General features: G+C 38.2%; 4 protein-coding genes and 1 long non-coding RNA gene across 5 annotated transcripts; 3 read left to right on the top strand and 2 right to left on the bottom strand.

Moving 5' to 3' along the window:
* The first annotated feature begins 28,251 nt into the window (after nt 1-28,251).
* Nucleotides 28,252-33,554, top strand: LOC107813975 (uncharacterized). The gene is made up of 5 exons (XM_016639297.2): nt 28,252-28,382; nt 28,526-28,698; nt 30,623-30,998; nt 31,161-32,929; nt 33,024-33,554. Exons 3-5 carry the CDS (start codon nt 30,653-30,655, stop codon nt 33,183-33,185), a joined length of 2,277 nt encoding a protein of 758 aa, XP_016494783.1. The 5' UTR covers nt 28,252-28,382; nt 28,526-28,698; nt 30,623-30,652; the 3' UTR covers nt 33,186-33,554.
* An 801-nt stretch (nt 33,555-34,355) lies between these two features.
* On the bottom strand, nt 34,356-36,460 carry LOC107813973 (uncharacterized). Its single transcript, XR_012694180.1, has 2 exons — nt 35,402-36,460; nt 34,356-34,742 (listed from the first exon to the last, which is right to left on the bottom strand). It is a non-coding gene; the product is annotated as an uncharacterized LOC107813973 (long non-coding RNA).
* Nucleotides 36,461-38,879: 2,419 nt separating this feature from the next.
* Nucleotides 38,880-43,401, top strand: LOC107813974 (serine/threonine-protein kinase BSK5-like). Its single transcript, XM_016639296.2, has 10 exons — nt 38,880-39,442; nt 39,526-39,749; nt 40,165-40,300; nt 40,494-40,627; nt 40,734-40,839; nt 41,698-41,783; nt 42,084-42,272; nt 42,356-42,517; nt 42,650-42,763; nt 43,071-43,401. Exons 1-10 carry the CDS (start codon nt 39,361-39,363, stop codon nt 43,311-43,313), a joined length of 1,476 nt encoding a protein of 491 aa, XP_016494782.1. The 5' UTR covers nt 38,880-39,360; the 3' UTR covers nt 43,314-43,401.
* An 809-nt stretch (nt 43,402-44,210) lies between these two features.
* LOC107813976 (uncharacterized) lies at nt 44,211-47,427 on the bottom strand. Its single transcript, XM_016639298.2, has 2 exons — nt 46,564-47,427; nt 44,211-45,139 (listed from the first exon to the last, which is right to left on the bottom strand). The coding sequence occupies exons 1-2, from the start codon at nt 47,115-47,117 to the stop codon at nt 44,917-44,919; spliced, it is 777 nt and encodes a 258-aa protein (XP_016494784.1). The 5' UTR covers nt 47,118-47,427; the 3' UTR covers nt 44,211-44,916.
* An 8,735-nt stretch (nt 47,428-56,162) lies between these two features.
* On the top strand, nt 56,163-56,765 carry LOC142163250 (uncharacterized). Its single transcript, XM_075220518.1, has one exon. It carries the CDS (start codon nt 56,163-56,165, stop codon nt 56,763-56,765), a length of 603 nt encoding a protein of 200 aa, XP_075076619.1.
* The last annotated feature ends 15,324 nt before the right edge of the window (nt 56,766-72,089 follow it).

Below are 72,089 nucleotides of genomic sequence, written 5' to 3'. Positions count from 1 at the left end.
TGCCCGTTGTTGAATAATCGGGAAACTTCTTCTCTCAACTATCGGCAATCCTCGGTCCTATGACCATGAGTGTCGTGATACTTACATATCAAGTTAGGATCTCTTTAGGTAGGATCGAACTTCAATGGTCGAGGTCACTTGGTCTCTTTGATGCACTTGATGGCTTACATGATGCTAGCAGCATCAATGTTGAAGTTATACTCTGATAATCTCGGTGCTTCCCTACTTCCGATCGGCCAAACAAAACCATTTTTGCTCATCAGACCTTGGCTACTAGGCCCTCGATCGCCTCTTTTCTCGTTCCTTGTGTGGTGATGCCCGAACTCATTTCCCCTTCGGTCCGTGCTGTATGGTTGGTACCAATCTCGGACCGGCCTTGGCTCATGATCACCGGCTCTCTTAGACCTATCATCGGCCCTAATGGGATAAACATACCCAGAGGGAGATCCGAGTTGGTCGTCCTCGACCCTGATCTTTGACTGGTACCTGTTGTGGACATCGGCCCAGGTCACCGCCGGTACTCTACCAAATTTTTTTTTAGCCGTTCAGAGGCCAAGGAACTGCGGGGGTTAAGCCGCTGAGTGAATGCCTAAATGGACCAATCATATGCAACCGGAGGTAGGTCCATCCGTTCCATATGGACCTTGATATGAACTCCCGGAGCATCTCGTTGTCTCTTTGTTTAAGCTTGAAAAGGTCTGACTTTCTGGTCTCGACCTTGATGGCCCCGACATGGGGTTATACAAAAGCATCTACAAGCATAAAAAATGAGTCAATTGAATTTGGGGGTAAGTTGCGATACCATATCATTGCTCCTTTGGAAAAAGTTTCCCCAAACTTCTTCAGTAACACCGACTCAATTTTATTATCTTCCAAGTCATTCCCCTTGATTGCGGATGTATACGAGGTCACATGCTCGTTTGGATACGTGATTCTGTTATATTTGGGGATATTGCACATCCGAAACCTCTTTGGGATCAGCTTCGGTGCCACGCTCGGAGGAAAAGGCTTCTCGATAAATTTCTTCGAGTCCAGCCCCTTCAATATCGGGGGTGCTCCCGGGATTTGATCGACCATGGAAATGTATGTTTCTACCTTCTTGTCATTAACCTCAATTTTCTTCTCACCTGACTCTACCCGCTTCGTTAATGCTTCAAGCATTTTCATTATCTCTGGAATAATACCAGGCTCGGCTTCACACGGTCTCTCGGTGATTTGTTCGTTTCTTCTGGTGCTTTTTCGGGATTGTTCGGGCTCGATCCTGTTGGAGGCGTAGCTTTGATACAGCAGCTGAGCTATTGCCACATGTTGAGCCTGCAACATTTCGAAGATTAGCTATAGGATTACCCCATCACCTTCGCCTTCGGGCGCTTCTCGAGTGTTTGGTTGGGGTCCCCCGCGAATACTGTTTTCGGGATCAGTTGGCAAATTGACGTCGATAGCCACCTGTGAGTTAGCATTGACCCGATCGGCAACTGGGACACCATAGGGATCAGCAGAAGGCACCTCGTTGCTCGGCACCAAATTATTAATTTCACCTTGATGGTCAGACTCAGCATCAACGTTCAAGTGGGCAGACTGAGAGTTCGACATTTTTGGGCTGACCTGAAATTAAGACTTTAAAGAACAAGCGTAAAATAGGGTGTGTTATGGAGATTCATATCAAATCACTAGTATTATCTGTAGCCCCACAGTGAGCGCCAAACGATTTACCCTTAAATCGGACAACAATTAAATTTGTATGCGGTTTTAAGGATATGTGGTTTGATTCAACACAAATAATCAAGAATATTAGATAAATGAGTTGAAGACAAATAAACGATCAAACCAGTTGTAATGTTATGGCTTAGCCCGAATCTAGGTTGAACAGTAACCTCGTCCTAGATTGGACCTTTGGTTCGAGCCCAGTTGTGAATGAAAAACAAAACAATTAAACAAGAACTTAATCAGTAGCTAGAAAGCAGAAAAATAAACTTGAATTGCTTTGATTTGCGTGTTACAATGTGTGTTACAACAGAAAAACTTCTCATTTATATAGTGGGAGAGTTTCATCCCTAGTATAAGTCTAAAAAGGGTAAAAATCTTCCATTCTTGTTGCTTACTAATCCATAACCGACATCGAGTTAGATCTGTACCGTGATATCCGGTTAGGAACGAATATCACGACCCTATATCAGTCGTGTGTAACCGTTTACCGTGTTTCCTAGGGTCTTAGAACTCATGATGGGTCCGAGGTGCATCACTTTATCATACCCGATGATGACCACATCGTTCACCTTTCATGGATCTCGATACGAAAGACTCCCAGCCTCGATTTTCATCTCGTGCTTCCATGCCCTTCTTCCATTTTCATCAGCCGAAAATCGATATATGCATTATCCCCGATTTACGCGTATACAATTATTTATGTTTTTATTTACTTTATATTCTTGGATCAAATTAATTCAAGTATTTATAAATCATGTTATAAATTCAACTGTATCGTTTACGGGTTAACAAACGTAATCAAATAATTTGGGAGGAATGATTAATACATAGTACAAGCTTTGTAACTAAGTATCAAACAGTAGAAAGTGACAGACTATAAGTTGGAGTTGACCAGCCGTTACCGTTTTACTGTGCAACACGTGACCAAGAATTGACAGAGGATAAGAGATGGATCTGAAACTGAGCATCATCAGATGAATAAAATGATCATCCTTGTACTCTTTGTTTCGGTCAGTCCACGAGATTTCTGTTAAACGCAAAGCGAAAAAATCCAAATGTAATGTGATGAGAGCCCCAGTTATTACATGGCTAAAATAGCTCCTATTGAACACGAGCAGAGGCAGGAACGGACCAGCTTGCTCCCAAAATATATCTTGAGTTATTGCAACGTCGTCTATATATATTTGACTGCCAAAGTTCACATGCTGACTTTCGTATGATTTCATTTAGGGCTAGTTTGGTACGAGGGATAACAGATAATTAATTTCGGGATTAAATTTGAGATGAGTTTATCTCATGTTTAATTGAGATAAAATTATAGTATAACTAATCTCGGGATTAGTTATTTCGAGATTGTAGTATTTTTTTTATCCTTATGGAGGATGAAATAACTAATCCCGTAATAACTTGTTTCCAACCAAACAACCCTTAGATATCACTGTTGTAGCTTCTATACAGGTATAGAACACGGAAAAGATTTACTTCCAACTCAATCCATGCAGCATCAAATCGAATCGCTGCGAATATAAATTAAACGTAAATGAAAACGAAAAACATCGATCAATGATTAGATTAAAATTGAAAAACTATTTGGTACAAAGCGTTTTACCTTCTTAGTGGACCTAATTGAAATGAATCCACATTAGCTGGACCAATCAATTTCGGATACTGAAATTATTAAACCCAAAAGAAAAAGAAAACAAAAACAAAAAACCCCAAAATTGAGATGTAACTGCATCTCTTCAACTCTCACAAAGGGGCGGATTTATAGTGTTAGCTAAGAGTTTACATGAACCTAGTAACTTTTATCCAAATCGAACTAAGTATCAAAATGTTCATTAAATATTATTTTCTCTATCCAATTTATGTGACAGTTTTCACTTTTCAAAATAAAATCTACATTTTTTAAATTAAGTAAAACATATTTAAGTCACAAAAATTAATTTTAAAATATTTAAAAAGCATATGAAAAAGTACGATCAATAGAATAATTTGTTTGACTCTCGAAATCCAAACACTTTCACATAAATTAGGATGCAAGGAGTAATAAATATTGATTGTAACCCAATTACTAATATATTTTAACTTGAGGTCACTATAACTTCAAATCTTGAATTAGCCTCAACCATCTCCCCAACAATTTGAAATAAAAAGAATAACACAAGAAAACAAACATACATACACCAAAGGAAAAAAAGGAGTGTACGACAATATAATGTAAAAATTGCACGGGGTGCCCTATTTGGTCGCCCTCATTTAACCTATACCCATTTTTTTTAAAACTTTTAACATGTACCCACTATTTAAACAACTTCAACTCTCTTTCTCCTCCTCCTTCTCCTCCTCAAAGTTATATCCGCCCTCAACCTCTTTCTGAAGTCCGTGACTAAAGGTCCTTGCTTGATTGAATGGTGGCAATAGATGATCTGTTAAATGACGAAGCTACAGATCCTATTTGATAATGGCATTAGCAGCAGCAAATTGGTTTATGTAAATTGTTAAAAGGTTTCTTGCTTTATCAAATATCGATTAAAAGTGTATTGGGAAAAATTATATTTAAATATAAAGGTGACGTGACGAATACGTGTCGAAATACGTAGACTGGTCAAATGGTCAAAGAATTACAACTAGTCAAGAGGCACGAGTTGCAACAGATACGAGCAAATAGCAGAGGAAGAGGCGCGGGCAGGAATACAAATAACCCAGCACCCGTACTTATTTAAGTCATTTATGTCTGAGAATCAAAAGGAATAAATATGACGTGAGAAAAGAGTGCAGATACGGCATTTAATAGGCATTAAATGTGGAATACGTTAGAGAATTTGTATTGAATATAGTGATTATGCAACGTAGCATTAAATGTCTTTAATTACTCATAATAGCCTCATTATGATTTGGACAAAACGTATATCTCCAAGATAGCTATAAAAGGGAGACATCTGATCAATTGTAAGGACACGAAATGCTATTGATATAAAACTTTGGTTTACTTGTTTTTCTCTTGATTACTCTCTTGCTACTTAAATTACTTCCTTTTATACATTCTTTTGATCATCAGTAACCCGTGTTCTTCTAAATTCTAGCTTTGACAAAAAATTCATTTTTTGGTTATACAAATTGGTTCCGTTACCGGGAATCTGATAATCTATTTTCTTTTCGCTTAACTTTCCTTGTTGCATCAACTATGTCGAACAACAATGACAACATCCAAGGAAACCAAGAAAACCAGATAAACCAACAACTTCAGAGAGACTCTCAGGATAATAACGCACTGATTATTTCTCCACAAGGCTCTCCTCGGCGATCTCGTGAAGGCACTCCTGAGGGATCTCATATTGATGGGCAAGCTTAATTCGAAAATGTTGAAGCTATAGATGAGGCTTTGCAAAAACTTATACCGCACAGGTCAATAAAGTCGTTCAGGCCTTGGTTAGCCAGTTACCTATTGTACCCCCACCCCCTACACACACACACACACCTACTCCAAATAACAACACTCTAGAGAACCCTCATTCCGGGATTGTCAATTCAGGCAGCGGTAGGACCCCCAGTGAATCGCAGGATGGAGAACCAGGTAATTTAGTTAATTCAAATTAACAAAACTTGGTACTAACCTTGCAGAAACAGCTCAAGGAGCAAAGTGAGCACATAGAGCAGATACCCGGGGTGTCGCCCATAATCAAGGGGGTAGATATGGATAGATATTCACAACAACCCTAGAAACCTAGTGCTGCTCCACTCCCAATTCCAAAAAAGTTCAAAATGCCTGATATTCCAAAATATGATGGAACGACAGACCCACGAGATCACGTGACTACATTCACGACGGGTGCAAAAGGCAACGATTTGACTAAGCAGGAGATTGAATCAGTATTAGTTAAACAATTTGGTGAAATGTTCACCAAAGGAGCGCTAACATGGTATTCTCTTTTACCCGAAAATTCTATAAATTCTTTTGCTAAGCTTGCAGATTCTTTCATCAAAGCACACTCGGGAGCTCAAAAAGTAGAGAAAAGAATGGAGGATAATTTCAAAATCGAGCAAGGGGACTCAGAACTGCTTAGAGAATTTGTGGACAGATTTCAACGAGAAAGAATGACATTTCCGCGTGTACCTGACAACTGGGCAGCTATAGCTTTCACAAGTAATTTGAACGAAAAAAGCTCGGAAGCTACGAGGAGGCTCAAGGAAAGCCTTCGAGAATTCCCTGTTACAACATGGAATGATGTTTATAATAGGTATAGCACGAAATTGAGGATTGAGGAAGATACTGTTCCACGATTTCAAAAAGAAGAAAAGGTAAGTTCGAGACATGCGGAGACCGAAAAAAGATTCGGTAAAAACAAGTATGAGCCTTACATGGGACCTGCGGGAAAGGATTCATGGTCAAAGCAAGATAATCAAAGGTACGATCACAGATCAAGAAATAGAGAATCAGGTTCTTCATCAAGATTCAGGAATGAGCGAAATAACTATGAGTCACGAGATGATGATGAAAATTTAAAAGCGAAATTTGGTGGTTACAACTTCAACGTCAGCACCTCCGAGCTCGTAGCTGTTTTGAGAAGCATGGGAGATAAGGTTCGATGGCCAAAGGAAATGAGATCAAACCTAAACAGGCGCAACCCTGACCATTGGTGCAAGTTTCATAATGACCACGGACATAAAACAGCAGATTGCAGGTTTTTACAAAGTGAAGTTGATCATTTATTAAAACAAGGGTACCTTACTGAGTTGTTCAGTGAGAAAGGCAAGCAAGATTACATGAAGAACAGGCAGGAGCCTCCAAAACTACCTTCTCCCAAAAGAACTGTCAACGTTATAAGTGGGGGTGAAGACGTCAAGGGTATATCATATACTGCAGCTAACAAAATTTCCAAAGTAACAATTACCCAAGGGAAACGGGTGCGGCATGTTTTAGAGGAAGACAACATTACATTCAATGATGCAGATGCGGATGGCGTATTAACCCCTCATAACGACGCATTGGTAATATCTTTAATTATACATGATACTTATGTGAAACGAGTTTTGATTGATCCAGGTAATTCCGTGAACATTATTTTATTGAGAGTATTGCGTGAGATGCAAGTTGAAGATAAAGTGATACCAAAGGCGCATACTCTATCTGGATTTGATAATTCTAGTGTCCTCACGAAAGGAGAGGTAACACTCACCACATTCGTTGAAGGAGTCGTTAAAGATACAAAGTTCCAGGTGGTGGATATGGAGATGGCTTACAACATGATTCTTGGGAGACTATAGATCCATGAAATGGATGTTGTTCCTTCAACCTTGCATCAAGTTATTAAATTTCTATCGCCATATGGAATCTGTCAAATTCGTGGAGATCAACATACAGTCAGGGCTATCAACTCTGTTGCAGATACAAGCACGAGAGATGAAGGTAAATAGCAATCACAGAAGACAGTTGAGGTCACCACAACACAAACCTCAACTGAACAAGGGCAAACAGATGTAGATTCAAGGCCTGATACAATTCAAGAACCAGAAGAGAATGAAAATATCAAAACAACAATAGAGAAATTAGAGCCTGTCGTGTTATTTGCTCAATGGCCTGATAAAAAGTCTATGTTGGGGCCAATCTTAGCCAAGGTATGAGAGGTAAGTTAATTGAATTTCTAAAAACTAACGTGGATTGCTTTGCTTGGTCCCATTCTGACATGACAGGAATACCCCCGGAGGTGATGACCCATAAACTAAATAAAGATCCATCGTACCCTCCTATCAAGCAAAAGAAAAGAAAGCAAGGAACTTTCAAGAATCAGGTGATTCTGGAAGAAGTCCAAAAATTGCTAAAAATCGGTTCTATTCGTGAGGTAAAATATCCTAACTGGTTAGCTAACACTGTTGTAGTTCCAAAGAAGAACGGTAAGTGGCGGGTTTGTGTAGATTACACAGATCTTAATAAAACCTGCCCTAAAGATTCTTTTCCACTACCACACATAGATCAATTGATTGATGCAGTTGCAGGTCACGAACTATTAAGTTTTTTAGACGCATATTCAGGTTATAATCAGATTAAAATAGATCCTGGAGATGAAGAAAAAACTTCATTCATAACAGATAGGGGGACTTATTGTTATAAAGTAATGCCTTTTGGTCTGAAGAATGCAGGTGCAACGTGTAAGCACGTGATTTTTGCCCTATATGAGAAATACTCCCAAAAAATGCAAAGTAAAATGATTTTCCTTGGTGTGCAATTTTGAGTATTTCTGTGATATTTTTGGATTATTATTTGTATTTGTCTGTGTTTGTTTATTTGCTAAATTAATAAAAAATACAAAAATATGTCGCATTTTCATGTAGGATTTAATTCTATAATTGTTAGTAATTAAATTAGTTTTACAAAAATTAAAAAATTACAAAAAAATATGCATCTTTTGCATTTTTAGCATTTAATGTCCAAATGAATAATTTTATGCTTAATTATTACTTAATTGTGCGTTAATTGTTATTGGTAGTTAATTTGCGCTTTTATAACTTAATTTAGTTCTTAATAATAATTTAAGTACTTTTATAATTTAGTTTTAGAAAATAAAAGAAGAAAAGAGAACAAAAATACAAAGAAAAGTCGGATTGGGCCACTTCTTCAACTGAGCAAGCCGGGATGACGCATGTTGTTTGAAGCAAAGCATGTAGAAACGGTTAACTGCCTAGGAGCATTGCATCCTCTATGTGTTATGATCAAATATGTTAAGCTCTAACGCTAACAAAGTTTGTTGTTGTCTGAAACCAGACAGTTAGTTGTTAAAGAATTCTGGCAACACACTCTTACCAAACCAGATCCAAAGGACCGGTAGCAACAAGCATGACTACTTCAGAGAACAGTAATGAGGAAGAAAGGCCAATGAGCCAGTTGCTAAAAGAAGCGATGGAAAAGATTGAAAGGATGGGACTAGAGATAAATGCAATGCAGCTAGCCCTAGCCAAAGCACAAAAGAGCCCTGAGCCACTGGGGCACATACCGGAATACCCTCACTCCGGCCCTTCCACAAGCCTCCCAAACCCCCGTTATCATCAAGAAAGAAGCCCTCATGATTCCCAAGCTCCACCACCCCATCAACCTCTCCCAACACCCAATATTCCCACTTTTGTGGGACCCACATCAGCCCCCTTGCAAAGAACGACCAGTGAGCCATTGTTTCAGGCTCACAATACGCAGTACTATCCCCCTGAGCCTACGTTTCATGCCCCCGAACCACAGGCTTACAATCCACACTTGGAGGTGCTGGCAGAGATTGAAAAGCCGGTTAAAGCCCCTGAACAGGAGGAGGTATTGAGAAAGTTCAAAAGCCTGGAGCAGTCCTTCAGGAACCTGCACGGATTGGGCAATCAAGTCAGCGTAGCTTACAAAGATCTATGCCCTTTCCCAGACGTCCAACTCCCGACTGGGTTCAAGATGCCTAAGTTTGATTTGTACGAAGGGCACGGTGATCCCATGGCACATTTGCGGGGATTTTGTAGCAAAATGAGAGGGGCAGGTGGCAAAGATGAGCTGCTGATAGCTTATTTCGGCCAAAGTCTGAGTGGATCGGCACTAGAATGGTATACCAGGCAGGATTCCAGCAGATGGTACACTTGGGATGATCTGGCGCAGGCTTTCGCAAGTCATTTTCAATACAATCTCGAGATAGTCCCTGACCGTCTCACATTGCTGAGGACCGGAAAGAAGCCTGGGGAAAGTTTTCGCGAGTTCGGGTTCCGCTGGAGAGAGCAAGCAGCCAGAGTTGATCCTCCCATGAGAGAGGGAGAAATGGTGGACTACTTCTTACAGACACTAGATCCAACTTACTTTGGTCACTTGGTGACGACGGTGGGGAAATCCTTCAATGAAGTAGTAAAGATAGGGGTCATGATAGAGGAGGGTCTGAGGTCTGACAAAATCCTGAATTACTCAGCACTCAAGGCAACAACCCAGGCTATTCAGAGCGGCACGGGAGGTGCGCTGGGAAGGAAGAAGAAAGAAGAAATTGCCACGATTGAGGCAAGCAATTGGTCCAGGTCTGGTAAACCTTGCTACAACCAACCCAGACCCCACAGACCAAACTACCCATACAGCCCACCACAAAACACCTATCCACCGCCAAGAGCCTACAAGAACCCTCCAGGGGCAGGTTTCCGGGGAAATCAGGCTTTCAGAAATGAAAGAATCCAAAGAACATTCACTGAGTTGGGGGAAACCTATACCGTCGTGTTCCAGAAATTAAGGCAGTTAGGTTTGTTGAGTCCTGTTGAGCCCAGATTGCCAAATCCCCTTCCCAAAAATACGGACCACTCGGTAAGCTGTGAGTATTGTTCGGGGGCTCCCGGACATGATACCTAGAAGTGTTGGAAGTTGAAACATGCAGTACAAAATCTTATTGACACCAACAAGATTGAGGTTCAGACACTAGAGGCGCCCAACATCAATCAGAACCCGTTGTCGGCACACCTTGAAACCCACATGATTGAGCTAGTGCACGAAGGAGGGGAGCTAAAGAAACCCTCACAAACAGTGATGATGATCCGTGTCGGTTCAAAAGAAATGTTAACCAGTGGAAAAGCGGTGGTATAGTTGGAAAAGGTGGATGACAAGCCAGTTATGGTGTTGGAAAAGGGTCCAACGAGGCAGATGTGCAGTTTGTAGGGTTGAAAGCAAAAATCAACAATTGAATGGCTACTTCTCTTCCTATACGAAGGGAGTCTTGGTAGTGGGCTCTGATTTTCTTTTGTTGTTTGGATTATTCTAGGGTTGTAATCCAGTTTTTTCTTGTCTTCGCCAAAGTGTGAAACCTTGCTATCCCGTATTTTAATAAAGTGAGTTTTTTTTTCCTCATTCCTTATTTTGTTTTAATTTTTCTTCTTATTTTTCTCTCCTGAACAGTTTTCTTTATACTGGTTCTAATGACATGGCATGCACGACGGATCTTCAACCTAGTCTAAAAATCAATCTGATTTCGAACTTATAGTACAAGATTGTGATGATAAGTCGGAATACGATAAGGATGAAGCCTCCAAAAAATTAACAGAGAGTTGAGCCAATTTGAAAAAAAGAGCCCAACTGACACGGAAGCCGTCAATCTAGGGGATGCGGATGACATCAGGGAAGCTAAGATAAGCGTCCATATGGAACCAAACATCAGGGAAGAACTAATCAAAGCACTTACTGAATTCAAAACATTTTGCATGGTCATACGACGACATGCTGGGTTGAAGCAACAATTTAGTGGTTCTAAAATTGCCCACTGACCCGGCATTTCCCCCCGTCAAGCAAAATTGAGGAAGTCCAAGACCGACATAAGTGTGAAGATTAAGGAAGAAGTAACCAAACAGCTGAATGCTAAGTTTATTCGGGTCGCTCGATATCCTGATTGGTTGGCTAATGTGGTGCCAGTGTGAAAAAAAATATCGAGAATTGCAGTCTAAACAGAGCAAGCCCAATGACGCTTTGTGATCAACAAATATCGAAGGGAAATGCGTCGACATGGCTATCAATGCTGACGCAGTTAAGAGATTCTATGAATGATTGCAATTGTTGTTTGTTTGTACTTAGCATTTATCAGAGAATGAAATGACGGAGGCAATTTTTTTTCTTCTATCCAAACACTTTAACCTTTGCTTCCCCTTTTGAGCCTTATTTATTCTTTGGTACCCCTCTTTTGGAATCAGTAATGAAAATGAAAGAAAAAAAAGTAATGATAATGAGAACAAAAGAAAAGTAACAAAAAAAAACAAAGGAATTGGGAACTACGTTTGACCTGATTCCTCAAAGAAGGACGTAGGCGTCTCACGGCTCGGTCATAGTGTAACATAGTGTGCATAAGATAACATAGTTTGACAAAATAAAAATCCCCAAGCAAGAAAAACTGGGGCAGAAGTTGGCGCTTGTAATTTTGGCAAGAAAGTTTGATTCCAAGAGTTGTACTATCTTACCCCTAAAAATTATTTTTTTGAACTCTGGATACCCTCTTCTCCTTTCGGCCATACACAAAAACCCCTATTAATGTCCAAAAAAGACCTCCCGATCAGTAACTGAGAAGTGCTAAGTCAATGCAAATGGAAGTCGGGAATAACACTCTGATCCCCAGCAAAGAAGAAGATCATAAGCTGGAAATGAATTGATAGCCGAAAGAATCCCCAACAGAGAGTCATATCGGCAGCACTCCAATCCCCAGCTGAAAAATGAAATAAATTGAGAGAGTCTTATCGGTGAAAACCTTCACAGGCACCATAAGGCGACGAGAGTTGAGAGAAATGAGAGAGTCTTATTAGTGAAAACCCCTCGAAGGGCACTATGAGGCGACAAGACAAGATTTGCGGGAAGGATCCGCATTTGGCAAAGAGTTGAGTGCCTGTTTATCCCCAGCAACATGAGGCCGTCCGAAGGGTTGATTGATACAAATAGACTGGGTTGATTAATCTGGAATGCGTGACATGATCGTTAAGATCGGTTATATCATTCAGATAAGTTCTTTTCTTTCCTTTTCCCCAGCATTTGTTCAGAAAGACTTCTTTTTTTTTTTTTCTATTTTTGAAATTCTTCACTTTTTCATTTCTTGGTTTAAAGATTTTACCTCCCCAGCAGTTTGTTTTTGAAAAGGATTTTCAGAGTTTACTACCAGTTGCCAAAATGATACAAAGAAAAAGGCGAATACAATAAGCCAAAGATAAGGCGATAAAGTGAAAAGAAGTTGGTCGCAAACACCAAATGATGAATGGGTCTAGATCCCCAGAGGACCAAATTTCCAAGGGAAGTTGGAGAAAAACAGGAAAACAACAGTTGAGAAAATTATGGACCTAATTCCAGGAGGGTCCCCAACAGATCATCAAGATATAGGAGCATCTCCGACAGATATTCGACCAAGTTCCAAGAGGGTCGGACAACAAAGAGTGGGGAAGGAAAAAAAGGAAAATTCATTCCCAGCCAAATAATCCCCAGCAAGTTTTGATAGCGTAATGAAGCACAGAGCGGGGAAGAGAGAAAGGGAAAAACCATCCCCAGCAGGAGTGGCACGACCACTCACCATGTGTTAAAACTAACAAATTTTCTTTGATTTGAAGCAGGAAAAGGAAATCTTGTTAATGGCGAAAAACATGCCACAAGGAAAAGCACCAAAACTGGGGCAGAAAATTTTCTGCCATTTGTCGAAAATTTTCTAGGAGGAACGAGGAAATCAATTCAAGTCTTAAGAGATAGCAAGACAACATGATTCTAAGAAAAATAGTCGGAGGTAAGACAATTCCAAGTTTTTGAAGATGGGTTCATCCGCCCTCGAATAGGATATTTTGGGTTCATCCGCCCTCGAATAGGATATTTTGGGTTCATCCGCCCTCGAATAGGATATTTTGGGTTCATCCGCCCTCGAATAGGATATTTTGGGTTCATCCGCCCTCGAATAGGATATTTTGGGTTCATCCGCCCTCGAATAGGATATTTTGGGTTCATCCGCCCTCGAATAGGATATTTTGGGTTCATCCGCCCTCGAATAGGATATTTTGGGTTCATCCGCCCTCGAATAGGATATTTCGGGTTCATCCGCCCTCGAATAGGATATTTCGGGTTCATCCGCCCTCGAATAGGATATTTCGGGTTCATCCGCCCTCGAATAGGATATTTCGGGTTCATCCGCCCTCGAATAGGATATTTCGGGTTCATCCGCCCTCGAATAGGATATTTCGGGTTCATCCGCCCTCGAATAGGATATTTCGGGTTCATCCGCCCTCGAATAGGATATTTCGGGTTCATCCGCCCTCGAATAGGATATTTCGGGTCCATCCGCCCTCGAATAGGATATTTCGGGTTCATCCGCCCTCGAATAGGATTTTATTTTCTAAATTGTTGTTGAAGCCAGGCGCCCACCTGTATAACGAGAGGAATACTTTTTGTCTGTCCTTTTCATATTTTAGGCGCCTACCTGTATAACAAGGGAATACATTCCACGCCTTTACCAATAGGAGACGCATTTCCTCCTAAGTTTAGTTTTACCCATAGGAGATGCATTTCCTCCTAAGTTTACTTTTACCCATAGGAGACGCATTTTCTCCTAAGTTTAGTTTTACCCATAGGAGAAGCATTTCCTCCTAAGTTAATATTGAAGTTGGGAGCCCGCCCATATAACAGAGGCATACATTTCTGTCCTTTCATTCTGTTCTAGGTCGCCCACCAGTAAAATGCGGGAATACCTTCATGTTCTAGGTCGCCCACCAGTAAAATGCGGGAATACATTCTGTTCTAGGTCGCCCACCAGTAAAATACGGGAATACATTCTGTTCTAGGTCGCCCACCAGTATAATGCGGGAATACATTCAGTCTTTTTCATTACAAGCGTTGAAGTTGGGAGCCCGCCCATATAATAGAGGCATACATTTCAAGATCAAGTCAGAAAACAATAAAATAGAGGGTTACAACAAGAATCCCCAGCAGGAAACAATAAAATCCCCACCACCGGGAAACAGAAGGTTGCAACAAGAGATCCCAGCACAAATTCAGGCGCATGAGTCAAAAGGAAGAAAAGAGGCGTCTTGAAAGAAGCAGCTGGTGAACATTAAATCATGCCCAGCATAACAAGTCTGATGAAGAAAGCCGTACCCACCAGAGTAACCGCCAAAAAGCTTAATGAAGAAAGCCATGTCCCCAGCGGACCGAGCAAGATGATGAAAACTGGTATTCAGAAAAGCAAATGGCCAGTATCATTCCAAAATTCAAGGAAGAAAAGCACCGGATGAAACACAAGCCGATAAGAAAGCAAGGCAACAGGAACAAATTTCAATCTAGCCTAGCTTCTTGTTTTATTTTTAAGCACGGTGTAATAAGGAGATCGGTAAGCAGTGATAACAGCATGCAACAGCAGTAACATTGCAGTCCCACGGTAGTCCCAGCTACCAAAACTTCCCAAACTACATTAACCTGATTCCCCTTTAGCCAGGGATATGTAGGAAACCTTTGAAGCAAAGGTTCGGTTAAATCGTTTTCAAAAAAAAAATGCTTCACACGGAGTACTCGGAAGGGCAAAAATCGCTCGCTTTATCTTTGCACGAAAACCCTTCGTGTCTCCGAGCAAAGAGGTGCAGCTGTAAGCACGTGATTTTTGCCCTATATGAGAAATACTCCCAAAAAATGCAAAATAAAATGATTTTCTTTGGTGTGCAATTTTGAGTATTTCTGTGATATTTTTGGATTATTATTTGTATTTGTCTGTGTTTGTTTATTTGCTAAATTAATACAAAATACAAAAATATGTCGCATTTGCATGTAGGATTTAATTCTATAATTGTTAGTAATTAAATTAGTTTTACAAAAATTAAAAAATTACAAAAAAATATGCATCTTTTGCATTTTTAGCATTTAATGTCCAAATGAACAATTTTATGCTTAATTATTACTTAATTGTGCGTTAATTGTTATTGGTAGTTAATTTGCGCTTTTATAACTTAATTTAGTTCTTAATAATAATTTAAGTACTTTTATAATTTAGTTTTAGAAAATAAAAGAAGAAAAGAGAACAAAAATACAAAGAAAAATCGGATTGGGCCACTTCTTCAATTGTAAGCCAAAGGCCCAAAAATTTGCTCAATCTTCTCCATGACCCAGTCCATTTCAGACTGGGTTGACCCGGTCCGCCCCATTGACCCATTGACCCAATACCCTTTCTTAATTTTGTCAAAAGACAAACCAAAAAACCCTAAAAAACCTAAAAACTATCCGCCCCCACCCTTTTTGGCTTTCTTCTTCCCAAACTCAAAACTCCTCCAAAGCTCCAACCAAGCATCCATGGCTGCCCTCACCAAGCCTCATCACCCTCCACCTCCAAGCTCCTCATCGACGCACACACACAGCTGCGTCAACACATTCACACGAGCACACCTTCCCATCGTCGTCGCACCCCCCCCCCCCCCCCCCCCCCCCCGTCGACAACAACCCACTTCCAGCTCCCTCCATCTCATCACCTTCTTCCTTCCTCTTGAAAAACTGAAAAAAAAAACCTTTAACCCTCTGCGTCTTCGTCGTCACCTTCCCCCCTCGTCCGAACTCGAGCAGCTGTTGCTGCGTCCTTCTCCTTCGACGTCCTTAAGCCGAACAAACCCATCGAGCTGCTGCTACTTCCCTCATCTTCTTTGCCGGCAAGTCGACGCCATTGTGTCACGCTGCTGCCCGCGTCCAGCTGCGACGTGCGTCCATGGCTACTCCAAGCAGTGCTGCTGCTTCTGTTTCCTTCCAGGATACAGCTTCTGCTCTTCACGTCCATAGCATCCATGGTTGTTCATGGTTGTCCATGGCTGTCCATGGCTGTCCGTCGTTGTTTCTGCTCTCTCACATCCATGGCGTCCAAACAGTTGCTGTCTCACTTCGTCTTCTTCACTTCTGCCTCGCGCACATGGATGGGTTTTTGGACGAGGTCGTCGATCATTGTTCGAGTTCGTCGTTAGTTGTTCGTTGTTCGTCATTTCAATCCGGTTGGTAGATTTTGAATTTTATTTCGTCCGTATTTTGTTTTGATATTTTCGAATCTAAAATCGGCAAATGTTTGTTTTGTTCATGTCTATGTTTAGATATTTGATTTTTTGTTTTGTTCATGTTCATGTGTTTTTGTTGAATTAATTTTCAGATTTCAAATGGAAGTTAATTAGGTATTTTTCATGTTTATTTCATGTTTGTATTGTTGTTTAAGTGAATATTTGTTAGTTTAAGGTTTGTTAGATTCAAATTGGAATTTAATTAGTTATTTCTTCAATTTGTCTCATGTTGTTATGTATTTTCCGGGAATTAGTAATGTTGTTTGAATCATTGAATCTGTCATGTTTTGTTGCTTAAAGATAGATTTAATTCATGTTCGTCTTGGTTTGAAGTTCATGTGTAAATTCAGTGATTTAATGTGAGTTTGTGTTTGTTTGTGATTTGTTAATTTAATTTGAATCATGCATATTGTTGTTTGCATTATTGTCTCTTTGTTCATCCATTAATGGTCTAAATTAATCAGGATTGGTTCCCGATATGGTTGATTTATTTCCATTAATTCGGAAGTTTGTGTTGTTCATCATGTTCATGTAAATTGTTGTTGAAGATTGTTGAGAAATTGGTCATCTTGACTATATTTTGGTTGAGTTATGATTAATTGATTGTTTAGAGCAGAGGGGTAATTTGGTAAATTGCATTGCATTCGGGGGTAGATGTGTAATTGCAATAAGGTTGGAAGGGTAGTTTGGTAATTGAACATTATTTTGATTCTTTATGTTAAGCATGGGGGACAAATATTATGGGGTGGGGTTTTTGATGTACTTGTTTAATATAATGGGGGACAAGACAAAACATAATGGGGAGGAATCTTGTACTTATGTAATATAAGCATGGGAGACAAATTATAATGGGATTGTGTGGATGTACTTATTTAATGTAGGCATGGGGAACAAAGTTTAAAATAAAGAAAACATTAAGTAGTGGGATAAAGCATGCCATTGGGGGAATAATTTTGGGATTGGGAATGGAAGACTTGTCTTGCTATATATAGAGTCATTCTTGACATTAAAAAGGGGACTAGAACTTGAACATTGAGAGAAAAAGGGTGGAGATTATTGAGAGATTTTTTTTTACACTTGAGAGTTGACATACTTTTATACTTAAGAGAGTTTGTGATAGTAAAAGAGAAAGACAATTTGAACTTTCACTCGAACAATTCTGTTTGCTTTTCTTCGAGTGTTATTCAAAAGTCAGAAACTACTGCATCTCGTATCTTTTCTCTCTTCTGCTTTGACTGCGATTGTACTTTTGCACTGCTGAGTTTTCAATTTGTTACTGGGTCATTCTACTGGTTGTTACTGGTTTTGCGGTGTTGCTGAACCTGTTGTTGCCGCGTTATTACTGTTGCTGACTCCTACTTCTTTTGTTCCTGTACTGCTGTTTCCAGGTACACATTTGTACACTCTTGGCTTGAAGCGAAAAATGAAATATTAATCAGGCTCCTGTTCCTGTTGAATTCTTTTGTTTGGATCTGTGTTTGAATATTAAATTTCCTTTCTTTGTATAAAATGTAGTCGATTAATTAATGAGTAATGAAGTTGCATATGTATGATTTCTTCATCTAATAATGCTAGTTTAAATTATTTGAAGAATAGTTAATCTGCTTTGATATTATTGTGTATCCCTCTCATGTTCTTGCATTAGTAAATAATAGAATATAAAAATGAAAGCCATTTTTCTTCGTACAAACTCGATCGCAATTTTCCAATCGCATTAGCCGTAAACTAATAACTAATAAGTTACATTTTCAGCATGTAAATAATTAAGAGATTTTCTTTTATTTTAGAGACGAACTTAATAGAAAATATAGTCACTATAGGTTTATCTTTTAAAATGAAAATGAGACGAGCCTCGTCAAATAAATCACAAACCGCCGGGGCCCTCAATAAAATACATAACCATTGACTAGACTTTGGATTTGGCCGTTTAATGAACCTTCACGGCCTCTTCCTAAAATAACAATACGTTAGACTCTTTAGGACGCGCCTCAATAAATCTTACCTTCTTAAACTCGGGTGCACATTTATGTGACCCAAATCCAATTCTCAACGGAGTCGAAATGTGTTTCTAATCACGAGTACATTGATTGTGACGTGGTTCGAGATGCGTGCCCATGACGTTGCAAATTCATTTTAAAAAATAAGAATGAGATGAGCCTCGCCAAATAAAATACAAATTGCGGGGCCCTCAGTAAATATTTGCTTTAAAAAATTGTTTAGACTTCGGGATGGACCGTTTAGTAAAATTCCACGGTCCTACCCAAAATAAATACGCTAGTCGCTTTAGGCGCGCCTTTAATAATTTAATTTCCTTAAACTCGGGTGCACATTGATGTGACCCAAATTCAAATCTCAACGGAGTCAAAGTGTGTCGACGACCACAAGTACATTGATTGTAAACTGGTTCGAAATACATTTTATAACGTTGCAATTCTTGACAAAAATAACAGTAAATGATAAAAGCTGTTAAAAGTTAAAATTTACACATAAGTTCATATTCGTATAAAATCAGATAATCAAGCCAAATATAACAGTTGAGCGACCGTGCTAGAACCACGGAACTCGGGAATGCCTAACACCTTCTCCCGGGTTAACAGAATTCCTTATCCGGATTTCTGGTACGCAGACTGTAATATGGAGTCATTCTTTTCCTCGATTCGGGATTAAAATTGGTGACTTGGGACACCCTAAATCTCCCAAGTGGCGACTCTGAAATAAATAAACAAATCCCGTTTCGATTGTCCTTTAATTGGAAAAAACTCCCTTGCACCCTCTCGGGTGCGGAAAAAGGAGGTGTGACACAACGTATCAGAGGTTAGTTACCAAAATGATTCAAGAGCATTTAGGAAAGACTATGGAGGTATATATAGATGATATGCTTGTTAAAACTCAGTATTCAAAAGATCACATATCACACTTATCTGACACATTTCCAATTTTGCGCAAAAAATTTTAAATCCCTAAAAATGTGTATTTGGCGTTGCATCAGGCAAGTTTTTGGGTTTTATCATTTCTAACCGTGGTATTAAAGTAAATCCTGCACAGATCAAGGCAATTGAGGAAATCCCTGATATATTTTCAAACAAGAAAGAAGTTCAAAGATTAACAGGGAGAAATTGCAGCCTTGGGAAGATTCATTTCTAAATCATCAGAGAAGTGTTTCAAATTTTTCTCAGCCCTTAAGAAGCAGGATCATTTCGAATGGAATGAGGAATGTCAACAGGCACTCAGGAATTTGAAAACGTACTTATCAAATCCACCTTTGCTGGCAAAACCAAAGGCTGGGGAAAGACTACTCATTTACCTTGCTATTTCGGAAGTTGCGGTAAGCACTGTTTTGGTCCGAGAAGAACAAGGTAAACAATCTTCTATCTACAATGTTAGTAAATCTTTGTTAGATGTGGAGACGCGGTATCCTCAATTAGAAAAACTTGCACTTGCATTAATCATGACATCTAGAAAGTTAAGACCTTACTTTCAGTGTCATCCTATTGCCGTAGTAACTGCCTACCCTTTACGTAATATATTACATAAGCATGAGCTATCAGGTAGGTTAACTAAGTGGGCAATAGAGTTGAGTGAATACGAAATCACGTACCAACCTAGAACTACTATAAAATCACAAGTGTTAGCCAATTTTGTGGCCGATTTTAGCCAAGAGATGCAATTAGAAGTAGAAAAAGAATTACAGGTATTCAATGGAGCTAACCCGAGAACTTGAACTTTATTCACTGATGACTCATCTAATGTAAAAGGTGCAGGTTTAGGGATTGTCTTGGTACCACCTACGGGTGAGACCATTCGACAAGCTATTAAATGTCACTCTATAACTAACAATGAAGCGGAGTATGAGGCTATGATTGCAAGTCTAGAATTGGCACGAGAGCTTGGCATAAATCAGATTATAATTAAGAGTGATTCGCAACTCGTGGTTAATCAAATGTTGGGGACTTATGCATCTAGGGAAGCAAGGATGCAATAATACTTAGAAAAGGTACGGGAATTGATAAAGTAATTTCAAACCTGGAAAGTTATACAAATACCAAGGGATGAAAATATTGAAGCAGACGCCCTAGCTAATCTCGCATTTGCAGCTGATGTGGCAAGTGATGCAAACGCATCAGTTATACATTTGTTTCATTCAGTTCACGATCCTAATAAGAATGAGGTAAATTTTAATAATTTAACTTGGGATTGGAGGAACAAGATTGTTGCTTTTTTGCAGTATGGTACCGTCCCTGGTGATAAGAAGAAAGCTCATGCGCTTCAAAAGAAGGTTGCTTGGTACTGCTTAAAGCAAGGCAATTTGTATTGTAAAATGTTCGGTGGTCCCCTAGCAAGATGCCTCAGACCTTCACAAACGGAGTATGTAATGAAAGAAATACATGAGGGACATTGCGGGAATCACGCAGGAGGAAGGTCATTGGTAAGAACCTTAATTAGGGTAGGTTATTACTGGCCTAAAATGGAAAAAGAAGAAGAAAGTTTCGTGGCCAAATGTGATAAATGTCAAAGGTACGCTAACAATATGCATAGACCTGCAGAATTATTACATCCGGTCATTGCCCCATGGCCATTTATGAAATGGGGAATGGATATCGTAGGTCCATTACCACATGCAAAAGGACAGGTAAAGTTTCTGCTCGTACTCACTGATTATTTTACTAAATGGGTGGAAGCAGGAGCATTTAAACAGGTGCGAGAAACGGAAGTCAAAGATTTTCTTTGGCGGAATATCATATGCCGATTCGGTGTACCAAAGGAGATCGTGTGTGATAATGGTCCTCAATTTATTGGAGCACAAATCACAGAATTCTTTCAAAGTTGGCAAAATAAAAGGATTACGTCAACACCTTATCATCCGGAGGGTAATGGGCAAGCAGAATCAACGAAAAAGGTTATTATCAATAATTTAAAGAAACAATTAGAGGAATCAAAAGGTAACTGGCCCGAAGTGTTACCTGGAGTTTTATGGGCATGTCGCACAACTGCAAAAACAAGTACAGGAGAACCACTATTTTCATTGGTTTATGGAGCTGAGGCTTTAATTCCAATTGAGATAGGGGAACCAAGTACGCGGTTCACATAGGCGACACAAGAATCTAATGACGAGGAAATGCGGGTCAATCTAGATTTACTCGAGGGGAGGAGAGAAGCTGCATTGATAAGAATGATAGCACAAAAGCAAGTCATAGAACGATATTACAACCGAAAAGCACGCCTCAGATTTTTCAAAGTGGGGGACTTCGTTCATAAAAAGGTTTTTCAATCCACAAAGGCAGCTAACACGGGTAAATTAAGTCCAACATGAGAAAGACCCTATAGAGTTCGTGATATTGCAGTCAAGGGAGCATATGAGCTGGCGAGAATTGATGATAAGATACTACCTTCACATTGGAATGATGTTCATTTGAAGAGATACTATTTCTAAGAAATACCCACGGTCAGGTATCACTATTTCAAATTTAATTTTTGAATTGTTAAAATTTTACTAATAATTTTAGATGATAGGCAAAAAGCTAACCCATACTAAATGATGAGCCACGACCTGTAAGGCACACAGAATAACCTAAAATTCCTGGCCTAGGATTACAATTATTCTGATAGAAATTTATACGGGTTAAGCAGTCTTCATCTAAAATCGCATCTCCAAGTCTCGTATGTTTTTCTTTTTCAAGAAAAGGACCAAACGAGAGAATCTATCAAGTGCTCGAGGCTTCATACTTCAACACTCAAACACTTGAAGGACTACATAATATACACAGATATGTGTATAAAGAAGGTAAAGAAGATTAAGAAAAATCAAGCCTAAAAGAGTCAAGTGCAGAGTAAAAGTCACAAGGTCACGAGATGAAGCCACGAGCTAAGGCCAAAGAAAAACCTCACTATAGTTAGGGTAAAGGCTATGTACTAAAATGGGTTATAAGAAAAAACCCAGTGTCTATTATTCTTCTTTTGAAAAAATCTGTTACAAGAAAAACAGTTACAAGAAAGTTATAGATATAATTCAAATACATGTAAAGTATTATTCAAAACTTGTCAAAGTTATTTCAAAGAAACATGTGTGTTCCTATTTCTTTTATCGTATGGTAACACCATTATGAAATTGAGACATCTTCTTCATTAAGTGTCGAAATATAAAAGGGTCCTATTTTATAAAACTCATGTTTAATTAGTTAGTCATGATATTAACAGAAGCATTTTCGAAGAACAAAAAGCGAATTATTCTATAAGTCCTTAAAAATAAAGCAGACAGAAGTTTAACATGAAAAACTTCTTAATATCTAAAAACTGAAGACTAAGTACGAACTTAGTCATAAAGCTATGAAATTGTTTATACAAATTGCCCCATAAAAGACTTGGGGACTTGCGTTTCCAAATCCAACCCTCAAATGAAGCTAAGGGTTTGATTACAATTTTCCAAAATAAAAACAAAAAACAAAATCATTCAAATGATTAAAACTGGTCACTAAGAAGTTTGCCAAACTAAAGTAGGAGCATCAATAGTAGTGGGCTCAATTTGGGCAGGTGCATAAACAGATGCGGTTTCAACTTGGCTTGCAACAACATGCTCGATTGTGCTTGAAAGAGTTGGGATACCCGTATCAGCTTCAACATTTAAGGGAGCTTCAACCACGGGAGAAGGGAAGTCCTGAGTTTGCTGAGCTTTTTCAATGGTTTCATTGATCTTAGCTAACTCCAACTCCAGGTTGAAGTTTTCTTGGCCAGCTTCAATTAGGGTATCTCGACGAGAATTCAAAAATGCCCAACTTACCTCAACAACAGATTTTTCTTCAAGGGTCTCATAATCCGTTTCCCAATCAGCAATCTCATTCTTTAGCTCTTCGTTTTCAGCCAAGGCGGAGTTATAAGAAACTTGAAGAGAGGCATGTGAGCTCTTTAAAGCACAAACCTTGTCAGCCGAGACTCGAAGGTCTTCTTGTGCTAGAGTTAAGCTTTGCACGAGCTCCCCAACGTAAACTTCTTTTTGACTCAAAAGAGCCTTCATCTCTCTGTTCTCTTCGCTGGCTTTAGATAGTTGCTCTAAGAAGGAAGATTCGAGAAGTTTTTTGTCTTTTTCTTCTTGGCTTGAGGAAGCCTTTGCAACCGCTAACTCTGAAGTTAAATCCCGCACCTGCTGTTCTAGGGTACTCTTGCCTTCTTGTAAATCTTCCATATCAATTTGTGCACTCTCAAATTGTTCCTTCCAATTGATCGCCTACAATTGAGAATCACGTGCTATCTTCTCTAAGAGAGGGATTCTGCTCATCATTTCTATGCCGATAAGATTGGCCTAAAAAAGGGAAAGGAAATAAGAATATAAGAATCCCAAAGATAATTTTTTTTATAAGGTAAAGAAGGGAGAGAAGGAAAGTACCTTCAAAGTGGCATGCACGATATCATTCATTAGAGTCAGGGAACTATGGCTCTCCAGCTTTGCTTTTTCAATTGGACCGATTAAAGGTTCCAGCCATACGTCTGCCTGACCTGACTTCCTCAAAAGGCTGCTATCTGCAGGAACTTCAATGGTTACCCTCCTCATAACGGCACTTCTACTTGAAGAGCCTGCTTCCGTATGGTGAACAATAGGAGGGGGAGTTGTTGAAGGAGGAGCGGTAGAGGAAGTGAAAACAGTAGAAGAATGAACAGAAACAACTGGGGCTGGTAAGGAAGGAATCATAGGCACAGAAGTTGAGAAAGAAGATAATGGTATTTCATCTAAAACAGGCCCTAAACTTCCACTGCCAAAACCACTAAAGAAAAGTTGATCAATAGATTCATGGGTATCATGGGGAGTGACCTCATTGTCAGGAATTACTACTGGGGTTTCAACAGGTTCGGTAAGAGGAACAGAAAGACGAGGGGAAACTTTAACTTCATCATTAGAGACGATGCGTCTCCTAGCTCGTGGCCTCGTCACCAAGGAACCCTCATCTTCCTCTTCTTCAGAGTATCCTTCTTCAACAGTTTTCCTTTTTGCAGAAGAAGATCCCAAGATTATTTCTCGGGCTCTTTCTAAAGAGATACGGGTTCCCGAAGAGACGAAAGGCCGCAACTGCTTCAGCAGTAACTCCTCGAATAGCAAATCCTGATAAAGAGAAGGATGGAAGTTAGAACCATAAAGAAAAATATATACATGCGTGAAATATGAAATAAAAACTCTTACCATGAGTCTTTACTTTCCAACCGTAACGTTTAGAAAGTGTTTTCCAAGACCTACCATCTATTGGTGCGGCCTTCAGCAATTTATCTACCTAACCACAAAAATTGGGAATATTTTCCACCACTCCCATGGTTGCTAAAAAAAGGAGGAGCAAAAATTAGATAAGTTGATAAACTTGAAGGAAAAAGGTACGAGATGGATAAAAGACTTACGTGCAAAATTCCACTTCTCAGGGAAGGGAACGTTATTCTCACCCACTAAACCAACAGTGGGGGAAGCAACAAATCAGCGTGCCAGCCACGGTCTTTGTCATCTTCAGGGCTCACTAAAAGCCTCTTACTCCTGGCCACTAGGGTAAAACGCCATTACGGAAAAGTCTAGGGGAGTAAAGATGAATCAGGTGAGGGAAAGTAAAGGAAACGTCAGCCAAATTGGTTAGATGCCTCAAACAGGCAACATCCCTCCATATGATTGGGCCAATTTGACCCAAACAGACATTAAAGAAACGACAAAATTCAAGAATAACTAGGTCAATAGCTGGTTTGAACCCTAAAGTGAAAGGGTATGTATAAACAAACGAGAACTCAGTCAAGTAAGAAGTAATTCTCTTATTTGGATTAGGGATAATAATGGGAAAATCATTACTCCAATGGCAGTCTTTGCGAACTACAGGAGTTAAAACTTCTGTAATTTGAGTGGGGTAAGCGTCAGCACGATCTAAGGCGGAAACCTGATTTCTAAGAGATTCCCTATCATGGTAAAAAGATAATTCTGTAGGGACTATTTCCTCTACTAAAGGTTCACGTAATGGTTCAAAAGGTTCTTTATCCCTAGAAGAAGATCTATGAGAAAGGGAACATCTGGTTCTGAAAGAAGGACCAGAACTAGGTGAAGGTATAGACGAACTACCACCGCGAGTAGGCCCTAAGCTACGAAGTCTACCTCCCCTTCTATGTCTAATGGGGCCATTAGGGAAGGTATCAACAATGGGAACTCTCCTAGGGTTAGGATTTGGTGAAGACATGGCGAAGAAGAAGAATGTGAGGAAATAAGTGTTCAATAAGCTTTATGTGGTAAAAGACAAGGAGAGAAGTTATATTTATATTAATATGCCACCGCCAAAGGTAAAAGTGCAGTGATGGAAGGACCATAATAATGATAACTGGAACTTCGTGAATAGTGGAGCCGTAAAAAGCCTTGAAAAAGGGCTACAAAACTGCAGAACTAATGAAAAAATCCACGTGTACGGAGCATTAAATGGAAGCGACAATTGAAGTGTCAATGTTGTCATAGCATTAATGGTGACAAAAATTCTCTTTTAATGAAATCCACTTCCCAAATATTCAATTGATGAATAAATGGAAAGTGGGGGGACTATCTGTATTGGAAAAAATTGTATTTAAATATAAAGGTGACGTGACGAATACGTGTCGAAACACGTAGACTGGTCAAATGGTCAAAGAATTACAACTAGCCAAGAGGCACGAGTTGCAACAGATACGAGCAAATAGCAGAGGAAGAGGCATAGGCAGGAATACAAATAACCCAGCATCGTACCTATTTAAGTCATTTATGTCCGAGAACAAAAGGAATGAATCTGACGTTAGAAAAGAGTGTAGATATGGCATTTAATAGGCATTAAATGTGGAATACGTTAGAGAATTTGTATTGAATATAATGATTATGCAACGTAGCATTAAATGTCTTTAATTACTCATAATAGCCTCATTATGTTTTGGACAAAACGTATATCTCCAAGATATCTATAAAAGGGAGACATCTGATCAATTGTAAGGACACGAAATGCTATTGATATAAAACTTTGGTTTACTTGTTTTTCTCTTGATTACTCTCTTGCTACTTAAATTACTTCCTTTTATACATTCTTTTGATTATCAATAACCCGTGTTCTTCTAAATTCTAGCTTTGACTAAAAATTCATTTTTTGGTTAAACAAACAGTTCCTTTGGATGGTTTAGTTGTTGAACTAATCATCTAAATAATTGGTCCAATTAGAGAGTTATAAGACGAGGTATCATTGCTATTGAATGCTTTATGTGACAGTAAAGCAGCTATTTTTATGTTTACGTGACAGCATCATTATGAAGGGAAGAAGACTCTAGAGCTGAAGCTCGCCAGTTACAAACAAAACTTCAGCTCTAGAGCTGAAGTTCGCCAGTTACAAACAAAAACTTCAGCTCTAGAGCTGAAGTTTGCCAGTTACAAAACAAAAACTTCAGCTCTAGAGCTGAAGTTCGCCAGTTACAAAAACAAAAACTTCAGCTCTAGAGCTGAAGTCGCCAGTTACAAAACAAAAACTTCAGCTCTAGAGCTGAAGTTCGCCAGTTACAAAAACAAAAACTTCGCCAGTTACAAATAAGAACTTCAGCTCTAGAGCTGAACACACCTGCTACTTCAGTCCCGTCTACTAGAATGCTGAAGTTTTGTGTGATTGTCTTTGCTACTTAAGCCTCGTATACTGAAGTTACGCGAAAAAGTGGATACGCTTGTAATTTTTTTTACAAAGCGGGCACAAATTAAGACATAACCCAAAAAGCGGGTATAGATACAAATGCCCCAATATAATTGAGATATAGATGGAATGAGCCATGGACTCATTCTTGTGGATGAGACTATAATAATAGTACCCCCCAAACGCAATGGACATAATTATAGGGGATGGAAAATGATCACACTAGTCATCAAGCAATTGCCTAACAGGCTAAAAGCACAAAAAATTAACACCGAATTAGAGGCTGGGATGGAGGAGGTAAATTTGAGAAGCAGATTACAGCAAATCCTGTGAGATTCAGTGCTCTGATCTAATCGGACAAAAAAATATCACTTACAACAATGTATTGTGCAAAACCTTTTCATTATATCTTCAATCATGTATTCGTTGACCAAGTGTGTATTAACGCAATCTGCATGATTAACCTTGTTTACTTTAAGATTAGGTTCGTTGATTATATAATCAGAACACGGAAGAAACAAATTGGCAAATTGCGGCCTGTTGATAATCGTAGCAATAAACTGTTTCACCATGAATGACACGTGAAATTGCAGGTTGCTTTAATCAAAATTAAGTATAAGTGGTGCTTATTTGAACAGTTTTAGAAAGAAAGGAAAATTTTTAGTCTTTTTAAAATAGCATTGAGATTTGAGACGTACTGAAAAAGAAATATTTCGAAACAGGAATTTTTTTCTGAAACGTAACAATATTACTATGAATTTTTTTTTGAATAACTTTGAAATGCTTTATCTCTTTATTCACCGAAAATTATTATAGATAGTGTGGGACAAATCTGACATTAAAAGCAATTGGGGTGCTACTCTTTACTTTACTCTAACAATTCAGACAATCAGACAATCAACTTATGCTTAAAGCCCAGTCCACCCATTGTTAATTCTACATTAATTCCCACTTTTACGTTTTCTATTTTCCCTAATCCGTTTGTTGGCAAACTAGGCTGGCAGAGGTGGCATTTGGCCTTTCTGAAAGGGGGTTGGTTGAGGTGGGGTTTCAGTTTCTATTTCTAATATTCTACCAGGACTAGAAAAGGATATCAAAGAATATTTCTATATATTCATGATGTTATGTATTTTTGTAGCGAATATTTTATAGCTCCTTCGTTTTAATTTACGTAAACCTATTTGAAAAGAAGACTTTTGAACTTAACGAGACACATATATATTGTGTGACTATAAATTATTGCATTAAAATAAATTATTCTTTTTTCACGGACTAAAAAAATAAGTTCAATGGATGGAGTATAACAAAAAAAAAAATTAGATGATTTTGACATAAAAATACAAAATTCAAATGGAAAACAATAAATGGGAATGAAGTCGCTTCAAGATTTGCAGCATCCCAATAAATAAAATAAGCAGTCATTAAGTATGTGGAGTCCAAAAGAGCGTCATTACCAATTACCCGTGACCCACCTACGCTACGCTACGTAGTATTCCTCCTCTCCCTCCAGAAAGCAAAAAGGTATGCAGCTCCAGCCAAAAGTTCACCCTTACTATTTTATGTTGTGTTGCTCTTTAATTTCCTCTCTGCCTTACTCTTTATGTTAGGGGAGTGAATAAATAATTATCTAGAAATTAAAGGTGTTTAATAATTTGCTATTACAGAGAGGAGGCCACAGGTCGTCTATGGTGTCCTTGCTTTCTCTGAATTAAGCTCCTCTGCTCTCACTGCAATTCGTTCCTCAGCTTTTTTAGTTACTCCTACTCATCTTGGTTTCACCGCCGACACTTATTTACACCTCCACTTCCCTACTTTCGCGGTTGTTGAGTTCAGTTAGGTATGTACTCTTCTCTTCTTCTTCTTCTTCTTAAATATACTCTATATTCTACTGGTTTTATGTGCTGCATATTGAAAGACCATGAAAAATCGTAGATTCTCTCACTACTCTGATCATTTTGGTCGACTGCCGGCAAACAGAGGCTGCATTTGAAGCTTATGAGTTTAGAATTCTAGTAATGAGTTCTAAATTAATAATTTGTACATTTTTTTAAGATAAAAACATTGGGTTTGGTCGGACGGATAACCGAAGAACTAGTTCCGCCCTCGCCTGGACAGCGTCTGTTTTTTTTTTTGGAGAGAGAAGAGGTTGGGGGCTTTTCCGTTAATTCTTGTCTTGTGATCAGCTCACTTTTAATACCATAATTTCTGCAATCTCTCATTCATGATGCTGATGCATGATAAAAATAACAATAATTGCATATCTTGGTATGTCGTAATTGGAAATATTGTTGCATTAATTTTTGGGTCTCAACACCATTGCAAAAGACAAGAGGAAGGGTGAAGAAGGGGGTTGTTTATGGCAAAGCAAACCCAACCGCCGACCTTCTTTTTCTATCTTTTTCAGTTTTTCTTTCGAGTAAAACACACTAACAAACGAGTTTAGAATTATACTATGAACTAACGTTGTAATGTTATCAGATCACTTATGTGGTAAGACTAGTAAATCTTATGATAAACACTAATTGATTACGTAATAAAAATGGTAACTAACCTATTATAATATGTTGAAGCATACTTATGTAAAAATAAAATCTCACTAGTAGTAGTAATGCATATTACTATTTGAATCCCTAAGAAGTACCTATAAAAGGTAGAATTAATAACTTAAAAATATATGGCAAGTAATATCTTTTATAGAAAAAGTTTATTACAGACTATCAGTGAACTAAATCATTTTCCTTTTACATCTTTTTTAATTTGAATATAAAACTACAATAGCAAATTTGCAATCTATATTAATTAGACTAGCGATCAAACTCCAAAATGTTTGTTGAAACACATCCATCAGGTAAAAGGAATGTCACTCAAATCTTTCAAAAATGTCACCGGGTAAAAGTAATACTCTTATCGATGAAGCACACCCATCGAATCCCCTTGCCTTTATACCAACGAAATAAAAATGTTACTGTAGTTCGAAAGTGTGTGATGGAAATAGGTAAAAGTTAAAGGAATAAAGTACTCCAATCAAATGGGTCCTGCTTGTAAAGATAGTGTGTTGAGCTTTCTGATTTTGTTTAGCTGTCTGGATCATGTATTCATAATTGGCCAAATTACAATAAGCAATGAAGGAATGCAAAAAAAAAAAAAAAATAACATCACTTTCCCATTTTCTAATATTCCCCTGCACCCAGATATGAAAGACAGCCCGTGTTAAGAGATACCAACGACAAATAGTTCATGAATTAACTTTTATGTCCATATATTTCAGCTTTTTATGTTTGAAAAGAGAGGAAAAGTAAGTGCTATGTTCATTGTATAACACCTAATTCCTGGCTACTGACATCTAATGGAGTAATTCTTATTACCGAAACAAGTCTATAAAGGGGAACACTGCATGTTTTTTGCATATGATAAACTACTGGAAACTCAGGCAATCTGGAACTCTAATGTGATTATCCTTACAGTTAAACAAATATTGACGAACAACAATTTTACATTGTTTTTACCGCTTTCGGTTTTCACTTCTTCCTCCTCCTGTTCATGCAGTGTTTTCGTCTTCTAGATATCGCTTTAGATTTGAAAAACATTTCACCATCTATTATGTCGTAAGACTTGTCTTACCTATCTTTTAAACTCAGCATGTGTAATTTTTTCTGGCTTTTTACTAAACAATTCTGAGTTTACTATAATCTACTGCAACAAATTTTCATCAGAAGGGGCTAAAAATGTTAATAATCTCATTGTTTTTTAACCTCTGCTAGAGGCTAGAGAATTCATGCAAGGTGTAGCCAATGGAAAGACGGCCAAAGCAGAGTGGTGAAAGAAAGACAATTGAGAATAAAGAGCTTGTCAAATACATGTCAAGTTTGCCTAGTTACCTGGAAAAGGGGGGAAATCTACAGGAGAAAGCTTTCAGTGTTGGCGTCCTAGATTGGCATTTTCTTGAAAAATGGCGACACGAACATGTAAAAGAACCTTGTAGAACTAGGGGTTGCTCACCATCCACCAGCAATACCTTGTCAATTTCCTCAATGGAGGGATCTTCATCCAATTCTAGCAGAGCCAGAAGCTGCTCTCCTGCTCGTCGGAGGATTCATCGTCCTACATCACAATCTTATTATTCATCACCACCTAGAGGTAGTTGTCTTTGTTAGATTGTCTCACATTGATTAAGGGAATGGGTTGTTGTCTCCTTTCCTTAATGAGTTTGGACAATCCTCATCTCATGAGCTAGCTTTTGGGGTTGAGTTATGCTCAAGTTCCAATTTCTTAACAGTCTTGATGTCAAATTCTTTGCAGGAAGTTATGTACAGTTGCAAAACCGAAAACCTGGCGTAGTTAAATCCCGGGAGATTGAGCAACTTGTCGGCAAGACATATCAGTATTTTGATGAGTATCCACAAAGAAATATGCAAGAACTCGGCAATGCTCTACACCCGCGGAGGACTCCTCATGTTAGGAGATCACTTGATGGAGAGACTGAGACGAAAACATCACGTTCCAAGGGAAAGATGAAGATCCAAGATAGAGAATGTTTATCGAAAGGAGATTTTGATGATTTTGATTGCATAGAGAAACATAAATCAGATTTCCTTCAAGTACCAGAACCTGGCCAAGAAACTAACAGCTGCACAACTTTCTGCCCACCTGATTCAGTAGTGAGAGACCAGAGCGCTGTGAAATCAAGCAGACGGAGCTTTTCTTGTGGATTTATTTCTGCGTTCTACCATGGACAGTCCTCTTCAGATATCTCTAGTTCCAGCACCCTTCCTCATGATGCTGATGAGTCGAAGATGGGACAAGTGAGTCCAATAGATGCAAAGGATAGTTGCCCTTCATCTAAGACAATTCAGCCTTCAGCATATTCAGGAAAAAAATTGTCCAGCCCACCTGGAACCAATTCCAAACAAGAGAAGAAATCAACTGCAATGCTTAACAATCCAACTACACTTAATTCCGCAGAATCTACAAAAGTCAGAAATTCCTCTCCAACTCGTCGATTTAGCTTGGCAATGGGAAGGATTGGCCAGATTTCAGGTATAAAAGATATGATCACTGGATCACAAGGTGTCAAATGGCCTGCAGAACAATCTAGTCCAAATAAAACTCAAAGTTCGTCCTCACTTGATACAGGCTGTGATAAATCAGACACCACTGGCCGAGCCAGGACTAGTCCTTTGAGAAGGTTGCTAGATCCACTGCTGAAGCCAAAGACAGGCAACTCTGATCACGTTAAATCTTCAACAAGACGTGGTGAATCTCCTACGAAACGCTCATTGAAAGTGAAATTGGATTTAAAGGGCTGTAAAACAATTGATATCGACAATCCACGTTCTAATGGCACATTTGTGCCATCAAGATTGCAAGCTCTCCTCCAAGTAGCTGTGAAAAATGGTCTTCCTCTATTCACATTTGCAGTTGACAATGAAGTTGACATTTTAGCAGCCACAATGAAGAAACTTAATCCGAATTTGAAGGATTACAGTTGCTGGATTTATACTTTCTTCACCGTTCGTGAAACAAAGAAAAAGAGTGGAAATTGGTTAAATGAAGTAGAAAAAGACAGAAGTCATGGAATTATGCCTAATATCGTTGGAAAGATGAAGGTTTCTGATGTTCCATTCTCCGAATTGAACAGGCAGAAACTTGACTCACAGTTTAGGAAGAGGGAGTTCGTTTTGTTTGCTACAGATCAGAAACCATCTGACCTTGAGGCAAACGATGAGCTTGCAGCTATTGTTGTCAAATTACCCAATAGGATCACCACTTGTCCTAATGGAAGTGACCATCAGAATAGCAACTGCAATAATATTTCAACTTCAGGTTTAACAAATCCTTTTGAAGATCTTAACATGACAGTTATCCTTCCTGGTGGTGCACATAGCGTACCAAGTAAAGGCGAGCCTTCTTCACTGATTAACCGATGGAAGTCAGGTGGATCGTGTGATTGTGGTGGCTGGGATTTGGGCTGCAAATTAAGACTACTTGTGAATCACACTAATCATCAAAGGATATCCAGTTGTTCCAAACCCAAACTTAATGCTGCAAGATTTGAACTTTTATCCCAGGTTATGATCTACATAAATATAGATTATCAATTTTTACAGTAATTTTCCAATGTCTAATACACCATTGTGAAATCTTTTTGTTCTTGTTTGGCAGGGAGAAGCACGGGACAGTAAGCCCATTTTTAGCTTATCTCCGTTCAAGGATGGGATCTTTTCTGTTGAATTCAGTTCATCATTGAAGCTTCTTCAAGCATTCTCCATTTGTATAGCAGTTTTAAATGGTAGAAATCAAGAACTCTTCCGAATGCAAACTTGATTGCTGAAAATTTCTTCTGAAGTAATCATGTTGCCAGATTCAGAGGGAGCCCAAGTGGAATTATCTGCCAAATTTGTCTCAATTCCTTCTCTTTCCCCTGCTGGAAAGGTGTAAGTGACTTGCTTTATCAAGCATGGTGAAACATCAAACCAAAGGCTCTACAGTTTTTGTTTTAACTATAGCTAAGCTTGTAAAAAGTAACGATGAACAGATTAAATATCAGTCAATGATTGATAAAGTGAATTGCCATGAAGTTGAATAAGGCTCATGACTGAATGAAGCAATTGTAATTTGGTGTTGCAAGTGTAGAGGAATAAGTATTACTAAGGTGTATCAGCATATGAATATACAGAAGATTTTTCAATATTCCACTACTTCTTGATAGCCTTAGTTATAGCATCCAAAGGCAACAAGGGATGTTTATACTTAGACCACATTAATTAATTACGGTTAAATAGGAGTGTATGAATGGTTTAGTTATAAAGGTGTACGTAAAATACATGTCATTTGTTCTTTTATTTGCTGTAAAAACTATATACCATTAATTTTTTTTCTTTACCACATCCTACCCACAAATGTTTTAGGTAGTTGGACAATTTACCATCCTCTGTTCTAAAATTCATAGCAAAACACACGTAGTTAAAAGAACTTAATTCTTCTTGCTTAGAATATGAAAGCAAAACATTGAAAGAACCACGTACTAATCAAAGGGAAGCTACAATTAATACCAGAGCAACAAAACAGGCTAAGTATGTAGCAGTGCAATTAAGGCAGGTAGCAATTAATTATGGAGTCATGGAAGGAACGATATATTTCAATACAAAAATAATTAATGACAAGTAACAAGTTACGGCATAGAAAGGAATTTAGAACATGTAACAGTTAATATATGGAATAAGATAATTCATGAATTATGAGAAAGCATGGAAACAATTATTTTGACGACGTATATACACTCGTCACGTCGCATATACGCCGTTATACACAAAATTCACATCACATAAAGTTCGAGGGTTCCTAATTCCCTGAAATCAAGGTTAGACCCAACACTTACCTCATTCCGCAATCAACTCTGTCACGAGCCGAATCGGAGGGCCGCGACGGGCACCCGGTGACTTACTCAACCGAGTACCAACGTAACATATCTTTCTTATCATACCATCATGGGTAAACGGGCCGGAAAAACCGTCATGATATAACAAGAATGAAACATAAGGGAATACTCGACATATGACGACCCAACATGATATACAAACTTATACATGTGACATACGGGCCTATAAGGCCGACATGACCATTTGTAAACTCAACACATAGGCCAACAAGGCCATACAAGTATCCATAAACCTGACATCTGTCTACAAACCTCTAAGGGTACATAAAATCATAAAGGTCGGGACAGGGGCCCGCCATACCAATCAATACATATCCAAAGCATGCTGACCAAATAGGCAACTCCGGAGCAAGTGGAGTGCACCAACACCTCCGCTGAGCTGATATCCTACCAGGAGAAATGTCAACCTATCAATTGGGACCTGCGGGCATGAAACGCAGCGTCTCCAGGCAAAAATGGACGTCAGTACGGATAAAGTACCGAGTATGTAAGGTAGGAAAACATAAATAAGAACAGTAATGTAAAGAGAGATAGAGAAAATACAACCTGCAACATTTGAGTGCCTCTGGGGGCTACTTACATGAAATGCATAATACATATATACATAAACTTTTTTAAAAACATATGCCTCTGTGGGCATCATCATCATCATATCGCACCCGGCCTCAAAGAGGACTCGGTAAAAATGTACTCTGCCATCATAAGGCTCAGTAGAATCATACCCGGCCACATGGAGCTCGGTAAACCCAACTGATCAGTGGTTGCACAATAGGTGTCGTACCCGGCCGACTATAGCGCAGCTCGGTAGAGCAAAATAGATACATATATATAATGCATGCTCGACTCATGGAATCACGTTCTAAACCTTTCGGAGTGACGTAAGGTCGTTTCACCTTCGATTAGCATTATGGACATCATATCATCAATATGAACTTCACTAGGACTCAAGGATCATACATACTTTCTTAGAATAACTTTGTACGGAAATAACAACATGTACAACCTTATTTGCTAGGAGTAGATTCATTATGAAATAGTGTATCGTTTATGTTCATTTCAATTTAGATCATGCCAAAAGAAAGAAGAAAGTGTCTTAACATACCTTAACCATGGTGAGTCCTTAATACCTCCCAAGCTACTCTTCAAACAATTCAACTCAATCCACCATTACATAAGGAGATTCAAAATCATTATTGAATAAAGGCTAAATCTGCAACTTAAACTTGTAGCTCGTTTATATAAATCCGGGCAGCATCTCCCCTGTAACAAGAGCCTCCTCCAATGCCATATACCAACAACAATTACCAGAGAAATCCAACAATACATAATTATCAATAACAAGACACCATAAAATAACAACAAGTCATAACTATTTTACGACGAGCGACAAGCTTCAATTGGAATTCGTATACCCCATATCATCCCTTATAGACTTTTTACTTTAACTTAATAGTATCATTAACATCATAATGAAGTCATTCGTCAATAATTCCAGCCTCATACCATATATCCATAACAAAGAAAATGATCCACAACTCCAATTATTCTTAATTAGCAACTTTATTCACTAGTTCATGTCTAGTCCATCCGTTTAACTTAATCAATGTCAAGATAATCTTAAGAAGAATCAAGAACACAATATAATTACCTCCTACAGTTGATTCAAGTTGAAATCCATGTTACATTTAGCTTACAATAGCCCAATACACCCCAATCACTTCATACCCAAAACGACAACTATAGTAGTGTCAAACACGTCGAAAATGTTACAAAGAATGACTAATCCACCATTTCTCCTCCAAAAACTCCATTAAATAGCAGCAAAATATACAACCCAAAAGCAACACGAAACAGCCCACAACAAGTCGAATAATTCGAACTCACGGCTTCCGATCACCATCCCGTGAGTTCTAGCTATTAGGAAATGAATTTATCAACCTTCCTTCATATTTCAAAGCTTAAATACAGAAATAAAGCATTTTCTTAACTATTAAATACCTTCCAAAACTCAAACTACAAAGAAAAAGAGAGGTAATATAGTGATACTTACGTCGTAGGGATCATTCTAGTGTTATTGCTTCGTGATTTCGTGCCTTGGACGATAATCTTGTTGGATAACCTTGTGGACAGCTTAAGGGTGAGTTTAGGGGTCTTATTTGTTCGAGCTCTCTGGAATTATGAAGAAAGAGACGAGATAGGAAGATAAATATTCATTTTGGTTGAAAAGTCAAAAGGTGCTACTTGGCACCATCTCATTGGCCCTTTTTCAAACACTTATATTTTTTTATCCAGATATCGTATGAACGAATGGTTAATAACGTTGAAAACTACATTCCAAGACATTCAATTTGGTATATAATATGTCCCAAAAAAATCTCATATAGTACACGAAATTTATTACTCAAAAAGCTCTATTACAAGACAAATCCTTAGTCGGTTTTTCCGCAACTTAAATCCGATTTTCTCAAACTTTATACTTCATATCCAAACATCATATATAGTCATATCATGGCTTTAAACTCATTTAAATCATGATTAACAAGTCTCATATTCATCTTAACTTGCTTAACACTTCGACAAACCTTTCTTATCCTTGTAGAAGGATTTCATCCTTTTTGAGCTTACATCAATTGACTCACGACGTACTTTCAAGTACAAAAACATGGGTTGTAACAAACTCAAAGCTCTACCACGGTCTTACCTTTTGAACAAGCCTTTCAACAAACCAAATCTAGCAAATTATTGACCAAATGATTCAAAATAAGCTTTAGAAACTACCCACGAATGAAAGAGGTTCAACTTAGGTTTTTTTTTAAGAAGTCAACAAAAGTCAACTCTGGGCCTGCTTGGTCAAAACCAAGATTCGGACCAAAATCCGATTACTCATTCACCCTCGAGCTCGATTATGTAATTTATTTCGAAATCCGACCTCAATTCGAGGTCTAAATCTCAATTTTACAAAAATACCTAATTCTACCCAAATCCTTAATTTTTACCCTGAAATTCCTAAATTTGATGTTGAAATCTCATGAAATGTAATGGGTACTTGAAGAGAAATAGATTAAACTCATTTACCAATGAATTTAGGAAGAAAAATCTCTTGCAAAATCGTCTCTAGGGTGTTTAGAATTGAGAAAATGTGAGAAATGAGCTAAGTCTCGTTTTCCCTTCTTTTACCCAGTTGTGGATGTTGCAATTGCGATATCTTGCTTGCAATTGCATAGATCGCAAATGCGAGAAAGAGGTCGCAAATGCGAACCCTTCTCAAAAAATCAGTCATCGCAAAGGCGACATTTTGGTTCGCAAATGCGAAACCCCAGCCTTCGCAATTGCGAACCAATCCTTCGCAAATGCGACTCTGCCTTCGCAAAAGCGGCAGTTGCTCATTCGCAAATGCGATCTTTTCTCTCACAAATGCGAGACTCCCCCCTCTAGCCCATGCTCGCAAATGCGAAGCCTTGTTCGCAATTGCGAGGCTCGTATTTGCGAGCCAGACCTCGCAAATGCGAGATATGCAATCCAGCACTAGAAATAGCAGTGCACCAGCATTCTTCTAAGTTCAAAAATCACTATTTAGCTTATCCGAAACTCACTCGAGCCCCTCGGGCTCCAAACCAAACATCCATACAAGTGTAATAATATCATACAAACTTCCTCGCGCGATCAAAACACTAAAATAACACCTAGAACTACGAATCGAACATCAAAATTAATGAAATTTTCAAAGAAACTCAAGAACATGGAAATTTACAATTGGACGTCTGAATCACGTCAAATCAATCCCGTTTTACACTAAATTTTACAGACAAGCCATAAATAATGGACCTATACCAAGTTCCGGAACCGAAATCCGAACCCGGTAGCAATAAAGTCAGCCCACGGTCAAACTTAGGAATTATTTAAACCTTCAAATTACTAATTTTTAACAAATCACGTTAAATCGAGTTAGAGACTTCCGAATTTGATTTTGTGCATACGCCCAAGTCCCGAATTACGACACGGACCCACTAGGACTGTCAAAACATTGATCTGTGTTCATTTACACAAAATATTGACCATAGTCAACTCAAATAATTTTTAAGGTTAAAATTCACATTTTCTTCAATTTTTTTACATAAAAAATTTTCAGAAAAAAATGCGGACTGTGCACGCAAATCGAGAAAGGATAAACGAAGCTATTCAAGGTCTCAGAACACATAAATGAAGGCTAAAGCTAAAAATGACCTATCCGGTCATCACACATAAATATTAGATACTAATAAATACTCAATCTGTTTCAATTTATGTGAACTTATTTCCTTTTTAGTTCGTGCCAAAAAGAATGACACATTTTCTTATTTGGAAACAATTTATCCTTATGCCATGATTTATTACCGCACAAAATATATGTGTCTCATTTTACGCCACAAATTTAAAATTCTTTTCTCTTTTCTTAAATTTTGTGCCTAGTCAAATGAATTCACGTAACTTGAAACGGGAGGAGTATTTTTGTTTGATCGTATATGGATAAAGAAAGTGTTCTCAAAGGGATAAGAGCGACAACGTTAATTTATTCCGAAAGAATAGAAAAGGTAGCTCTTGGGGTCAAAAAACGGTCTTTTGTTTCTTCCATGTTTCTCTGCTTCTTCTCCTCTCCCCTGTCCCAACCGAAATAAACAGAAAACTCCCTCTCCTCTTTCCTTTGGGATAAATAAATATAATGTAGGCTGTAGCAGTTTAGATTCTTGATCATTGCTAAGAATGACAGAGCCTCTCTGTTCCCAGTAGCAAAAAAGAAACACCATTAACGCCCCTTGCATTGCATTTCTCTTATTCGCTTGCTCACATTTTAAGAGCATTTATTTGAATATTGTCTTTTGAAACACACCATTATAATCTCTCTTCTTCCTTTTTTTTTTCTCCCAAAATTTTCCCATATTCGTTTGTTATAGGTGAGAAAAGGGACTTTTAGAGGAGAAAAGTTGTCACCGATTACACATATTTGTGACCCCTTTATCTCTCTAAAGGTCTTTTTTTTTTCTCTTAAATTTAATATATCTGAATTCTTGAAAAATTTATACAATGGGTGCACGTTGTTCCAATTTGTGTTTCTGTTTATGGCCTTCAAACATCAAGTCCCATGTTCTGTATACATCTGATATCGGTAAGTTTTTTCTTTCTTTTGATAATGTGGGACTTTGAAGAATCAATCTTAATTTTGTTGTTGGCATTGTTTGTGTGATTCAGAAAAATGGGCGGAGAATGAGCAGCTGAATTTGCCAGCTTTTAGAGAATATGGTTTGGAGGAGCTGAAGGCTGCCACCTCAACTTTCTCCGTTAATAATATAGTTTCAGAACATGGAGAGAAAGCCCCTAACGTTGTGTTTAAAGGTCAGCTTGATGGTAATGGCCGTTGGATTGCTATCAAGCGCTTCCACTCGTCTGCATGGCCTGATTCTCGCCAATTCCTAGTCAGTATTAATTCTCTTTTCGTATCTTGTTTCATTCAAGTTGTAAAGCATTTGGGTAATTGTTTGGTCATGTTATGGCTTTGGGTAAATAATGCTAAATTATGTAACCATCTCAAGCTGTTAGAGGGGTACAGTTTAATTTACTTAATTATGTCTTCAACATGTCCCTTACCTGCCGGGCTGATTCTTTTTTCGTAAGCCAATCACGTGAAAGTCCTTTTTGATAAAGGTAAGTGTGAGACTTGAACCTGTAGTAATCTTTTTCTGTCCTATACCATATTGAAATGTGGAACCAACTCATCTAAAAGTTTAAGCTGTTAGAAAGGATACGCTTTTATTTACGTAATTATGTCTTCAACAACAAGAATGTGATGTGTATCATATTATTTTTGGAAATTGCCTATTCATTGTTAAGGATGAAGCGAAAGCAGTGGGGCAGCTAAGGAGTAAGCGGTTGGCTAACTTGTTAGGGTGTTGCTGTGAAGGAGATGAGAGATTACTAGTGGCTGAATTTATGCCTCATGAAACATTATCCAAGCATTTATTCCATTGTAAGTTTTGCTCATTTCGTTTTTCTGGAGTCATGTTGACATGTACAACTTAAGCAATTTCTCTGTAAACTAGTTTTTTTGTCTAATCCAACCCCTTAGTAATGGGGCTTAAAACTCGCAGTATCATTCTATAACAAGATTTTCCTTAGATATATTTACCAAACTGTAGTTTATGTTGGTTCAATTGATTTAGGGGATAACCAACCATTGAAATGGGCGATGAGGTTGAGAGTTGCTTTGTATTTAGCACAAGCATTAGACTACTGCAGTAGTAAAGGGAGAGAACTATATCATGACCTAAACTCTTACAGAGTTTTGTTCGATCAAGTAAATTTTCTTTTAATCTTTACCCTACATGTATATCTGTGCTCCGTTAAATGTTCAAGCTATCTTCTGTACTTCATTGTTCTTACTACGAGTCAGCACATGACAGGATTGTGATCCAAGGCTATCATGTTTTGGCTTAATGAAAAACAGTAGGGATGGCAAGAGTTATAGTACAAACTTGGCCTTCACTCCGCCGGAGTATTTAAAGACAGGTATCTCAGCTGCTATCAAGTTTTTAAGTGTCACCTGTTAAATTCTAGGTTCCTTGGAATTCAAGGGCTCTATATCAATATGTTTGAAAGTCACCACCAAAATTGTGAAACAACTTAAATTTTGGTCATTGTCAAATAGCTCTCATAATGAAATAGAAATCTCTCTTTCCTCCTTTTTTTTTTTTTTTTTTTTTAACTGAATCCTCTAGGCATTGTGCCTAGGGCTGATTTTCATATATCCTAAATAAAAGTACAGTTACGGAGGGGGACATAAACCTGACCTCCAATATATGGTACAGAGGCACCTGGTCATATATACATAATGACTAGGTAAAACCTGAACGCTGTGGTGAGTTAGACCTGTGCTGGTGATCCAATTGACTATCAAACTATGATAGTCAATTGGGTGTACAAAATCAGAGTGAAGTAGTACTAGGTCAACTATACAAAAATGCACATGTAAACCTAATTCTACCAAGTTATTGAGTTGGAAGATTGTCTTCCATATACAAACAATTCTACATCTAGATAAAGTGTAGAAAGTCCCTAAGGAGAATGACAAAAAACTTGTGATGCTGGGAGATGCTATCTTCAGCCTTGCTTTGACATCTATTACAAGGAAAGCTAAGTTGAAGATAGATAACAAAAGGTTCCCAAGAGTTGGGAAGGGGTGTTGCATGTTGCTGGTGACAGAAGGGAGTGTGAGCATTGGCTGGTTTCTATTTATAACATGAAGAAGTTTAATACTAGTCGTATAAGTGACTAAACTCAACATGTGTTTATCAAAGCAATTGAAGATAATCCATCTTTTTCAATGCAGTTATTTGATTCAATGTTTTAACGTGATTGTAATGGCAGGTAAGGTGACCCCAGAGAGTGTAGTTTACAGTTTTGGCGCCCTGTTGCTTGATCTTCTTAGCGGGAAGCATATTCCTCCTAGCCACGTAAGTGCTTGTTTGACCTGTTCCAAAATTTTAAAAACAGAAAAGGATATTGTGCTTGATAACTGCTTCCTATGCACAATAGGATATATATGATGATAAACACTCAGATGTTAGTAGCGTGGAGTTGAGTTTTCTTCAGTTTTAGAGCTGGTTTGAAGTTATAATTTTCACGAAACTATATATATATATGTGTGTGTGTGTGTGTTATTCTTCGATTTCAGTTACTTCTCTTAAACATGCACTGTTTATGTTTATTCAATCATTCCCTCAATCCTAAATAGTTTCAAAATTGATATGCAGGCACTTGACCTCATACGGGGAAAGAATTTTCTGATGCTTATCGATTCTTGCTTGGAAGGTCACTTCTCAAATGACGATGGGAGTGAGTTAGTGCAACTTGCTTCGCGTTGTTTGCAACACGAACCTCATGACAGGCCAAATGTGAAATCTCTTCTCACCTCTCTAACATCTCTTCAGAAAGAAAAAGATGTATGTATAATAATTAGTCCTTTCGTATGTTGTAATGTAATTAATTACATGGGAGAAAACTGACATGTTATTTGACTCTGCAGGCTCCATCACACGTTCTCATGAGTATTGCTCGTGAAACCACCTCACCCTCCCAAGTACCTTTAACACCTCTTGGTGAGGCTTGTTCGAGATTAGACTTAACTGCCATACAAGATATTTTAGAAAAGGCTGGATACAAAGAGGACGAGGGCATCGCTAATGAGGTCAGGAAAGGCAGTTTTCCTTTTTGTCCATGTTTAACTTGCTGTAATGAAACTAAAAGTGAACATGTCATTCTCTCATGTCTAGCAAATTAGAATGCCATTACTGTGGTGAAACTCTTTTTCCTTTTGCAGCTTTCATTTCAGATGTGGGCTAATCAAATACAAGAAACCCTCAACTCTAGGAAGTCTGGCGATTCTGCTTTTCGAGATAAAAATTTTACTACTGCAATCAAATGTTACACAGAGGTAATTTAGAAACGCATAAGGCATGCACCTCTCCTGTTTCTAACTTAAAAACTGTCATATGACCTATTAGCTAGGGATCATGTTAGTACGTTTATTTTAGGTCCCATCTTTTCTAGGGATCTTTTAGTCTTGTATCCCAGTAGAAAATATAGAGAACTTATTGGTCTAAGATGAGCTTAAATAGAGCTACATGGTCGGTCAGTGAGGATTAATATAGCCAATCCCGACTTGTTTGGGATTGATGTGTATATAGCTGCCATCTAAAATTGAGTATTGATCAAACAGCTTCTTTTTGTTTGCACTGCAGTTTCTTGAGGGTGGAAATGTTAAGTCCCCAACTGTGCTGGCAAGGCGCTCGTTATGTTATCTAATGAGTGACAAGCCACAAGAAGCTCTTGCAGATGCAATGCAAGCACAAGTACAATTTTCCAATTGGCCAACTGCTTTCTATCTTCAAGCAGCTGCACTGTTCACCCTCGGAATGGACTCAGATGCCCGGGAAACACTCAAAGATGGCTCCTCCTTAGATTTCAGAAGAATGAAACAGTAAATGTTGAATATAACTTCTACACAAAAAAGTCATTGTACATATCACCTTTCATGAATCATCAATATCAGCACACAAGTTTTCTTCATAACATCCATTAGAGCACGTGTGATTAATTTCTCATTCTGCTGCTTCTATTTGGGAGAGCTGGTGCATCTCTACCTTTGGTAGTTATTGTACGAGTTTCAGAGAAAAAAAAATAAAAAGGAAAAATTAAACATATAAAGCAACGGAACCATCATAGTATTTCTTTTAACTCCTCCGAAAGGAAGGATGGCAATTTGATCATTTGCCCATGTAATTGTGGTGACTATTGCAACTGCAACCAAGATTTATGCACTACAAGATATTAATGTCAGCACCTCAGTTATAGGTAAACAGCCTAAAGTGTTCCCTGATCCAACCTGTAAACTGTAAAAGAAAATGTATATTGAACCTAATTCAATCACAAACTTATGAGGTGGTGATTACCTAAAACCATATAAGGAGACAACATCGCATACCCTCAACCAATATAAGGAGACTGCACATCGCATTCCCTCAACCAATGTGAGATATTCTAACATCAGCTATGGTAGCTGCACGGAGATAACGATATGTCAACTTGAAGAAGTACTCCAAAGCACAAAGTGATCTGTATTGGCAAGCATCAAAACTGTTTTTGAACTAGTATTATCTCCACTGTAATAAACTTATAGAGAAGTCTGTAATGAAATCCGAGAAATTCTAGAAGTTAGTTCCATGGTCTCAAGTCTCAACACCTCAGTATGGTGCAAACTCAGTTTCTCAAAACTCAAACAAACACCATAATATTGTTCCAGTTGCTTGAGAACTGCTTCTCCAAACACATGCTTTGCCAGTGCTTCTAGACTCCTGGTATGGCAAGCTAATTACACTTATGGGGGAAATATGAAACCAATTGAATATAAAGAATATAAAGGATCAGAAGTTCAGAACTTTCAAAAGTCAACTGAAATCCACAATATCGTTTTACAGTATGATCAAATATAAAAGAACCCTCCACAAACGATTTGCAGTGCAAGGTTCATTGATTGGAACACACTTGGAACAGGAAAACATGAACACACAAGTAAGCACCATGAAATATTTGTACAGAAAGTGCAATATTGAAATATAACAGATACGCTGCATCATCACCACAGCTTAATTTGGAACATGGATACAGATGAGATTTCAACATGGATATGGAGTTCGCTCCTAGCTGGTAAGAATTCTTTCCTTGTGAAGGGTTTGACGAACAAATAAGTCACTGTTCCTCTTTGTCATCTTCCATTCCCAGTTACAAGTCATTTTCTCAAATAATTATCGTGAAGGAACGCTCTTGAGAAGCACATGACATTTATCAAAATCCTCCATTGCCTTGGATATAACTACAACAACAACAACAATAACGACTGTGTATTTTGGGATCTGGGGAGGGTGAGATGTACGCAGCCTTACCCCTACCCTTGGATATAACTCCGCAACTCAAATAACAGCTGAAAATTCCTCAGCCAAATATACCTCTACATCATAAATCCCCCGGGGTTGAGTTGTTAGTGATGTCAATCAAAACAAGTACTGCCAGGATGATCTCAAACAAACTTCAGGGGAATATTTTGAAGTGAAAAAGCCATGAAACGACAAAGGCAAAAATCATGCATGCAAGCAGGAAATTTATGACGCGTCGCCCATGCCAGAATCTTCGGGTTTCAGAAAGGACTACAGGTGCATTTGATACTCCCATGGTGGTTATTGTAGCATTGTTGGCTTCATTTGCCTGCCCTCCGGTAACGTTCAGTGCTGTCGCACCACAGATTTCACAAATGCTGGATCATAGTAAGAAGATAAGTCAAGTTACATAGGGAGGGACTACATACACTTTGCTTTGTGATTGCAGATGTTTCATTTGGCTTATAAACCAATTACTACATACTAAAATCGAAGCTAAAGTCTCAGAAGAGAGATGACATAGCAGAAAAGGTACTCTCTGGCCTCAGCGCCTATCCTTCCTGACCAACATGCCACTGCATATACATTGATGCCACCCCTCCTAAATGAAACCATATAACGACCTTGGCTTTCCAATGTGTTTAATGGAAAATAAGCAACACGGCACAGATACCTCATCGGAAGCAAATGTAGCTCAAAAGGCAGGTAATGAAACATGACGATAAAACAGAACTATAGGTGCAGAGACAGGTGAAACATTTTATGTGAAAAGAACATGCAAAGACTTCAACACTTTTGGATGATGCATAAGAGGAAATGACAAAACTAATAGCTCAAATCAGTTTTTTCTTGTAAATATGTGCTTTATAATCAAACCAGGCCATAGAATGCAGGATATACTTTTCAAGATCATTTATTTTCTATATCCAGTCTTCCATGACATTTATCAACCACAGGCAAAAAGATTAGGATCTAGTTTAAGATGTGCTGGAGTCTGAAGATACTAAATTAGGAGCAGTGAGATACTATAAATTATGAGAACTTCTGTCCCTTCAACAAATATGTACCACAGTTGATAATACCACAGTATCAATCAAAATTTAGTGCTTTGAAGAACCAATATGTTTGATACCCAGCATGCAAGGAGAACAATAATTTTCAACCTGCTCAGGAAAGCCAAAACAATGTTCCTTGGAGGCTCAATAAACAAAGTAAGAAACCTGAGTGCATCTATCACTAAGTACCTCAAAGAACATAAACAAAAACGGAATCTTGGTTGTCTCAAACAAAGAGGAGTAAACCACAGAACAACCGAACCACTAGATGACTTTACTTCACGTACTCCAAATTTAACCTTAAAGTAGGCAAACTGTGCCACAGACCATCTCAAAATTGTACATTGTTGTACAATGATGCCATAGGAAATTCTGTAAATACACCCTGGACAAAGGAACTAACTGTGGAAAGAGCTCTAAACTAGAAGAGAGAATTGTCTTCAGACATCACCTAAGAAAAGAGTATCAAGAAAAGGGTACTCTAGCAATTCCAAAGGGTAGAAGTTAATCTTCCACATGATTCATTTCGCAATTCTAATGAGACAAAAGTAGCCTATAGCATTTCTGCATTCATAGAAACATACTATAATCATGAAAAACACATAAGAACTATACTTCCTACATCAAATTTTATTTGGCAAAAAGCAGCGTAAAGATCACATTGTTATTAACTTATACAAGACAAGCTAATAAAAACCGGAACTAGAACAAGGGAATACAGAGGCATTAAACTAGGGGGAACTTACGTGTTTCCCTTGATTTTGAACCAAGTTTCAGCACAGTGCTTGTGAGCAGCAGCCAAATCACCTTTGCAAGAACAGCCCAATTCAATTGCCATTCCTCCAGAGGGTTCTAAGAGTTGGTCATCATCACCAATGCCACCACATTTCAACAAACTCAAATGACAAATTCTACAACTTTTCTCTTCTTTATTATGCACCTTCAACTCCAATTCACCACTCTCCAAATCAATCTCTTCATCAGCCACTAAACCACAAGCCCCTGATCTCTTGCTCTGCTCACAATTGACCAAATTGCCCTCAGTCCTCATAGAGGACCCACATTCCTCGAAACGGTAGGACCGACCTGCCACAGAGCCTAAAGGGGAGTGCCAAGACTGGTCGGAATCAGAATCAGAGAACCGGAAGCTGCCATCAGTAGTCGTCTCGCTGCTCCCTGCCATAGATGGTCTCCGTATCCGGCGCCGGCGCCGTTGACGGCGGTGATGACGGCGAAGATTAGCATTGTCACCACTGCCATTTGCCTCTATGTCAGTGATAGCAGTGTCAAAAGTTGACATTTTTTAGTACCCTAAAAACTGTCTTTTTTAACTTATAGATTGAGCAAAAGAAGAAAATTACTTGAAAGCATTTAAAAGGGATTCAACAAAAGTTCAAGATTTGAAGCAAAAAGACTTAATGGGACTACTTTTTGGTGCTCTTTCAGTTCTTTCTTTTCCTTTTCTTCTTGCTTTCTTCTTTTTTCCAAATGTAACTGTTAATTGCAATGTGTGTATGTAGGAGTGTCAGTTGGAAGCAGACGCAAAGGGGGAAAGACTTATGTACAGTTGTTTATTTCCTGTGGTGCAGAAACGACACAATAATGAAAGAGGAGGGACACCCTCCACATTCTCAATTTTTTTCTATCAACAGTAATTTAATTTCGTCTGTATTCTGATTTTCCTTTTCTTTTTTCTCTAGTTTATTCAAATTAAAGTTCCAGCCCTTTTAGTTTCTAACATTACAGTTTTTGTGAATGATAAATGAATGTAGGAGTAGGATGTGAATAGATTTGAGATTCACGTACTAAGATATGAAGGAATTAATTGGATATTCACAAAAACTTGATTTAGAAATACATGAATTCCACGTGCATTCTCAGTACAATTTAGTCATTGTGGAATTAATAAAAAGATGGTGAATAATACGTTATGATTGACATCATTTATAGGCTATTCCATTCTTATTATCTTGAGAAAATGGAAAGAATCGAAGATGCTACCATCGAGGTTAGTGTAAGAATGACTTTTGCGGTAAGAGTAATGTGTCCGACTTAACCGATGAAGCAATTAGAAAAAAAAGATTTTTACCTATCTATACCATATATCAAACCTTATTACCAAAAATATTCATAATTTATTATTTACCCGTGTAGTCCACACTTTTACTACAAATTATATACCAATCCAAAAATAGGTAGATTTTGCCATAAAAAACGCGCTAAAATGAAGGCACCAGATCTGCGTGTGATTCTGTCAACATTAAATTCGAATTGCTGCGTAATTCTCTCCTTCCTCAACGGAAAGAGATCTCTCTTCTCTCACTCAACTACAATTCTCAAAAAACGCAAGCTACTGAAGCTTTAGTAATCAAACGGAAAGGAGATTTCTGTTCTTCATCCTCATCTTCATCTTCATCTTCATCTGTTCTTCCATATATTTTCCACCATTGATAGCCATTAAAAAGCTTGAAAGCTTTGAATTCAAATTTGGATTTTCAAAAATCATTATTTGTTTGAATTGGGTGTTGTTGTAAATAATTCAGAATATGTTTAGGAGTTTATATCTCAATTTGGAGGGGTTTTGGTGAAGATTAGACTTGGTTTTGACTGAATTTTAGATTGAAACTCGAAGAAGAAGAAGAAGAAGAAGAAGAAGAAGAAGAAGAAGAAGAAGAAGACGTATTTCCAGAAATTGTAGTTAAATTGTAGAATTGTAGATATATTGTAGATAAATTATAGATAAATTGTAGATGAATTGTAGATTGGGAAGACTAAAACTTCTACAAATCTTCTACAATTATGTCGAAAATGTCAATTATGCTACAATTGAAATGAGAATTTGGATATTAAAATTCAGTGTATCTATTTTGTAGATATCTTGTAGATAAATTATAGATTATTTGTATTCTGATTGTAGATGCATTATTTTCTGTTTTCACAAATCCAAAACGACTAAAGCTTCTACAAAATCTTCTGCAAAAAACAGTCTACAATTTATCTACAATTTTTCTAATTTGACTACAATTTGACTACAAAATATCTACAAATTCTGGAAATATGTCTTCTTCTTCTTCTTCTTCTTCTTCTTCTTCTTCTTCTTCTTTTTCAATCGACTGTGTTAACCAGTAACCTTCAACCACTGCCAAAAAAAAAGAGGTCAAAGAATTTCGAACTCTCTGCCATTATTATTTTCAGTGGGAATTCAAGCGGTTCGATCAAAGAATTTAAAATTTTCTTGTGAATCTGAAAATATGATATTCTTCGACGGTGGTGGGCAGTTGGGGATGATCAATGAGAGGAAGCATAGGAGCATCGTGAGCTGTGTGTGTTGTGAACAGTTGAGATGAAAGGAAAGAGAAAGTGGGAAGATACAATCCTATAATTATGCCTAATATAAACGAACCCTTAATTATATTCCTAATTTGAATTATGGTATAGAAATGGTAATTTGGTATGCTTAAATATAATAAACACAAATCTTAAGCATTGAGGGTAATAAGGTTTGATATATGGTATAGGTAGGTAAAAATCCCTAGAAAAAATTATCATGTGTTGAAGGATAAAGAAACTCCTTTTTGTTTTTAAATGAAACAAGCACCTTCGTTACAAAGTCAAAGTCACGATGTTATTACCACATGAGCAAAAATACACTTTGAGCCTGACCTTCCATTATATATGATAATGACCAAAAAAAAAAATATGCCTCATGTACACGATAACTGAAGCTAATCAAATGTAATCTAATGTGGTAATAAAGATCAGGGTGGCTCAAAAATCACCACATTTGGTCTTGACTTTGAAGGAAGGAAGTAGTCATCTATCAGTATTCAATAATTCTATGATTTACCTAAGTATTGTGTCAAATTATGTGTAAATATATATATTTCATCTAACTAGCAGCTCAAATTATTTTTTTATCCCGACAAGTGGTATTAGAGTTAATAGTAGGCTATATAGTTGATATTTACACCTTAATATGACCATACTTTATTGTTGTTTTATAGATAAATTACCCACAAAATGCTCTGAATAGTGTTCTTTTGTTTCGCACGGAATATTATATGAGAGGAAGCAACATGAAGTGTTTTGGAGGCGATAATGTGAAGAAAACGCCCACTCGAGAAGTACCCGAGCACTAAGAAGCAGAAAATGGACTGGGCAAGAAGTCCACCGCGACCGCGGTAGAACCGCGGTGAACCGCGATAGATTAAAATCGTGAGGCAGAAAGGTCAGCTCTCACCGCGGTCGATCGCGACCGCCGTGCACTGTTCATGCTGCTGGAAGTTTGAGGATCAAAGTGTAATTTCGGGGAAACTTTTGTAAACCCTTATAAACTTTAGAAACTCGCCCAAGATTATTCCAAGTTTTTTTTAAAAAAACTATATTTGGAGGCAAGAAGAAGTGTGAGAAGATTAACAAAACATTAGAGTTTTTCTATCTCCTTTTAATTCTTGCAATTTTACATTATGAACAATTTAGTAGTTTCCTCTTATTTTGTTATGAGTAGCTAAACATTTATCTAGGGTTGATGGAACCAATTGTTGGTTGAAGTTTTGACTCAAGTTGTTATAATCGAGCCGGATTTATGATATGATTGTTCAACTACGTTTTGTATGGTGATTAATTGAATGAGCCCTTGATTAATCGTGTCTAATTACCTTATATTGCTTGATAAAGAGTATTAGGTTAGACAGCTGTTGAACAATACCACTTTTGGGTAATTGAAGAGATTCATTACTTGAACTTAAAAGTGGGTTTAGAGATAACAGAACTTTGGTAGGATAATTTAGAATTGCACACATATTGTCAGCTAGAGTAGTTCGAGAGAATGCTCTAGTAAATTATTTTAGTTGATCGAGAGATAATTACGATAACCCATAACTCTTAATCCTCATAGAGTATTACGGCGAGATTATAGCGGAAGAGTCAAGACCTAAACTAGCAATTGGGGAAATCACTGCCCAAGACCTTTTTACCATTGAATTATCTTTGTTTTAGCTTACTGTTATTTTTTCATAGTATTTGAAGTAGTTAAACAAAAACCCAATCTTAATTGAGCAAAAATCTTGCATCTAGAGATTGATTGAGTTGATAATAACATTGTCGAAGAGTGTTATAGATAGGTTAGTTCCGTGAGGATTCGATTCCGGACTTAAAACCAGATTATATTTGCAGCGACCGCTTTGTCCTTTAAAAGGCATAGTTGGGCGTTATCAAATTTTGGCGCCGTTGCCGGGGAACTAACGGTGTTATTTATTACAACTTTGAATTAGTGTTAAAATTATTAGTTCAAATCAATTTCCAAAGGTGTTAAACAATTTTCATTGAAATTCTAACATTTGAACTCTTGTGGAATTCAGGTGTATGCCTAGAAATTCTTCGAGGACTGGAGAACTGCTTGAAGGACTTTCAGACCCCGAGAAAACATTCAGGGCATTGAACTGTGCCAACAAGAGGATCCAACAATCACAACAACCACACCAGCTTGAAATTGACATGGGTGGCATAGAGAACGTCAACGTCAACATCAGGGATGAGCCAGCTGACCCAAACGTTAGAGTGGTGGCACCTCTTGTGCCAGAAGCTACACTTTATGATTGGGCTCAACCCACAACTGACAACCTGGCAACTGCCATAGCTGTGCCCGCAATTCAAGCGGAGACATTCCAGATCACTAACAACATGCTGCATCTGCTGCAGAATAAGGGATTGTTCTCCGGGTCACACATTGAAGACCCTCAGCAACATTTGAAAAATTTTCTGTCAATTTGTGTGACTCAAAGACAGCCAAATGTGACCCCAGAAGCTATCAAGCTATTACTGTTCCCATTCTCTGTGACTGGGGAAGCTCAGACTTAGCTGAATTCGCTCCCAATAATTTCCATTGTCACCTGGGAGGAATTAGTAAAGCAGTTCCTGAATAAGTTCTACCCGCCCAACAAGACTGCAAGGCAGATTGATGAAATATTGCAGTACAAGCAGCAACCGACTGAGACTTTGCAAGAAACTTGGGAAAGATTTAAAGGGATGTTAGTGAAGTGTCCTCACTATGGCATTCCAAACTAGATGCTTGGCCAGAGGTTCTACATGGGGTTAGCTGACAATCTAAAGGCCAATGTGGATGCTTCAGCTGGAGGTGCATTTTTGAGTAAGACATTCACCGAGTGCAAAATCCTTCTTGACAAGATGTCCCAGAATTCGGGGTGGATGACTAGAGGTACAACACTGGCACCCATAGTGCATTCAATTCCTCTTGACCCAAATAATTTGCATGCAGAAAATATGGCCACACTCATGACTCAGATGAGTATTTTGACAAAGAAGATAGATGAGATGTGTACCAAACAAGTGCATATTGTTGACACAACAAATGGAGGATTGTGTACACCCTGTGTTAATCAGTCTTATGTGTGTTCATGGAGCGGAGAAGGTGAAAATCAAGGGGCAAGGGAAGATATGAATTATGTTAACAACTTTGGAGGTCAGAGACAAGGAGGACAGAAGTGGAGACCGACACCAAATCAGCAATACAGACCCAACATGCCTCAGCCTGGGGGCATGCAAGCTCAAGGCCAAATGGCGCCATACCACCATAGACAACATGGCTACCCACAGTAGAACCAGCAACAGTTGACATATCATCCACTTACTCAACAGCAAGATAACAACATGGTAGAGATCAGGGGGATGCTCTAGCAACTCATTGGGACAAATGGTAAGATGCAAGAAAAGTTGGCAGTACATGATTCAATTATAAAGAACATTGAAACTCAGTTGGGGCAGTTGTCTATGGCTTTAAATAACCGCCCCCAGGGAACATTGCCAGCGGATACAAATATTAACCCCAAGGAGCAAAACCCGAATCAGCTGATGGCAGTAAGTTTCCAGAATGGGAGAGATTTAGACAAAGAGCAGGAGGTTGCACAAGCCAGCAAAGAGACTACGCCAGCCACTCAAACTCCACTAGAGGTAGATGAACCAACAAATCTGACTGAAGTGGTGGTTGAACCGGGTCAAGATGAAAAGGGTAAGGCTAATGTAAATGAACAAGTTGCAGAACAAGTGGTGCCTCTTGTACCATAGAACCCTAACAGAAAGAAGCTAGCAAGAAGTGCACAAAGGGTGATACCTGCACCATTCCCTCAGAGACTGGTAAAACAAAAGAAGGAAGATCAATACAAGAAATTCATGGAGATGCTGCGTCAAATTCAGTTGAATATTCCTTTGATAGATGCCTTGAGGGAGATGCCAGGTTATGCGAAGATGATGAAAGACCTAATGTCACGGAATTTTGATTTTCAGGACCTATCCACAATGACTCTAACGTAGACCTGCAGCGCAGTAGTGACCAAACCAATGGCTCAAAAGATGTCCGACCCAGGTAGCTTCACTATTCCATGCACGATTGGGAGTTATGCCTTTGCAAAGGCATTATGTGATTTGGGGAGCCAACATAAATTTGATGCCTCTGGCTATACACACCAAACTAGGCATTGGCAGAGCTAGACCGACTTCGATGCTACTGCAGCTGGCTGACCGCACGGTAAAAAGGCCTACTAGGATTCTTGATGATGTGTTTGGTGCAAGTGGGGAAGTTCATGTTCCCTACAGACTTTGTTATTCTGGACTGTCAGGTAGATGAGGAGATACCTATCATTTTAGGTAGGCCATTTTTGGCCACTGGGAGAGCACTGATCGATTGTGAGACTGGGGAATTAAAAATGAGACTGAACGATAAAGAAGTCATATTCAATGTTCAGCAATCTATGAGGAGACCCAGTGAATATGCTAATTGCTCTCTAGTGGAGGCAGTGGATGTGATCCTGTAAGAAGATGATGTGACCCTGACTGCTAAAGATCCATTGGAGGTATGTCTGACAAATTTAGAAGAGATGGATGGTGAATGGTTAGCTGAGTGGGTCATGGCACTTGAAGGCCAAGGATTCTGGAAAAGGGAACCTCAGTTCGAGTCCCTTGAGTTAGAAAAAAGGGCTACACCTCTAGCAAAGCCATCAGTAGAGGAACCACCCAAGTTGGAGCTGAAGCCGCTCCCAGCTCACCTCAGGTACATTTTCTTAGGCCCCAATTCTACTTTTCCTGTTATTATATCATCCGGTTTGCTAGATGTACAGGTAGAACAGCTCTTACAGGTATTGCAGGAAAGTAAGACTGCCATTGGCTGGACCATGACAGACATAAAGGGTATCAGCCCAGCCTTCTGTATGCACAAGATTCTCTTGGAAGAAGGGCACAAACCTTCCAGAGAACATCAACGAAGGCTGAACCCGAACATGAAAGAGGTAGTAAAAAGGAAGTGATCAAATGGTTAGATGCGGGAATCATCTTCCCCATCTCTGATAGCAATTGGGTCAGCCCTGTCCAATGTGTGCCGAAAAATGGGGGAATGACTGCTGTGCAAAATGAGAACAATTAGTTGATCTCAACTCGTACAGTCACGGGATGGTGGATTTGCATGGATTACTGAAATTGAACACAGCCACCCGGAAGGACCACTTTCCCTTGCCTTTCATTGACCAAATGTTGGACAGGCTAGCCGGGCAATCGCACTTCTATTTCTTGGATGGATATTCGGGGTACAATCAGATATCATAGCCCCCGAAGATAGAGAGAAAACATCCTTCACTTGTCTGTATGGCATCTTCGCCTTTTGGAGAATGCCTTTGGGCTTTGCAATGCACCGACGACATTTCAACGATGCATGTTAGCCATTTTCACAGACATGGTGGAGGATATTATGGAGGTCTTTATGGATGATTTCTCCGTGGTGGGAGATTCATTCGAGGACTGTCTTCACAACTTAAGAAGAGTGCTCAAAAGATGTGTGGAGACAAATTTAGTGTTGAACTGGGAGAAGCGCCATTTTATGGTACAGGAAGGGATAGTCCTGGGGCATCGAGTGTCCAGTAAAGGAATTGAGGTCGACCATGCTAAGGTTGACGTGATTGAAAAACTACCACCGCCCACTTCAGTCAAGGCGGTGAGAAGTTTCCTTGGGTACGTCGGGTTCTACAGGCGATTCATAAAAGATTTCTCCAAAATTGCTAACCCATTATGAAAACTCCTTAAAAAGGATCACCCTTTTTTGTTTTCTAATGATTGTAGGTTGGCATTTGAGGAGATGAAGAAGAGATTGGTGACTGCACCCATCATTGTTACACCTAACTGGGAGCAACCATTTGAGCTCATGTGCGACGCAAGTGACTATGCCATAGGAGCAGTCTTGGGGCAGCGAAAGGATAAACTGATGCATCCAATTTATTATGCAAGCAGAATGTTAAGCGGTGCACAACTCCATTACACTGTGACGGAAAAGGAGATGTTGGCTGTTGTTTTTGCATTCGACAAATTCAGGTCATACTTGATTGGCTCAAAAGTTATTGTTTACACTAACCATGCAACAATTAGGTATCTGATAGAAAAGAAAGAGTCAAAGCCACGCTTTATTCGCTGGGTTCTTCTGTTACAAGAATTCGATCTGGAAATACGTGAAAGAAAAGGGATAGAGAACCAAGTAGCTGATCACCTCTCAAGGTTGGAAGGAGCTGAAAAGAAGGTAGAGGTTGAGGATATAACAGAGACATTCCCGGATGAACAATTACTGGCAATGACAATGGAGGAGGCACCTTGGTATGCTGATATTGCTAATTATTTAGCAAGTGGTATTGTACCATATGAACTCTCCTCAATTCAAAAGAAAAAGTTCTTTCGTGATTGTTGGTATTATTATTGGGATGAACCTCTATTGTTTAAAATATGTGTAGATAACATGATCCGGCGGTGTATCCCCGAGAAAGATCAATATTCTGTTTTGCAGGCTTGCCATGCTTCACCATATGGTGGACAGTTTGGAAGAATTCGGACAGCAGCTAAGGTGTTGGAGTCAGGCTTGTACTGGCCTACTCTGTTCAAGGATGCCCATACTTGGGTTAAAAGCTGCGATGATTGCCAAAGGACTAGTAACATATCTCGTACACTAGATGCCAATGACCACAATTCAAGTGGTGGAGATTTTTGACATGTGGGGGATTGACTTCATGGGGCCATTCATCAGCTCGTATGGTAACAAGTACATATTGGTAGCAGTTGACTATGTCTCCAAGTGGGTCGAAGCAGTGGCTATCCCGACCAATGATGCTAAAGGGTACTAGGCTTTCTAAAGAAGAACATTTTCACATGTTTTGGTATCCCAAGAGCTATACTCAGTGATGGCGGAACCCATTTCTGCAATAGAGCATTCGCACGGCTGTTGGAAAAATATGGAGTTCGTCATAAAGTGACCACCCCGTACCACCCACAATCGAGCAGGCAAGTTGAAGTGTCCAACATGGAGATTAAAAGTGTCCTCACAAAAACAGTGAATGCAACAAGGACTGACTTGGCAAAGAAATTGGATGATGCATTGTGGGCGTACTGCACAGCCTTCCAAACACCAATTGGTATGTCACTGTACAAGTTGGTGTTTGGCAAGGCATGCCACCTCCCAGTTGAGCTAAAGCATAAAGCACTTTGGGCATTGCGGCAGTTAAACTTAGACATGGAGACAACAGGTTCTAACAGAATCACTGGGTTACATGAGCTCGAGGAATTCAGGTTCCAGGCCTTTGAGAATGCTAGATTATACAAAGAAAGGATGAAATTAATGCATGATAAGCACATCTTGGATCGAAACTTTAAACCCGGAGATCTAGTGTTGTTATACAACTCGAGATTGAGATTGTTTCCGGGTAAGTTAAAGTCCCGATGGTCAGGACCCTTCAGAGTAGTGCAAATGTTCTTAAGTGGAGCTGTAGAGATTGAATCAGAAGATGGGACAAACAAGTTCACAGTAAATGGGCAAAGGTTGAAACATTACCTTGGAATGGCAGAAGAAAAAAGGGATAGATTGGTAATTAATTTGGAAGAGCCCCAGTACGCGAATGAGGAGTGATGATCAAATGTTTGCGTCGTGTCGCGACGTTAAATCAGGCACTGCGTGGGAGGCAACCTACGAGTGTGTTGTTAGTGTGTTCATGTAACTTAAAAAAAACAACGCCAGCACCGCGACCACGGTAAACCGCGGTGGAAGGCAAACATTCTGCCTCAGATTTTTCATCCCACCACGACCGCGGTGAGGCGTGAACATTCTGCCTCAAATTTTTAAACTCACCGCGGCCACGGTCGACCGCGGGGGTACCAGTTATTTTGAATTTCTTTTTTATTTTTTCCATTTTTTTCTCTTTTCTCTTTTCTTCTTCTTTTAATTTTAAAACCCAACCCCCTCTCATAAAATTACAATACCCGATCCCTTTCCTCCAAATTCTCAATCTCTCTCTCTCTAAACCCTAACCCCCCCCCCCCCCAAATACTCTCTTCTTCTCCTTCTACTTCTTCTTCACTCACACTACCCCCCCTCTCCATTCCTCTCCTCTTTTCTCCCTTAAGGTATTATTCTAACCCTCCCTTCTCTTTTCTTTTTGTATTTTGTTGTTGTTCATGATAGTTTGAGGTTGATATGGTGTTGTAATTGTAGTAGATTTTTTTTTTTGTAGTTTCTTCTCCTTGTTTTTGTTTTCTATTTTAATTTCGTTTTTTAGAATGTTGGGTGAATGGGGCCGTGTAATTAATGTTTAGAATGGTGTTTGTTGGTGGGAGATTGAATGACACAAGTGTGGGGTGTGTTGGTGTAGTTGCATACTTGATTTGGGAGGAGTTTTGATAGACTCATGAGGGCTAAATGTGTTTGGATAATGCCCAGCCCACAAGGTGTTTGGGAAATTGCCCCAATGGAGATATAAGGAGCTATTGTGACATGGTTGTGGTAAAGTATGAGTAACCATCCAAAGTCACATATTTTGCGCACTTACTAATAGGCGTTTCATTGTTTGACAGGTGCAATGAGTTCAGCTAGAAAGAGACGAAACACCAGGCCCTCTACTAGTGGACCGGGAGGCTCCTCACGAGCTAGGAGCCAAGCCAGTGCACCTCAGTTCGATAGCACTCGGTTTGTATCCAAAGCAGCGGAGAATAGGTACAACCAGAAAGAAGCTAAGAAGTTACAACATGAGTTGCACATTGATCGAACGACTTTGGAGGTGGAATGCCCCAATATATTTAATGAGCTGAGGCGGTGTCAGCTGGACATCTTCTTCGAGGTACCGGAGGAGGCTAATGTTCAACTAGTAAGGGAGTTATATCCGAACTTGCCAGAACATGAGAATGGGGTTGTGACAGTGCATAATACCCTGGTAAATGCATCCTTCGACACCATCCGCAGGGTATACAGGCTGCCAGTGTTTAGGGGTGAATTTGATCCTTATCGTACTTTTAGCGGTACACGGGCCTTGTGGGGAACTCTTCTTGATACTATCTGTGTGCCGGACGGAGAACACCTATGGATCAAGCACAGGATTACTCTCAACTCCCACTGTCTGAATTGGGAGGCTAAGTGTTGGCTCACCATTGTCAATAGTCGATTGTTGCCATCCAGCAAACCAACAGATGTTAATCTACCACGGGCATCCGCAATCTACTGTTTCATGTCCCACAGTGATTTTGATGTGGCCCGGCTCATCCATGAAGAGATGTTCATTAGATTACCTGAGCTAACCAAGGGCCACTACTTCCCTTCGCTGATCACCCGGCTGTGTCGTATGGCTAGAGTCCCTGAAGACCCTCGGGTTGATAGGAGATTGCCACTAAAAGCCCCGTTCTGGGCGAAACAAATTGGAATTGGACGAGAGCCGGTGGTGAATGTTGATGACTTTGATGATGATTTAGCTGATGATGATGATGCTGAGGTAACTACGGTTCCCCCTCCTCCAGAGTTGATGTGGCAGGCCTATCACAGCCACGCCGGAGCACCCGTATGACAGCTTTGGAGTAGGATATGGCTGGGTTGCGTACCTCAGTCACTGATTTGGGTACCCGTGTTGATGCGGTGGCTAAAAGGCAAGTAAAGTCGGAGAAGAAATTCTTGGGCTGGTTGAGAGCGCTGGGATGTGCATGCAACGTGAACCCAGACACTATTTCCGATCAGGAGTGAGCCTTCAGGGAAGTTCCTTAACCTCAATGTTCTTCAAATTTTTAAGCCATGGGGACATGTCTTCATTTTAAGTGTGGGGTGGAGGATACTTCATTGTATGTTTGTAATTGTAATAATTGACTATTTGATTTTGCTTGTTTTGTATTGCTTTGATTGTTTTAATGTAGAGTAATAGTTCATTAGGAAAGCTAAAATAGTATGTGACTTGTCCCGACGACGGATCTCTTTCGGCGGGGTTCTTGAAAGACTAAGTCGAAGAAAAAAAAACTGGAATATAGAGACACTTCCTAATGACGGATCCTTTAGACAATTTTCTTGAGGGAAGTTAGTCTAGAGAAAAGACCAAAAAGATTTTTTATTTTTTTTATTTTTAGGTAGTGTAGTAACTCCCCCTTGGGTTTTCTTTTGGCCACGGTTCTTTTCCAAGGGTTTAGCTTGAACCGGGTATAGGTAGTTTTTGTTTAATTTTGTTCTTTTTAGTTTTTAAATTAGGACTAATGGGCTACGAGCTAAATTCGAAGGAAAACCCTTAGTGTTGATACACCTGAACACAATAGACACAAGAGTATAACGCCTAGCTTCATTGGTTGAATCCTATTAGAGTGACTTAAAATTGTACGTTTGTATCTAACTTGAACACTCAAAAGAGAATGTCTTGATAAACCAATCCGGAGTGAGTCATGTGCCATGTGTGTGTGAGTTTTATTGTGTTCCATGTTTCATATTTGATGCCTAGAACTTGCCCTGTGTGTTTGCAAAGCGAAATAGTAGTTTCTTTCATTTTTAAAAGTGATATAGGCATTTCTTTGTTGAGCCAGACATAATAAAGTAAACCCACCTGAATGCAATACATCTTAGTTAACCTCATCGAGCCTATAAGCCTATTTCTTTGGCAACCACATTGCGAACCTTACCCAATTGTTTGAATAGCTTGTCGTTTGAACCCTTTTACCTCCCAAGAAGCACTTGAATGGTAGTGGAAATATTCAAAAACAAAAGTATGGGGTGGTGATTTGGTTTTTGAGTGGAACCATTGAGATAGAGAAAAGGTGTGAAATTTTGAAGCATAAAAGAAAAAGCACCACGAAAAAAAATATGGGTTATAAATAATTATAGTGGTTGATAAGTGGTGGCGTGTACAAATTGCACCTAATGGATGAGGTTATTTTAAACAAATAAGGTGGAGTGTTTGGTTGGCACAACTATGATCTTTAAGTTTAATGTAATTGTATTAAAAGTGCTTAGGGAGGTTAGTCACTATATCTAAATATATCCTACCCGTCCCTTAGCCTATATTACAACCAAGTAAAGTCCTATTGATCTTAGACTGAGTGGGCTCAATTAGTAAAGTATTACACTACGGGCAAGCCTATGGTGCATCTTTGTGGCATGTGAATGTTCTTTTTGAGAGTGAGCAAATTTTGTCTATCTTAGTTCCTGCTTGTTCTAATTATCATTATATGTGGAACTACTCTCTTGTGTGATGTGAGGGCATGTGATTCACAAAGGAAAGATAAGTCTTGACTCTTGTATAGAGTAGTTTGAGTAAGTGCAAATGTTGCATGGTACAAAAGGTTTGACTCTTGAGGTAAAGGTTGTTCACTACTAGGTGCAACTTTTGTAAAATGTTCATGGTGTTAGTCGTTAAGGGAAAAGCTTAGGGAAGGAATTTTGATGGAGTGTGGTGGATTGCTCGAGGACTAGCAATAATTTAAGTGTGGGGTGTTGATAGTAGGCTATATAGTTGATATTTACACCTTAATATGACCATACTTTATTATTGTTTTATAGATAAATTGCCAACAAAATGCTCTGAATAGTGTTCTTTTGTTTCGCAGGGAATATTATATGAGAGGAAGCAACATGGAGTGTTTAGGAGGCGATAATGTGAAGAAAACGCCCACTCGAGAAGTACCTGAGCACTAAGAAACAGAAAATGGCCTGGGCAAGAAGTCCACCGCGACCACGGTGAACCGCGATAGATTAAAATCGTAAGGAAGAAAGGTTAGCTCTCACCGTGGTCGACCGCGTTTGGCCGCGACCGTGACCGCGACCGCGGTGCACTGTTCACACTGCTGGAAGTTTGATGACCAAAGTGTAATTTCGGGAAAACTTTTGTAAACCCTTATAAGCTTTAGAAACTCGCCCAAGATTATTCCAAGTTTTTTAAAAAAAAACTATATTTGGAGGCAAGAAGAAGTGTGAGAAGATTAACAAAACATTAGAGTTTTTCTATCTCCTTTTAATTCTTGCAATTTTACATTATGAACAATTTAGTAGTTTTCTCTTATTTTATTATGAGCAGCTAAACACTTATCTAGGGTTGATGGAACCAATTGTTGGTTGAAGTTTTGACTCAAGTTATTATAATCGAGCCGAATTTATGATATGATTGTTCAACTACGTTTTGTATGGTGATTAATTGAATGGGCCCTTGATTAATCGTGTCTAATTACCTTATATTTCTTGAGAAAGAGTATTAAGTTAGATAGCTGTTGAACAACACCACTTTTGGGTAATTGAAGAGATTCATTACTTGAACTTAAAAGTGGGTTTAAAGATAACGGAACTTTGGTGGTATAATTTAGAGTTGCACACATATTGTCACCTAGAGTAGTTCGAGAGAATGCTCTAGTAAATTATTGTAGTTGATCGAGAGATAATTACGATAAACCATAACTCTTAATCCTTATAGAGTATTACATCGAGATTGTAGCGGAAGAGTCAAGACCTAAACTAGCAATTGGGGAAATCACTGCCCTAGACCTTTTTACCATTGAATTATCTTTGTTTTAGCTTACTGTTGTTTTCATAGTATTTGAAGTAATTAAACAAAAATCCAATCTTAATTGAGCAAAAATCTTGCATCTAGAGATTGATTGAGTTGATAATAACATTGCCGAAAAGTGTAATAGATAGGTTAGTTCCCTGAGGATTCGATTCCGGACTTAAAATTGGATTATATTTGCAGCGGCCACTTTGTCCTTTAAAAGGCATAGTTGGGCGTTATCAGCTTTCCTGAAGCAATGTTTAATGAATAAACTATGACTGGCCACCAAATGTCTAATCTCAGCCACAATTTCTTTAATCCTCCATGGAATAGACCAGGATGCATTTATACAGATGCAGAAAGTCAGTTGCTCCAATAATCAAGTCATGACCCATGCTAATGCACCACTTCAGTCAAAATAGAAGTGCCTTAGCCTCAGCCACGTTACTAGTACATGTACATGGTCCCAAAGGTAAAGCATATGCCATCAAAGCTTTACCCAAGTTGTCCCTGACTACCCCACCAAGCAGTAATATAATATTCTGAAAGTAAAAAAGAACTCTGTATATTTTTTAGAAGACGACACTAGTCAAGATATTATGATCCTTCCCCTTGATGTTACACAAAATACACTATGAGGGATAGTACAAAAAAAAAGAAGGAAGAGATGAAAAAGAACGATCGGAAAAGCTTGGGGAACTAGAGCAAATCTTTCTTTTCTTTTTCTCTCATGAAGCTGGGGCTGCAAAGGAGTGAACCATTAGGGTGCAGTAAATAAAAATATCTATTATTAAAAACTAAAATGAGCTAGTTTCTGAAATGAGTCCACATTTCCATCACTTCTTTCTAAAATAAGGCAGACTAGGTGCTATAACTTCATGACAGAAGGCAACAGACTAAAGCTTCACTGAATACTACCTCATTGACACGATGCCACCACAAACAAAAAGAAGTTGCAATGAAGATTCCAATGCTAGAGCAGTTAATGAGATCAAGGAAACTGCCTCAAGCAGCTTCAACATCTGAATTTGGGGTATTTTCTTCAGCTTTCTTTATTTGATCAAGACTTCCTTCAGCTTTCTTGAAATTTGCAATGTACTTCCAGCACCTCTTATGTACACCACTCATTTTCTTGTGTGCATCAGCAATTGGTAAACTTGAACGGAAGACTGTTTTAGTTACTTCTAGAAGACGAATATTAAAAATAGAAATATTAGTAGCAAGTAAATAGGAATGATTTAAAGTTCATACAAATATCTGTGAAAACGACCTAAAGAAAAATCATCAATTGGAAGTGAGATAGTCAGATAAAAAATTAGTAGTCTGTTGCGTAATGGAATTTAAATAGCCCTTTTGGGACTAAGTTCCTCTTAATCCTTTGTCCCATAGTTTACTGGTAAAGCTGGATGAAGAAGCACCATTGAGTTGTTAGACTGCATATAATAGTAAAACAGGCAATCAACTAGCAGTCCTGCAATAAGAACATAACAGGAGTTCCTCTTTCTTTCTTTCTTTCTTTCCAACCTTATTCTAAAAAACTCCTGTGCCAGAAACCGAAGAGATGCATCCAGGGAAACAAATCCAAAACCAACCCATGACTCATACTTAAGATCACCATAATTTATCTAACAAGAAGCTATTACTTGAGATGGGTGCAAATCTTCTTTTGCAACTGAACCCCCAAAACTTTTTCTGTTACCTCTAATACTTCCAATTAAAGATCTCCCCAACCCCCAACCCAAAATATAAAATAAAAAACTTCATCAGAAAGAATCTAGAGAACAGTTTTGTTTTTTACCACAGCTTTTACAGGTACTTCCTTACTAATTACTGTGACCTCCTTCTCTCCCACTAAGCCCAGACAATAAAAAGCGTTCAGTGTAAGCCCATTTCACATCAACAATTTTATCATCACTCCACGAATAATATACCTCTCTCTGAGCAAACAATTGTATACAATTTTTAATATCTGAAAGTTAACCTTCTAACCTTTAGACGAGTTGTGCTACGTATGGTGGAGTCATACAGTGTTTAGACATCGTATTTAGTTTTAAGAATTCTAATTGAGTATTGTCAGACTCCGCATTAACAAACGTCAGTATACCACAATCCACCCAAGGGTTCATGTAAGAAGCATCCACATATCTTCTGAAAAAATATGCAAAACTATGTACGTAAATATTTTTCTTTTCACCACAGATAAAGAATCAGCTATTCACAAAATTGCTCTACTAATTGGAGCTGGCCTATGCTTAAGGAAGAGAGCCTTATTTCTTTTCTTTTTTTTAAATAATGTAAAAGAAGAACCAAGATACGGCAAAGATTTTTTTTCATTTCTATCTCAATATATCAAGCAATAAGAGGTGATATACATCCAATGTTTCTTTTGATAAGATCTAATACAGCTCAAGGCATTCACATTCGCCATATTTGGTCCTCTGTGTTCCTTTATCGTCCACTTCCTAATAAGCTCTTAAGTTTTTGGCAAAACTCACATGAAATTCAAAAATCCAGATTAAAATAGATCCCCGTTTTTTATTTACTAAACTCCAACTTTGATAATCTTCATTTACTAAACTCCAGAAAACTCACACTCCCTCCGTCCCAAAAAGGATGATACTTTTAAGATTTCGAGAGTTGAACGCGTTGTTCTTTGACCATGACTTTTTCATATATCTTTTAAAGATTTTAAATTGTTAATTATTGTAACTTATAGTACTTTTTATGTAGTTTTGAAAATAAATAAATTTTATTTAAAAAACTTAAAAATTCTATGTAAGAATTTATGGTCAAAGTTACGAAGTTTAACTCTCGAAACTCAAAAAGTATCATCCTTTTTGGGATAGAAAGAGTACTTGTCATCGACTAGATAATTGTAAAATATAGATAAAGCATCATACTCTCAGAACAAAAAGGCTAATACAAGAATTTTTGTGTGATACAAGCTCAATGTCACTCACTCTCAACAGCATGACTACCAGATTAGAAGACAGAAAAAGAAGAATATACTAGTCAGTTTTTGCATTCAAAAAGCGCCAATAAGATGCTACAACTGATGTATGAAAAACAAGAAAGAAATCTAGTCTGTTGATAAATAGCAGAGAACAACATCTAATTACATAGCTAAAATATATAACAAACCAAGATGATTCCTGTTTGAGGGAGGCGATTTTTGATAGAATTCCAGACAGGAAGAGTTGAAGATATAAGTGAAGCTATTAACAATACGCTAAAGTTATCAACTATATATGCTTATTACCGGCTACTCCAAGTAAAACAAATGTAGAAACTAAACCCTAAGAACGAGCTAGATGTTTGCATTAAAGATCATAATTTTACAGGTCATCAATAAGAAAATACTACACCTCGTTCCCAAATCAGTTGCTATATGAATCCTCTATATCCATTCTGCTTTATTTAGATGTATTTCATTCCATTACTACATAATATGTTCTTAAGGCAAATAGGTATTATCTAGGTCTCCCACTTATTCCTACAAGGGTAAGTTGCTTAATAACAATTACACTTGGTATTGCCTACAGTTTGTTGATCATCATCGTTTAACGTAAAATTAGTTCAAGGTATAGAAAATGCCCGAAAAAGTTTGACACTTGAGATCATCCAAATGAGGAATTCAGAGCTCAACACTTCTAATTATTAATTAAAAGCCGAAAGAATGCAATTCTCAATCTATAATGCTTAAGAAACAGTATATCCATGACTCGCCATCTTTATAAGCGAGTCCCCAAGCATTACCATGTCTACCATCCTGCAAACTTAAAATGAAACCCAATTAAAAAATTACACATAAACCCTTAAACCCTAGAAAGTAAACCCAAATGCACGCCAATGTATTACAACTATTACTTCTCCAGAGAAAGGAGAGTTACCTTATAAAGATTGATTTTTGTAATTTCATAGGAGACACTGGTCCAATGAGTCTTGGACATGTGATAACTGATACCCCAATTAGGCAGAAACTGAGCAACCTCAAAAAGATTCTTCTTCTCCCGCTTGGGCTTCTTAGGTCCATCGGCTGACGACGTCGTTGGAGGGTTGTTAGTAGGGGTCGCAGTGCTCAGATTTCTAAGGTAGGTCGTGGCCTGATTCACCGTGGCTGCTCTATTTACAAGAGCGTTCACCATTTTCAGATAATCTGCTCCAAAACTATCTATCCCGGTCTCTCATATTCAAATAGGCTACGCCTCAGTCAGAGGCACAACTAGAATTTTAAGGGTATGGATTATAGATTTTAAAAAGGATCGTGACCTAGAATCTTTGACCTAAAATCAAAGATTAAAAATCAAATTTTATATAAATTGTCAAATAGGAAATATAAGAGAAAAACATGAAAAAAATCAGAAAAGAAGAACTTAAGAAGGAAGAAGGGTTTAACTTATAAGCAAGAAAGAGTATACACACCGGAAAGTTTACGGCATTCGGCAGATGGTGGCAGCACTGAACGGCAGAACCCTAACTTTTTTTTATTTGGAAATATATATGGAGTATATATTAAAGCAAGAAAGTTACCATATATAATTGTATTGTGGTTAAGCCAAGTGACAAGCTAATAAATGCAAATAGTATATGGTAACTTTATTCTATATTTGACTATGTTTAAGATTTGATATAATTACATTTAGTATACCTATTACCAATTATATACCATTATATGTTTTAACGGTACATTAATTGTATCGTACATCCCTCCTAATTTAATGGTACCGTATATTCCTCCAAATCCCCACCATTAACGTCCAATTTCAAGTTTTTTCTTCTACAACCAGTCAAAATTGAAGTCAAATCTTCAAAGTTCATACACACATTTACCTTCAGCTTCAAATTTTCTCTATGAAGAAGAACAAACCTTCAAAGCACAGTCCTAAAAAAACTAGAGAAGCTGATATATCTTCTTTCGATTTGGGTGTATTATCACCACATTCACCCAAAAAGCAAGGGAAATCTGTACATGCAATTGTAGATAAGAAGCATAGTCTTTCTCCGCGTCAAATCAGGGATGAAGCTAGAACTAAACAAAAATATGATTTCGATGCTGGAGAATCTTCGAGGCCAATCAAACAAGCGGAAAAGAAACGAAAAGAGATAGTGTTCGATGATCATTTTGTAGAAGATGTGCCTATCTGTAAACCTAGAAAGAAAGCGAAGGTGTCTCCCAGTTCAAAAACTTCCAAAGAGAAGAAAAATTCAAAAAAAACCCTAGTGTTAAATCTCCTAATAATGTTCGGAAACAGTCATTGGTGAAGGTAAGAATTTAGTAATTTCTTCACTAGTTATTTCGTTTAATTTATTTTAGTTGTTAAAAATCTACATAATCTGTGTTCTTTCTCCTTTGTAGATTTTTTGTATATAAATTGCAAATGTATCTATGTTTTTTAAGCACTGAATTAATGTGAGATTAGTTGTCTTCATTTTGAAGATTAATTGTAGTTTTATTTATTTGTTTAAAATTATTGATATGTTGTATATTTTTTTGAAGTTATTTTGTAGATAAATTGCAAATGTATCTATGTTTTTTAAGCACTGTATTAATGTGAGATTATTTATATTTTATCCAGAATGGACATTATTTTGCATCCCATAATATTGATTATGGGGTGCTTAGATTCCAGACATTATGTGACCCTAGCATTCCTAGCCAAATTAAAGAGCTTTTGTCTCCAAATGGTTTGAAGCTATTCGAGAAGACATGCTTTGGTTATTTACTGTCATTTCCCAATTTATGCATGCAAAATCAAGCTATTCATCTTCTTATGAAGTATGAATTGAATTCATCTGATGCTTCATATTTTTCAGCTGAGTTAAAAGGTGAGAGGTTAGATTTTGGATTGAGAGAGTTTGCAGTAATAACTGGTCTTAGATGTCATACCGAGGTGACAGACTTTGATTACACTCCTAATTATGTCAGTAAAATAATGAGCAGTTACTTTCCAAACAAGGTAAAAATGGAGAAGACATCCCTAAAACAGATAATAACCAACAAAAGCTGGGTAAATGATGAGGATGCAGTAAAGTTATGTATTCTATATCTCATAGAATTCTTCATTTGTCCTTTAGAGAGAGGCCATATTGGGTTGGTAGATCATTTTAGGTTTTATTTGGTGGAACCCGGTCAGTACGAGTCATTTCCATTGGGGTATTCAGTCTTACAGACAGTTGATTAAATCAGTTAGGCACAGGCTAAATCCTTTCGTTCATTCTTATCTCATTCGAGGATTCCCACTAGCCATGCAAGTATGGTTGTATGAGTGTTGCTCCTCCGTCAATACTAATATAGCTACAAGGATTTCTAATTCAATCCCTCACATACTTAACTGGTCAACTAGTAAGGGTCAGATTTGGTTAGCTGCAATTGAAGACAGAATGATCAAGCCTGAATGGATGAAGGTTAATGTTTTTTATTTATGATTATACAATTTATCTATAAAATATCACATACATATTCTGCCTTAATCAATCTAATTTGTTTCTTCCCCTCATTTAGTTCACCAACATAAATGAATTACCTGAAGAGCTTTCAGTGATGTCTTTTCCTGATAAAGTTGAGTACATAATTGAAGAGATTGAACATGTTTCTGAGGATCCCAAAGTTGATGCTCCTCCATTAACCCAAAGAATCAATTGGAAAAGAGGACAAGGAGTCTATTCTTCGTAAAATAAGAAAGTTAAAAAGAGGTCTTGAGAAGGTAACGTGTATTCCTAAACAACATTGTGATGTATACATAATAGTGCATCTATTCTTTAATGTATGTTAAGATATATTCTGAAGTGAACTATGAATTTATTTTTTTAATATGTAGGTCGATGAAAAGCTTGAAGATTTTAGGAAAGATGTCTTTGAAGAACTAGGTAGCCTTCGAGTGCTAATAAATGAGTTAGTCAAGACTGTTTTGTAGGTGATAAACAGTCCAATTGATCAAGTTAATCCAAAGGCAACGTTTGAATTTTATTCATATTAACAAAACTATTTATGTCACCTCTAAAATATATATCCTAACTAATATAAAACTTTCAGTTTGCTGGGAGGTCAACCAAAAATATTGACCAACCAAAAGACAAGAACAATCAGTAATTTCAGTTTACTAGTGGAGCCAGTGCAGGCCAATACCAGCAAAATAGGTATCTACAAAATAACTTCACTTTATCTACAATTATCTACAAAATATCTTCAAGTTATCTACACCATAACTATAATTTATCTACATTATATATACAAAATATATAAAAATAAATACAGCATATTGGCACAACTCTACAGATTTATGTAGATCTTATAACACACCTACATATCTTCTTAAACTGTCAAGTCACTACTATCCAGTATGATTTAACATTTTTAATGAACAAAACAGAACATGTTGAAGGTGCACTTGGTGAAGAAAATCATCCAACACGTGTTTATTTATATACACATTTTGAAGGGGCAGTTGATGAAGAGAACACAGGTATGAAATTATATTCAGAGATATTTGCTTTATGTTTCAATATTTTTACTATTCTATTAAGTTAGATATATATGGTGTTACAGAGAGGGAAGATATGCATGCACAATCTCCAATTCACGGAGTGACAATAGCAGCTCAAAGAGAACAGTAGAATGAGGAAGATGACAATGTAGGTGAAGAGGCAGAGTATGTGAATGTAGGTAATTCAGAAGACTCCGGAGGTGAGAAGAAGGAGGTTACACTTGATGATTTCGAGCTGTCTGATAACTTCTCCCAGTTGGTTAAGTTCGGCGAGCCTATACAAGATGAAACAACACCTGTGCATCAAGGTAGAACAAGGCAGCCGGGAAAGCATGCCCGATCACCATTTCTCCCTTTATACAGTTTTGGTGGTAGCACCTTGGTTGGACCTCAAATTTTTCACCTCAAGCACCTATTTACGAGTGTTATTGGTCAAAATGTAGATCCTGAGTTGTTGGATCAATTCCACAAGTGGTTATACCACGGTACCAATACAGGTACAAAGAGGTTAGTTTGCACAATTTGTTATTTTTATTCCAGTATTCATCTTTTACACATCCACTTCATTCAACAATTTTATTTTAATTTTTATTCGTTTATATAGGAGGAAGGATCCGTATTCTATAAAGGACAACCAAATTAAGCCATGGTTAGATCTTTGTCACGACCCAAAACTCAGACCTGGTCGTGATGACGCCTCTCGTGAAGACAAGGCCAGCCGACACAACACCCATTTTAACCCTTTAATCATTAAGAGTCATTTTAAGCCTTTAATTTAACAAATGTTTCATAATATAAGTCTGAATAAACAGTGCAAAGTGTCACTAGTCATGAGTATCTACCAAGGTCTGAATACAACAAAAACAGTCAAAAATGTAACAAGTACAGTAATAAAAATGAGAGGAAGGAAACAGTGTTGCGAACGTCGTGCAACCACCTTGCTAACTCTGATAGCTCTGCGTTTGAGCAATTAATACCCGCTACCGAGTTCTAAAATACCTGAATCTATACACGAGGTGCAGGGAGTAATGTGAGTACTCCAACCCAATAAGTAATAAGAGTAAATAAAGACTGAGTAGTAGGAAATGATGAATCCACATTTATGATAAACTCAATAAGCACAACAGGCTTTCAAATCAGAATACGAGTCAATCGTCTCATTTAGAATCTAGCTTTTGGTAAAAATCATTTGAAAATGCTTTTCAACAGTTTCAGTAGGGGTTCAATACAATTTATAATTAAAGAGATGAAATTCATAATCGACCCCTCGGGCAAATCGTAGTTCATACACAGCCCTTCGGGTAAAATAGGAATCATAAACACCTCATATCATAAAAATCTCAGTGGAAATAACAAAGCCAAATCAGTGATTATATTCCGAACATCTCATAAAAGTTCCAGCTTAAATGAATGTTGTTTAAAAGCATTTGTTCAACATTTTTGAACAGAGGCTCAGTATAAAGAGGAGTATAAAGAGGAATGAAAATAGCAATTTCATAAAAAAAAGCCCCTCAGACAAATTAAAGCATCACTCATATATGTATACAGCCTCTCAGTCACTCAAGACTCAACTCTCATCAATCAGCGCTCACACTCAACACTCACACTCAATAAGTACAATATAGTAATCGTTGCGGCGTGTAGCCCTATCCATATATCGTTGCGGCGTGCAGCCCGATCCATATATATATAGTCAACTGCGCTCACTGGGGTTGTGCAGACTCTGGAGGGACTCCTACAGCCCAAGCGCTATATCGCTGCGGTGTGCAGCCAGATCTATGTACATATCGTTGTGGCGTGCAGCCCGATCCATATATATATATATTATTGCGGCGTGCAGCCCGATCCATAGATATATAATCCCCACAACCAGGCCCTCGACCTCTATCAGTCATTAACCTCACAATCAGACCCTCGGTCTATCTCAGTCATCAACCTCACAATTAGATCCTCGGTCTATCTCAGTCATCAACCTTACGATCACTCGGACCATCAGTAAAACAAGGAACTCGGTCCAAATAGTTTTCACATTTTAAGAATTTAGTGATAAAACTAGGTTTAAACAATAAACAGGTAGATCATGACTGAGGATATGCTTTCAAAACAAATAGAGTGAGGAAAAATAGTAAAAATGCCCCTAAGGGTATATAATCCCCACAACCAGGCCCTCGGCCTCTATCAGTCATTAACCTCACAATCAGACCCTCGGTCTATCTCAGTCATCAACCTCACAATTAGATCCTCGGTCTATCTCAGTCATCAACCTTACGATCACTCGGACCATCAGTAAAACAAGGAACTCGGTCCAAATAGTTTTCACATTTTAAGAATTTAGTGATAAAACTAGGTTTAAACAATAAACAGGTAGATCATGACTGAGGATATGCTTTCAAAACAAATAGAGTGAGGAAAAATAGTAAAAATGCCCCTAAGGGTCTCAACAGGTCGGCACAAGGCCCCAAATATGGCATACAACCCAAAATATAACATCAATCTCTAAAATATGGAATATCATAAGATTTCAAATCAAATACGCGACTTAACAGTCGTACGGGACGGACCAAGTCTCAATCCCCAATGGTGCATGACTCTACGCTCATCATCTAGCGTGTGTGTTACCTTAAATAGCACAACGATGTAAAATCCGGGGTTTCAAACTCTCAGGACAACATTTACAATCATTACTTACCTCGATCCGATCCAAACTCTAGCCCACAAATCCTTTGCCCTCACGAATCGACCTTCGGATGCTCCAAATCTAGCCACAATCAGTACATAACTATTAAAATATGCTAAGGGAACAAAGCGCACTCGAATATATCCAATTTACATCAAAAATCCTGAAATTGCTCAAACTCGGCACCCTGGGCCCACATCTCGGAATTCGATAAAAGTCACATCAGTAGAATCCTCATCCTCTCACGAGTCTATACATACCAAGAACATCAAAATTGGACCTCAATTGCCCCTTCAAAT

This window comes from Nicotiana tabacum, chromosome 8, assembly GCF_000715075.1.
Source record: "Nicotiana tabacum cultivar K326 chromosome 8, ASM71507v2, whole genome shotgun sequence".
NCBI classification, from domain to species: domain Eukaryota; kingdom Viridiplantae; phylum Streptophyta; class Magnoliopsida; order Solanales; family Solanaceae; genus Nicotiana; species Nicotiana tabacum.
The sequence above is the reverse complement of the archived record's forward strand: the minus strand, read 5'-3'. Positions and strand labels throughout refer to the sequence as shown.

Excerpts from the sequence above, each read along its gene's own strand:
- LOC107813976 (XM_016639298.2), bottom strand. The coding sequence starts at position 47,117 with ATGTCAACTTTTGACACTGCTATCACTGACATAGAGGCAAATGGCAGT. Across the intron at positions 45,140-46,563 it reads TTCAAAATCAAGGGAAACAC|CATTTGTGAAATCTGTGGTG; the intron begins GTAAGTTCCCCC and ends ACTATGATCCAG.
- LOC107813974 (XM_016639296.2), top strand. The coding sequence starts at position 39,361 with ATGGGTGCACGTTGTTCCAATTTGTGTTTCTGTTTATGGCCTTCAAAC. Across the intron at positions 40,301-40,493 it reads ATCCAAGCATTTATTCCATT|GGGATAACCAACCATTGAAA; the intron begins GTAAGTTTTGCT and ends CAATTGATTTAG. Across the intron at positions 42,518-42,649 it reads ACGAGGGCATCGCTAATGAG|CTTTCATTTCAGATGTGGGC; the intron begins GTCAGGAAAGGC and ends TTCCTTTTGCAG.
- LOC107813975 (XM_016639297.2), top strand. The coding sequence starts at position 30,653 with ATGGAAAGACGGCCAAAGCAGAGTGGTGAAAGAAAGACAATTGAGAAT. Across the intron at positions 30,999-31,160 it reads TTATTCATCACCACCTAGAG|GAAGTTATGTACAGTTGCAA; the intron begins GTAGTTGTCTTT and ends AATTCTTTGCAG. Across the intron at positions 32,930-33,023 it reads GATTTGAACTTTTATCCCAG|GGAGAAGCACGGGACAGTAA; the intron begins GTTATGATCTAC and ends CTTGTTTGGCAG.
- LOC142163250 (XM_075220518.1), top strand. The coding sequence starts at position 56,163 with ATGGAGATTAAAAGTGTCCTCACAAAAACAGTGAATGCAACAAGGACT.